Source organism: Ammospiza caudacuta, chromosome 14, assembly GCF_027887145.1.
Source record: "Ammospiza caudacuta isolate bAmmCau1 chromosome 14, bAmmCau1.pri, whole genome shotgun sequence".
In the NCBI taxonomy this organism is placed as follows: Eukaryota; Metazoa; Chordata; class Aves; order Passeriformes; family Passerellidae; genus Ammospiza; species Ammospiza caudacuta.
The window spans coordinates 14,186,509-14,255,939 of NC_080606.1; the positions used below are offsets into that span (position 1 = coordinate 14,186,509).

At 55.3% G+C, this 69,431-nt stretch overlaps 1 protein-coding gene across 3 annotated transcripts; it reads left to right on the top strand.

Moving 5' to 3' along the window:
• Positions 1–799: 799 nt before the first annotated feature.
• STARD8 (StAR related lipid transfer domain containing 8) lies at positions 800–30,331 on the top strand. 3 transcript variants are annotated; one of them, XM_058813835.1, is made up of 14 exons: positions 800–939; positions 20,473–20,544; positions 21,756–21,837; positions 22,856–22,919; positions 23,193–24,550; positions 25,168–25,341; positions 25,811–25,970; positions 26,214–26,412; positions 26,530–26,740; positions 26,887–27,001; positions 27,282–27,497; positions 27,710–27,927; positions 28,505–28,681; positions 28,800–30,331. In XM_058813835.1, exons 4-14 carry the CDS (start codon positions 22,863–22,865, stop codon positions 28,915–28,917), a joined length of 3,003 nt encoding a protein of 1,000 aa, XP_058669818.1. In that variant the 5' UTR covers positions 800–939; positions 20,473–20,544; positions 21,756–21,837; positions 22,856–22,862; the 3' UTR covers positions 28,918–30,331. The 3 variants fall into 3 exon arrangements, with proteins under 3 accessions (XP_058669818.1, XP_058669817.1, XP_058669815.1); XM_058813834.1 differs by lacking the exon at positions 800–939 and adding an exon at positions 12,332–12,397; XM_058813832.1 differs by lacking the exon at positions 800–939 and adding an exon at positions 18,828–18,997.
• The last annotated feature ends 39,100 nt before the right edge of the window (positions 30,332–69,431 follow it).

The following is a 69,431-nucleotide window of genomic DNA, read 5'->3' on the forward strand; positions in this document are numbered from 1 at the left end:
AGCCTGAGGGATCCCTGTGTGTGCTGAGTCCTGCAGGGAGGTGGCAGCTGTTGGTGTCCCCATCCTGCAGCCCCACGGGCCAGGCCAGGCCCTGCAGTTGCTGCTGCCAGTCTGGGAGTGGAGGGACAGGGATGGATGAGCTGGGGGGGCACGGGGGCCTGGGGCACTGTGGGACATGCACGGGGCTTGGGGTTCCAGTGGGGTCCACGTGTGGCACAGAATCACAGAATGGTTTGGGTAGGAAGGGACCTTAAAGTTCATTTAATTCCCTCCTCCATCATGGAGGGACACTTTCCATTATCCCATTGCTCCAAGCCCTGTCCAGCCTGGCCTTGGACACTTCCAGGGATGGAGCAGCCGCAGCTTCTTCTGAGGGCCTCCCCACCCTCACAGGAAAGAATTTCACCCCACCTAACCCTTCTCTTTTTCAGTGAGAAGCCATTCCCCCTTGTTCTGTCCCTCGATCCCTTGTCCCAAGCTCTCCTGGAGCCCCTTAAGCAGTGGAATGGTCTCTAAGGTCTCCCTGGAGCCTCCTCCAGATGAACACTGCCAGCTCTCCCTGCCTGGCTCCCTGGCAGAGGGGTTCCAGGTTCCATCTCCATTTCCGCCTTCCCCGATGCGGCACCGAGGAGCCCCCGCCGCTCCAGCCCGGGGCCGGGGCTGCGGGCACGGGGCGGTCCCGGGGCGGGCGGTGCAGGGGATGGGGGCCGGATCCCGGGGATGGGGAGGCGGATCCCGGGGATGTGGAGGCGGATCCCGGGCTGTCCCGTGGCACAGCCCCGCACCTGCCGCTCACACCGACAACAGCCGGAGCGCCGGCTGGCACTGCCGGGCCCGGTCACCGGGTCCCCCCTGCGCCCCCCATCTCCCCCAGAGCCCTCCGTCCTCCCCATCCCTCGACAGGTCCCCCGAGAGCGCCGGACGGGGCACAGCCACAAGGTAAATGGGGAACGTGGGGATGGGGGTCAGTGCAGAGGAGGAGGAGGAGGAGGTGGATTCTGGGGGAAAGCACCCAGCAATCTGCTGTCTTTGGGCTGTGCTCCGATTGTTGCACAAGCGTGGCAGAATCCCTTCCTGAAATCACTTCCAGCTCTGTGTGTCGTGGAGTGAGTCGACAGGCGGTGATGTTGAGATACAGTGGCCTCAAGTTGTGCCACGGAAAGTTTGGTTGGATATTAGGAACAATTTTTTCTCTGAAAGGACTGTCCAGCCGTGGCACAGGCTGCCCGAGGCAGTGGTGGAGTCACTGTCCCTGGAGGGGTTTAACAACTGTGTGGCTGTGGCACTTGGGGACGTGGGTTAGTGGTGGCTTGGCAGTGCTGGGCTCGGTAGTCACAGTGGGTTTTCTAACCCAGATGAGATTCTGTGGTTCACCTGTGGCTCCAGCAGCACCGGGATGCCCCCGGCGGGATGGGCACGCTCTGGTACCGGTGTCCGTGCTGGGCCGGACTCGGTTCCTGGAGGAGGTGGCTGTGCTGCAGGCGGGGAGGATGAGGAGCTTGGAGCTGGCATGCAGCTCCTGACGGCCTCGTGCTGAAACTGGATCCCCCTCTGTCCTCTGGGCTGAGTCACGGCCATGTGTGGGGCAAGAATCTGGGTGAGAATCTGCCTCTGGATCGGCCGGTTTGGGTTCGGCACATTCAATTCGGCTCAGCCGTGCTGACCCGCACATGGCTGGCAGGGCTCAGCAGGGATGGGGGTTTGGCCACCTGCCTTTCCCCAGGGCTCCTCCTCACCTCCCCTAGCTGGGATTAGTGCAGGTAGCCTGGTGGCTGGGAAAGCACGGATTTGCCATCTGTCAGGGGACTCCAGATCAGCCCCTCTCCCTGCAGTGGGGGAGGCTGGGCTCTATGTCCTGGCCTTCAGTGCCCTGGGCACGTTTGCAGCAGGTTCCCTACCCTTTGTCATTGGTAGGGAGGGGTGGATTTGCTGTGCCTGTGTCATTTGTCACACTGTGACCCAGCAGTGCTCTGGGGAAGAGTGCTGCCAAGGTGAGAGGCTGCTTCCTCAGGGGCTCTTTGATGTGCCGAGCTCAAACACCGGCTCTTTGTGTGTTTGGATTTGTGGTTTGTGTTCTGAAGTGCTCTGTGTGCCGAGGGCAGCAGAGCCTCTTATACTTAAAGACCTTTGTACAGTCCCTGGGTGTTGGAGTGCATATCGTGAATTTTTGGCAGAAATCCACACTCTTTTCCAGTTGCATACGTGAACTGTTATCAATGGCTGTGCCTTTTTCTGTTTGCACTCTCACCAAAGCCCAGCTGAGGAGGTGCTGTGCAGCCACCCCTTGCTGCTCAACAGGAGCAGGGGCCACAGATCAGCTCACATCCCATCAGTCTACCTCCATTCTTGCAGGGGGAAAATCAGCTCCCACCCTTATCCTGACAGCTTGTCAGTATTTTCTGTGTGTGGCAAAACACAAAGTTCCAGCACAGAGCAGGTATCCAAGCTCCTTCTGAGGAGCAGCTCACGTTCCTGCCATGTGCTCGCACTTCCTCCAAGAAATATTTTTCTGATAAAAGACTGAGAGCATAAATCCAGCCGTGCTTCCGTTGAGAATTCCTCGTCTGAATCGCCTGCAGTGCCCAAACCCCAGTGTGTGCTCAGGACAGGCTGCCAGCGCTTCAGTTTCGTAAGAGAACAAAATGTGGTTGTGCCCAAGGGCACGTCAGTACTTCCCTTTGGTTTTGTACTAATTTCAAAAAGATTTGAAGGTTCTCAAAGTCAATTGAAGTGAGTGGGAGAATGAAAGGTCACCCTTTCCCCGAGGGCATGCTGAGGCTGCTGCGTGACTTTGGGCAGGAGGACCAAGCCTGGAAGTTGGCTGGCACTGAAGGGTGCAGGCAGTGCTGAGGGTAAATCACTGCCAGTAGAGAGAAGAACAAAGTCTCCTTCCTTTAAGTGATCACCCCATGTAAAGACTGAGATAGTTTGCCTATTGCAGGGGTTTGGGATTTTCCCTCAGTGTGGCTTTGGAAAGGCTTCTGCATTTGGTGTCTGTGGGAGTTTAATCCCCAAATTCAGGCAGGGTCTGTGGGGAAGGGAATGCCTCAGGAGTGGTCACTGTGGCCCTGATTCATGGGTAGCTGGGGGTCCTGTGGTGTGGTGGGACCAGGGGTCAGAGCATCCCTTAACACAGGGGTCTCCTTTCCTCCCCCCAGCCCCATAGCAGAGATGTTACTCCATCCCTTCTGCCCTTTGGATTTGGTGACAAGGATTACCAGAGCCCAGGCATGAAAGCTGAGCTGGTTTTGTGCATGTAAAAAGCTTTAGAAGCGGCATGGGGGCTGTAAAAACTGAGATGCTGTTGCTCTGCCACTCTTCCCATCCCATGCTGTGCCCATGCTGGTCCTGCTGCAGCAGCAATGGTACTCCAAGGCAAGAGGAGCCACAGGGAGTTACAGTTCCCAAAACCATGTCACAAGTTTGCTTAGCATGGGAACATCTCCCCAGAACTTGGGATTTCTTATTTCTCAACTTCCCTTCTTGCACGTGGTGTTCTAGCCCTGCTGGGACGTGTGACAGAGGTGTCTGGGGGGTTAGCCCTGGAGGAAAGCTGTGCTGGAAAGTGGCTGGAGCCTCCAGGGCTGGTGGCCAGGGCAGAGGAGCTGCTGTGAACTTGGAGCAGAGCTCTGGAGGGGACTGGCACATTCCAGCGAGGCCGGGGGTCTCAGCAGGTTAATGATTGAGCTGCTCTGGCCCTTTGGCTCCTGCCATTTGCAGAGGCACCTCGGCAACATGGGAACCTTTCCAGGCTGCTGGGGATTTAAAGAGACAGGGCCTGTCCCTACATTTCCAGTAAGAGGATGCTTTTTTGGTGCTTTTTTGGTGCTCTTCTGGATTTTTGTTATCTGTTTGCCTTCTGTTCATTGGGTGTGTTACCTGCATGTCCTGCAGGAGGAGCATTGTTGGTGTGGAGCTGTGCTGCCCATTCCAGGCTCGTCATCCTCTCCCTGATGATGCAGATGTGACCCTGATCCCACAGGATGTGGCTTTCAGTGGGTCCCCATGCCTCTGGGTGCTGTGACACCCATGGGTGGCCGTGTCCCCAGCCTGCTGCTGCCCCCTGCAGCTGCTGGGTTAATCATTGACAGGTCCCTGTGCCACGTGGGCACTGGCATGGCTGTTTGCAGAACCCTTATCAGCACGGGGCACTTGTCACCCGTGCCAGTTCCCGGCAGAGCAAACGTTAACGGCAGGGCTGGAACAGCTTCAGCAGCTCGGGGACCCTCCCCAGGGCTCAGCCACTTCCTATCCCACTGTACTCGAGGCATGTTCAATCCCAGCAGGGCTGCAGTGTCAAAGCCTGGGGGTCTGCAGGGCAGACAGGCTGGTGGGGTGGTCAGGATGAGCCCTGGAACATCTGGCGTGGTCCTGGGATGAACATCTGGATTTCCATGGGTGCTGCAGCCAAGGCTTGGTCCCATTGCTTAAGTGAGAGCAGGAGCTGGTGGCTTGTGCTGAACCTGAGGGGTCCTGTGTGCCCAGTCTGGGTGAGCTGGGGGATCTCCTGCCCTGCAGATGCAGGGGGAGAGCACAAGAAAGCTGGCATTTAAAGGGAAAAGGAAGAAAAAAGGAAAAGGAGTGGAGAGGACGAGGCTCTGCTGGCAGTGCTGAAGGCTGGGCTGGAGCAGGGCTGGCTCTGAGGCTGCAGGTGGGGTTTGCTCTGTGGGGTTTCAGAGGGTTGGCTGCTGGCCCTGCTGCTCCTGCTGAAACTGGAACTGCCTCTGGCCAGGAGGGTCACAAGGCTGCAGGACAGTGCCCACAGCAGTGACGCAGAGGGCACCTGACCTCGTTTCATCACTGTCATTGGGCAAGAGCAGGATGTCTGAGCCAGGGCTGGTGCTCCAGCTTTGCTTTTCCAGACAGAGGGTTGCCCCATGGCCTCCAGACACCTTCCTGAGCAAATCCCAGGATGGCTTTGCATGGAGAGAGCCACTGGCACGATCCTCCTGGGGACAGACACACTGGGGGCACACAGGGACTGTGGCTGGGTGAGTTCTCCTGCTGTGAAGTCCTGGGAGCCGTGGTGCTGCTGGCTTGGGAGCAGCAAGGATGTCGGATGTTCTCCCACAGATAAAAATAATGGACATACACAAAGTGCTAAATCAGGTACAAGGCAGAGATTGCCTCTCTTTTCCACTCAGGTGATCTCTCTCCTGCTGAACCCTGAGCCCTGGCTGCTCTCTGGACAGAAATTTGTTTCCCAGCCAAGTGGCAGCTGACCCCACGCTTCCCTTTCCCATCCCCATGCCTGGCCTCACACCTCCACAGCTCTTCCAGCTCTGCTGAGAAATTCCCAACCCCAGCAGGCATGGAGGCGTTCTGCAGCAGCAGCTGAGCTGGATCAAACCACTCTGGGGCTGAAAGCACCAAGTGCCTGCTTATTAAGAGGATATTCAGGGGGCTGGGGACACAGAGAGTGCTGTGCCCTTGGCCTTGCTTTGGTGTCCTCTGCTGTACAGAGAGAATGGGATCACCCTCTCTGTGGCTGTGACCTGTGAGTGCACGGGAACACTGCCAGATCCTGGCACTGAGCTTATTTATTGTTTTATTTATTGTGCTGTCCCGTGCTGGAGGGTCCAGGAGAGCGAGCTCTCTGCTCTCTGCTCTTGGCTTTGCTCTGTCCTTGACTGACTGCTGGAGGCAGCTGCTTCTCCACCTCCTGCATTTCCTGCATTTCTTCTCTTTCTGCTTTCTTGTGCCTTATGTCAGGAGGTTGGTGTGAAGGCAGCATTTGTGCTTCCTAAGCCCCCACGTGTGTCCCTGCTGGGCTGCAGCAGCTGCAGGGCTGGCAGGGGGCTGGGGGGGCTGCAGGGGCCCGGGTACCCCATCCCTGCCCTCCACAGCAGGCTCAGGAGCCACGGTTCCATCTGCTGGAGATCCCAGCACAGCCCCTGAGGGACCCTCACACAGCCCACTCAGGGCCCCTGTGGAAAGGGTCTGGCTGGGGAGGGGGGCACAGCTGCAGCCCCTGGTGCAGTGCAGGGCCTCCAGCAATGCCAACAGCTGGATGAGTTCTGCCCAGTGCCTCTGGGAATGGGGCCAGAGCTTTTGTGAACTCAAGAGTGGGTCCCCAGCTATGAGCCCTTTTGGGGATCTCATACTTTCCTTGCCAGGCAGAGTTTATGTTTGGATTTTGGGTTTTGTGCCATTTTTTTCAGGATCTGGCAATGCCACAGATAGGCTCTTCTCACATCACCAATGCAAACTCCAGACACCTTGAGATTCCCTGAGGCACACAGGGAACATTTGCAGCAGGGACTGAAGGGGTTAATAAAGCTGCTTTGCAATGTGATTAAAAAAAAAAAAAAAAAAAGCCATTTCCTTCTTGTCCAGAGACAGTTTATTTTCTGGGCATTCTTCGGGATGCAGGGAGGTGCCTTTTCTTTAAGGCATTTCCTGTAAGCAAATTTATATTTGGCCTGGGGAGGGTGGGGAGAGGAGGTGGGTGCTGGGGAGGGTCTGCAGCCGAGCTGGGTGACCTCAGCTTTGGCTCCTTGTCCCCAATTGTGGAGGTGGCAGCTGCGGGAGGTGCTGGCTGGGCTGGCTGTCACAGCAGGGTCCTGCAGGGTCCCTCCTGTCACTGCAGGGTGAGAGCAGGGTCCTGCAGGGTCCCTCCTGTCACTGCAGGGTGAGAGCAGGGTCCTGCAGGGTTCCTCCTGTCACTGCAGGGTGAGAGCAGGGTCCTGCAGGGTTCCTCCTGTCACTGCAGGGTGAGAGCAGGGTCCTGCAGGGTCCCCTGTGCCCTGGCAGTGCTGCTGCCACTGTGCTGAGCCTGAGCTGGCACCCTTGAGGCTGCTTTCATGCCATCCCTTCCATTATCTTTAAGATGATGAAGATAAGAGCTGCTGAACCCCGTTATCCTGTCATTGGTGTCTTCCCTCCCCCAGGATGGCTTTGATTGCCACTGAAAAGTCCAAGAAGCCAAGGTGGAAATGCAGCAGATCATGAGCATTCCCTGTGCCCCTGGGGTGGGTAGTGCAGATTTAACTCTTTCCCTGAGGATATTTGGTCAGATCCTGGGCCAGGGGCTGCAGCCGGACCCCGATGCCCCAGGCTGGGCTCCCCCAGGCTTGAGCTGCCCCCCAGTGTTCCCCGTGCCAATTTTCTTCTCCCCCATTTTGTTTTCCTTTTATTACCGTGATTTCCTAACATCGGAAGAGGCGAGTTATGAAACTGGAGTTATCCAAACACGTCTTGTTTGAAGATAGCGTTTCATGCAGCAGATGCAGCTTCCTGCCCTGTAAATGGCTCCCATTGTTTTGCCTTGGCTCCCGGCCCCACAGCGCTGGGGTGTCGCTCTGCTCCAGCAGCCACAGGAGTGGTGGTCCCAGGGCTGGGCTGGGAGCACTGGTGCTCTGAAAGCACCTGGGGCTGCCTCAGGTTAAAGGCAGGGAGTTGGCAGGGTGCTGGTTTGGTTGGCTGCAAACATCACCTGCAAGCTGGGGTCCTTGTGTGCTGGGCCAGGCACAGGGGTGGCACGGATGGATGGTGTGTGCATGGCAGGAGGCAGGGAAGAGGGGGTAAATAAAAGAGGTAGTGCTGGTTGGTGTGGTGAGGACAATTCCCAGCACAAAAGAAGCAGCACACATTTTTAATTTAATTTTTTGATTATTTTTTTAGTGTTTAAATGCAAAGAGAGGGTTCAGAGGTGACCCTCAGGTGCTGCTGAGGCACTGGGAAGAAATTCTTTCCTGTGAGAGTACTGAGGCCCTGGCAGCACAGGTTGCCCAGAGAAGATGTGGCTGCCCCGTCCCTGGAAGTGTCCAAGGCCAGGCTGGATGAAGTTTGGAGCAACCTGGTCTGGTGGAAGGTGGCCCTGCCTGTGGCAGGGGTTGGAACTGGATGAGCTGAAAGGTCCCTTCCAAACTAAACCATCCTTTAGTCAATGATTCTGTGATCCCTGTGGTTCTCTGTGACTGAAGCAGTGCTCACAGTCAGATTTGCTGGTGAGCTGCAGTTTTGTGCCCATATTCCCCCTGGGCACTGCCAGCCTGACCTTGGGTGCGTGTCCTGCAGCTCCAGCCAGCTCTGGCTACCGCAGGATCCCGGGCACAGGGAGGTGCAGCAGGAACAGGCTGGGACCTGGTGAGTTTTGGGTGGATGTCCTTCCCCACTGGCAGAGCTGCTTTGAGAGGAGCTGGGTGTGCCCAAAGCTCTTCCTCTGACTGAGGAAGGCCGGCGGGGATCACGCTGTCCCTGGAGCTCGGGCACGGCTGCCGTGCTGCAGCCACGCTTGTGAGGCTGCCTCTCTTCTCCTGCTCTCACAGCCTTCCCACCTGCTCGAGCAGCAGGGATTGTTTTTTAATTAATTTTTTGTTTCTGTGAACACTGTTAGGGGCTGGGGAGCTGCAGCTGTTGGCTCATTAATGAGGTTCTCTGCAGAACCGTGGCAGGAAGCAGTGCTGGACCCTTGGCTGAGCTCGCAGGTTGACGCTTTTCCTTCCTGCCCTTCTCAGCAAAGCAAAGTCACTTTGTGGCCTCCCCCACCTCAGCCCCTGCTCCCTCCCTGCTTTGGGTGTCAGTTTTTGCTCTGAGGGTTGGGCTGGGGTCCCCCAGGCAGGGTCCTGAGTCTTGTGTCTCTGTTCCTTTGGCCATAGCAGTTGGAGACGACAGAGATAGCAAGGTCTGCAGTCTCAATGACTGGCGTTTGATAAGGTTCACTGATATTTTATCAGTGGTCTCTAAGGACAGAAGGAAACTTTGTGAGTTAAGAACATCTGTCTTGGCAGGGCCACATCCCCCTGAGTGCTCAGTGCTGGCTTGAGATGGAACTCAAATCCTCAGAGATCCCATTCTGTCCTTGCTGCCAGCACCCACAGATGTCTTGGCTGCTCCTGGGCTGTTCTCTGGCTGTGCTGGCAGAGCCACTCACCTGCCCAGCTGCTTCACCTGGGATTCACCTGCTCTCATGGTGCTCCTTGAGCAGGGACTGAGCTATGAGGGGCTCCTGGCAGCATGTGAAGGACTGGGTTCCATGGATTATTGAGCATTTGTGTTTCTTGGCCAGGCTCCTCAGCCCATCGTGGCACGGAGTGATGCACTGGTGGCTTTGCCAGTGCTTTCCCTGTTGTTCCAGCACTGCTCCCCTTCAGCTCATCCCCAGCTCTGCCGAGCTCCTGGGTGGGGATGGTGTTCTGCAGTGGAAGGGGGAGGAGATACCATATCCCACCTCTCTGTGGGAATGCTCTGGAGACCCAGGAGAGCCAAGACCAGCTCCTGCAGCCCTGCTGGTGCTCTCAGGCTGCAGGGACCCTGTGCCACCCCACAGTGCGTGGGCAGGTGGGAATGAAGCACTGGGTGAGCAGCCGGCGGGAAGAGCGGCGCGTCCTTGCGAGCGGCGGTCACGGCCCGGTGTCACCTGTCACATGCCAGGCAGGGCACTGAAGCGTGGCTGGCCTTGTGTGCATGGCCGTGGCTCAGAGAGGCACTGCTGGGTGAGCAGCCACACGTCCGGGCTCTGGGACTGGGATTTTGGGCAAATCAAGGCACAAGGTGTCCTGGATGGGGCTGGGGGCAGGTGCTGCTCGTCCTCAGAGATGCTGAGGTGTGCTGGGGATTTGGGCCCCTTCTGAAAACTCGCATTTGAGTCAAAAATTAGTCATAAAATTAGATGGATAAAGTTCTAGAAGGGTTTTGAGCTGATTGATTGACCACAAACACATCAGCCAGCAGCACTGGGGGAGAGCTTCGCTGAGGCAAAGCCTTCCTCAGAAACACCAGTGGGGCAACTGCTGCACACTGCTGGGAGTGGAGAGGAATGCTGGCTTGGGGAAAGATGAGCATTTTAGAGTGTTCTGAAGGACACAGCCCTGCCTGCTGGGGATGGCTCCCCTGCCATGCACAGCTGCTGTGGTGGGGGTTTGGCTGGGGAGGTTCCTCCCTATGTGAAAGCAGTGGCTATTCCAGAATGACTGTCTTGAGGCCAAAGTGCTCTTAGTATCACCCCTGGGAAGCTGTGAACAGGCTGGAGCCTTTGCCAGCCCTGGCGTCAGCCCACCATCAGGAGGGGATCTGTGCCCCACGAGCAGCCCCATCCTCACCATGCCCAGCTGTGAGCACCAGCGAGGCCGTTGTGCAGTCAGGCCCAGACAAAAAACCCCAAGTGGGCCTTGCTGTGACAAATCTTTTCCTTACAGAGGGGCTTTCACATGGAAGGGAAGCTGGAACAAACATGCCCGTTCCTGCCAAAGGCGCTGCTCTGCCAGTAACTGGCCTCTACTTCTTACTGCAAGTGGTTGATGTGTGGAATTGGGGCTTCCTGCTGCCTGCTGACCCCTGGGCTTCTCCTTCTCCTGACCCCAGGAGCTGTTCCTCTGCTCCTGACCCTGCTGCTGGCAGCCACCACTGTGGCTCCGGTGTGCTCGGCGTCATAACTTCCCATGAGCCGGAATGGCTGTGCCAGGGTGTGAGCTCCTGTGCCTGGAAATCCCTCAGAAGGATGGGAACTGCTTGATTAATTAACCAAAATGAAGAGGAGCTGTTTGAACCATGTCTGGGAAGTGTTCCTCCTGACTTACAGCAAAGATCTTGGATTTGGGGTTGTTTTTAGCCACAGAGCAGCCCAGATCCCTTTGTGCATCCTGGGATCCCTCCTGATCCATGGCTCTCCTCTGTGTCCCACAAGGCTTTGCTTGCCTTGGCTCCTCAGAAATGCTGTTTTTTACATAAAGGACCCCATTTTGGTCTATGCTCAGGTGCAGGGTGGGCTTGGGCAGGGTGGGAAGGGGCACAGGCAGACCTGGCTGTGCTGAATTCTCTGGTGGGAGGCAGATGGATGGGACCATGTGAGCTGACTCTGCCATTCCTATGAATTATCCTCAAGACCAGCGTAAGAGTCTCTAATATTGCTTGAGGCCAGGTTTTTCATCCTGTTTTATAATATTCCCTGACATTCCCCACATTCCTGGCAAGGAGAGTTCTGTATTTTTTTGAAATTTTCCTTCATCTCTTTGGAAAACTGTGACATGCTTTAAGACTTCTTCAAAATGCTTTTGTCCTGCTGTTCTGGCACCTCCTGCTAGCTCCATAAAGAACGGGAAGCCTTTACCTTCAACTCCAGCCCCAACATCATCTCCTTCCAGTTGGGAGATGAAGAAAGAGATCAGGTGCTCCTGTTTGACTGAGTGACCCCCCTAAACCTGATGTCCCTGGTGTGTTTCCACCCCTCTCTGCAGGTTTCTCTACCCCCATGTTTTTGGGATGAATTGGGCCTGTCACCTGAGCTTCCATCATTGTCACAGCCTGTGAGGATGGCAAGGTCTGGGTCTGCAGGGTCTGACCTGCCAGGTGTGAGCTGAGGGCGGGTGGGATGCTTCCCACTGCTGTATCCCTGTGTAGGGATGAGAGACCTATGGTGTTTCTCACCAGGAATCAGAAGCAAGGTGAGCTGATGCTCAGCTCATTCTGGGAATGATTTTATGCCAAAGCTCTGGTTTGGGAAGTGCAGGCACAGGGAATGTGGTTTTCACTACAGAGACTAATCCTGTGTCAGCCACAGCTTGTTGTTTGGACCGTGCTGACCCCTCTTCTTTGGGCTGAGAGGTGAGCAGATTCCTGCTGCGTGGACAAGAAACATTCCCAGGGCAGGTGGAGCACACTGGGCTCAGCACAAACTGGAATTTTGTACGGAATTGGGTGATTTAATCTGGCTATCTCACATTGCAAAGAACTCAAGAACTGCTATTCTTGTCCTTGAACCATCTTTTTGAGCTTTTTGTCATCTTTGATACCTTGAGGGACTGGGAAATTTATGATGATGAAATTTATGAAGACCCAGCCTTGGCTGTCAGTTTTCTCATCCCTGGCACACAGAACCTGCTGAGAGGAGCCTCAGCTGTGGCTCACGGCTCTGGTTTGGTGATGATGAGGGTGGCCAGTCTGATGATGAGAGGGAGTTTTGGGGTGTCCAGACAGGACAGAATCTGCACCAGCCCCTCTCCCAGCGCCTGCAGCCGGCACCGTGCGGGACGCTTTGCCCTTAACCCTTTATTTCTCGGCTTGGCACGGGAAGCTGCGGCTCAGCTGGCGGCCCCGGGGTGCCGAGCTGTGCCGGACGGTGCCGTGCCGGGCCGGGCAGGACGGCGGGGCTGGGAGCGGGACCGGATGGAGCCCTCCCGGCGCTCCCGCCCCCGCCGTGGCGCTGAGCCCTGCGGGGCCGGGATGTCCTGTCTGCCGGGGACACGGCTCGGCTCGGCTCGGCTCGGCTCGGCTCGGCTCGGCACAGCAGCTCTGCCATGGAATCAGAGACCTTCCAGCCGCCGCTGGACAGCGCTGGGTGGCCGAGGAGGGCGTGAAGGAGGCTGGGGGAGGGGGGGGGGGGTCATGCTGATATTTTTTTCTGCGTTTTATCCACGGGTTCCAATGAACAAAGCCGGGATTAACAGCTCCTGCCATGGTGAGTCCCGGCTCTGTATTTGGATTGGGAGGCTCCAGGCAGCGAACGCTCTCGGGGGAGGTGGGAAAGGCTCTAAAATGACCTTTTTTTCTTGTTAGAGATTTCTTGGAAGCAGCGTTTCCTGTGCAGCAGGGCGGTTTGCTCCGGCTTTTACACAGCGGGGGCGAGCGCAGGGTTCAGAGGTGTCGCTTGTGTTGTTGTTAAAATGGTTGGGGAGGTTTTTATTTTTTTAATCTTTTCTCGAAAACCAGAATTTCCTTCACCTTTTTTGCCGTGCCCGGAGCGGGGACGTGCAGGAGCCCTGTACCCTGCTGGGATCGGGGATGCGAGCGGCGGTGGCGGTGACAGAGCAGGGCTGGCATCTGTCACACCGCGAGCAGCTTCTCCTCACCGGCTCTGCTCCTCACTGGAGCTGCAGCCCCGGGAATATTTGGGTTTATTTCTGCCAGAGCCAGCCAAGCCGGTGGGAGCGCTGCGTGCCAGCTCCTCCTGATCTCCGGTGGTTTCCTGAGCCAAAATCCTTTGGTGTGAGCCTGAACCCCCCCGGCCCTGGCAGGCATGGCCAGGGGTGCGATGGTGCTGGTGCCAGCCATGCTCTGGGGTGTGGCATCACCTGCTGACACCAATTCACTGATTTAAAAGCAGTTTTCCGAAGAAGGAATGATAAAATAACAGGGTTTGGAGCTGTGGGTGGAGGTGGAAATACCCCAAGCGGTGCCTGTGGGTGTGGGGTGCAGCAGAAGGGGGTCCTGATGGGAGAGAGCTGTAGGCTGGTGACAGTCCTTTCACATGGCACACAGACCTGTGAGCTGGTGGCAGTCCTTCCCCTGGGCACACAGACCTGTGAGCTGGTGGCAGTCCTTCCCCTGGGCACACAGACCTGTGTCCCCCTGAGAAATGTCCCTTGGCTGCATTTTTGGAGTTTGGGTTATGCCTTGGTGTGCCTGGAGGGATCCCTGCATGAACAGGGGTTCTGAGCCTGCACCCCATGAGCTGAGGGGGATCTTGTGCTCAGCTGCACATCCAGGACTCCTTGGGGTTAAACTCCTGAATTTTGCAGATATTTCTGGGATTTCAGGAGTTTAGCAAGGAGCACATGCAGGCACCTGTACTTCCCCTGGGCAGCAGGGACCAGTTGATAAACAAAAGCTGAGTCTGGTGGGGAAGGAGGAAGGATCTTGTGCTGAGCTAGGAAATACTTGATTTGGGGTTATTTTTGTATTGCAAAAGAGGAGAAGAGAGCCCTAAAGTAACCATTTATGCCTCTGCTGGGGATTCAGTGCCTGTTCCTTCGTGCAAGGGCTCGTGGCCATGCCAGGGCTGTGGCAGTGGCCACTGGCTGGGTGTGACAGCTGTGGTTTGGGCTCCCTGTCCCTGGGGACAGGTAGGGCTCCCACCAAAGCTGCTGCAGCCTGAGCATTCTTCAGCCATCAACGGGGTGGGTTTGTGATCCTGTACAACATGGAAAAAGCTGCAGCAGGACCACAAGGGAATTCTGCTCCATGGGTTCCTCTGGTAACACATGTGTTTATGCTAAATAAATGCATAAAAGTAGGAGGGCATTACCTCGTGTATTAAGGAAATAACTGTTCTTCACTGCCTGGATTTAGCAGCAGGAGCTGGAGGTTGTTCCTCGGCGTGGGAAGCAGGAGAGCAGCTGCAGCAGGTCACATCCATGGGAGATACCAATGCTCCAATGGGTGATTGGAGCTCCCTGCAGAGCCAGAGCTGCTGCTGGTTCTGTTTTTTTAGCAGAACTGTTGGTGTTTTCCTTTGGCTTGGCCTTCCTTGGCCTTTGGTGGTGGCTGGGGTTGGGTCTCGTGCAGTACTCGGGACATTGACCTCAGTCCGTGCTGGTTTAACGCTCTTCCAGATGGTGAAAACTGGAAAACTTTTGCTGTTGTCCGTGTAAAGAAAAGTGAGATGTGATGGCTCCTCACTGGGAGGTGCAGCCTGGCTGGTACCTGTGGTGGGTGATGGATGCCAAAGTTCCAGCACTGCTGGCTGCCCTCAGAGCGACGGCGTCCGCTTGTCCAAACAAAGGGCGTGTGAGGTCCCTGGGATGGCCAACAGGAAAACAGAGCAATTTCAGAAAGGGTGGACTACAGGATGGGCAAGACAGATTGATTCCCTTCAGCATCCGAGTAGCTGTTCTCATCTGGCTCCTTGTGGATGTCTCATGACTGTTCTAGGCCAGGTTGGAGGGGGCTTGGAGCAACCTGGGGTTGTAGAAGGTGTCCCTGCCCATGGCAGAGGGCCAGAATGAGATAATCTCCAAGGTTCCTTCCAACCCAAACTATTCTGGGATTATCTTCTGGATTTTTCTTTCTGGCTTCAGCAAACACCAAAGAGAAGGAAGAAACTTCACCCCAAGCCTGGATCCGACAGAGGTGGCTGGTGGCTGTGCTGGCACTGATAGACCTGCACAGGGTGGGCTGGAGACAGAGATTCTCTCTGGTCTGAGCTTGCTTTGCCCTTTCAGAGATGGAACCCCAGGTTCCCTCCATGCTGGGCTTGCTCTCACACATGGGGGCTGCTGCTGTGTGCTCCCAGCACAGTGGGGCAGTCCTGCCCTCTCTGTTGTTCCTCTGGGCTCAGAGCAGCTGCAGAAATGCAGGTGGGGGAGGCAAGGACGGATCAGGGTCCTCACCTTCCTGGCCCTTTGTTTCTGTTCCTCTCTTTTTCCATCCCTTGTAGCCCCCAGACATCTGCTCTGCAGCTGCAGTCTGAGTAGTGGGACGTGCAGCCCTGAGCTGCTGCAGAGCTCCTGCTCCCGAGTGCTCTGGAGCTGCTGGGAGGAGGTGTTCTGCAGGCTCAAGGGGCTGCAAGACTTTGAGAAGCTTCCTGGAGGAGCAGGAGTCTGTAATGTGCTGTAGGACACTCCCGCAGCCATCACAGCAGTGCCAGGGGACACTGACTTGGTCTCTGCCAGCCCACCGTGTCCTGCTGCCAGCGTCCATCAGATGGCACATCCCACAGCACTCAGTCCTTCTGTGCATCCCATGTTCAGCCCTGCCCTGTGGGGTCTGTTTTGGTGTGAAGAAGGGGCTTGGCTTGGCTTAAAGCTTGGCCTTGGCAGTGCTGGACTCAATGATCTGAAAGCTTTCCCATCTTAAACCATTCCATGATTCCATAATCCTACATGTCATTTCTTGTGGCTAACGTCTGCTTCAGTGCTTCCTTCTCATCTCTATTAAGAACAGCACTGGCTGCAAACCTGAATTTAGGTTGTTGTGGGTGTTGTTTGAGGAAGCAGAGGTGTTCTCTGAGCAGGTTGGGCCCCTCTCCCAGGTGCCTCCTTTTGTGTGGACGGGTGCTGCAGCCTCACCTCGGTTTCCTGGTGCCCACGTTCCTGCGTGGTGCAGCACAAAGCTCTGCACTCTGTGGGTGTGGAGGGCTGAATAAACCAGACCTGAGGCTGCTGTTGGGTTCGTTTGAGGGGAGGAAATGAGAGCTACCACATTCAGCTGATAAGGGTGGTCACACACAGCCCTGGAGCCCAGTGGAGGGATGAGTGGGCAGAGATAAGGTGGGGGAGAGCTCTGGGGGGCTCTGATGGTGCTGCTGGGGGTTCTCTGTGCCCAGCCTGCAGGGATTGTGATCCAGATCTGATCCAGACACCCAACAGCCACAGTCTTCCTGCCCTGTGGTGGCTGGAGGGGTTCCTGTGTGGGTTGTACCAGCCAGTACTCACAGACACCATCCAGCAATTCCCATACAGCCTCTAGGATCATTTTTACCCCTGAATGTCCCTCGTGTTCATGTTCCCAGCAGCTGTCTGGGGGTGGCACAGGGCTCTGCTGCCATCCCCCTTGCCAGGTGCCATCCCCAGGCAGCAATGCCCTTGGGGCAGACATTTCAGGGCTGGAGGTGCAGGAGGCATTTGAGCAATTCCCGATTGGTGACATAGCAAGGAGCAGTTCCCAAAGCTTGTGGGACCCATTTACTGTGTGAAGGTTAATTATGGAAACACACCGTGTCTGGGAGGGCATCCAAGAGCATTCCTCATTCCTGCCCATGTGCCCTGTCCATGTCTGTGCTGGCAGCTCCAACATCTCTGCCCTCTGCTGAGTGGAGCTGGAAGCAGGGGGTGCCCGTGGCTGTGTGGAGCTCTGTGAGCCCCCTGCCCCAAGAGCCCAGCTGGGTGGGCACTGAGTTCCAGCTGTGGAACCATGGAGGCTTCCTCCAAACCCCCCTGGGAGGGTCTGGGGTTGGCCCTTGGCATCTGTGGGAGAGATGGCCTGCTCAGGAAGGCAGCTCTGATTTCTCCAGGCAGAGTCAGTCCCTCTCTCCCTGGTGGGATTCACCTTTCCCATGGGACACCTGCTCCAGCTCCTCATGTTCTCAAGCAGTGAAGGCACATCCCCCTGGTTCAGGAGAGGAGTTGGGACTTTCTGTCATTCCTGTAAAAAGCAGGCAAGAAACTTCTGCTTATAGCCAGGAAGGAAAGCCCCTATTGTAGGCAGTTTTACTTTCAGGCGGGATGGAAAGAAATCACACCAACACGAAAGGAAAAAGAGCAATTTTCTCCCCTTGCTGCTGGGGCTGAAGCTTCCCCCGCAGTGCCAGGCAGCTGCTTCCAGCTTTCCATGAGGTCACATGTGAGCAATTTTGTGGTGGGGTTTTCTCCTCACACGCTAATTGGCTGTGTGGGACGTTTCATGGGGATTTGGAACCTTGCTGTGGGAAGCTGAGAGCCTGGCCTGGGACTTCTTGTCAGTTTTGATTGTTAAAGTGAAAGTGCAGAGCTGGGCTTCTGGCAAGTGGCTTTCCTGCCTGTAATTCTGCTGGCCTCCAGTGTTCCAGGTTGCTTGTTTTAGAGCTTTTATAGAATGTCCTGGGCTTTTCCCTTTTTTCCCTGTTCCAGGCCGGAGTGGGGTGGATGGAGCACCAAAAGAACTTGAGATAGAAATATCAGACCCACAGTCGGGAGCCATTCCTGCTGGAGTCACCAGTGGTTACTCCAGGGAAATGCCACAGTGGAATCACTGCAAGAAGGAGATTGGGGAACTTTGTCCTTTTTTCTCCACTTTGCTGTTGGTTTTCATCCTTTTCTTCTGGAACAATGGGAACATCTTCTCTTCCTTCATTTGTGATTTCTACCCCTTCCTGGGAGTGCGGGGGGGGTCAGGCTGGGGGGATTGGACCCACTCAGGGTGTTTCTGATGGACCATGGTAGCACTGGGGTTACAGTCTCTGCCTCTTGCTGTGGAAACCTTTTCCTTGGGAAACACCTTCCAGCCTCAGCAGCTGCTGGACAAGGGCAGGGGCTTTGCTGGGGGAGGATTCTCTGGTGGCCCACAGGATTGTGCACCACTGGGAGCTTTTTCCACTGAAGGTGTTGGTGCTGGTTTCCCCCATGGGATTGTCTATGCATTTCCTGAGGGCTCATCTCTCATGGAGACCTTCCTCTGGAGCATGAACCATAATGGGGCTGCTGGTCTGCCCTCCCTGCCTGCAGCCAGGAAGCTGGTGGGATTTATCCCCTTTGTTTCTCAGGGATGCTTGGACTGTGCCTGTACCCTCTGCCTGCTCTTCCTGCTATACAGCTGGAGTGGGAAGATTTCTGCACCATTTAAACCGCAGATCTCAAAGATATTGTGTTGCTATAAGCTGGAAATTATTTCCTGACCAGTGGAGGCAAGGAGACCCTCTGTGCCCTGCTGAGGGTGGGTGTAGTGCTTGATGAGCCCACATTAGACATCAGGGAATCCTGGCATCTGGGGATGTTTGGGACCCATTTCTGTCACTGCTGCTCGGGGCTCAGGCTGAGCTTGGTGGAGGGTGGAGGGTCTTGAGTCTCTGTGCAGCAATCCCTGGGCTCAGGCTGCATTCCCAGTGGAGGCTGCAGCCAGGGATGCGTGCTGGGCTCAGGTCCCATCATCCTGGCCGACCGTGAGGCTCCTGAGAGGTGGCAGGGAGGGCTGGGAACCGGGCTGGGATGGGTGACCCTGTGCCCAGCATTCCACAGCAGGAGTGTTTGCCTGCCTGGCCTTTCCTGCACTTCCCTGGGAAAGCACGTCCATGGGAAGGGCGGGAAGGGGAGGAAGCTGGCTGCTGGCTCCCTCTGGGACAGGACACTTGGAAACCTTTTCTGTGACAGCACTTCTGTCACAGAAACCCTGTCACAGAAACATCAGGAGGGCTCAGCCTGAGCTGGTCAAACATCCACCTGCTCTAGGGGGATTCTCCATGTTGGAGGGGCTCTGGGGGGAGGCAGGACTTGCCAGAGCAGGCAGAGCCTGGGAGCTGGCTGCTGCACAGGAGAGGAGAGGAGGGGTGGAGGTTTGGGGCCCTGGCCCCCCGCCAGCCCTGCGTGGGGAGGGTGGAGGAGGGAAGGAAATGTCGTGCTCTGACTCTGCATTTCCACCACGGTGACGGGAGGCTGAGCCCAGTCCTGCCCAGAGAGAGCATCCTGCTGCAGCCCTGGGCTCTGGCTGGGGTGGCCGTGGTCACACTGGGTATCCCCAGGCTCTGGTGTGGCCCCAGCCATGCTGTGGTACCAGCTAAGCCCTGCTGTGGGCAGGGGTAAGCTCAGCCAGGGCCCTGCTCCTGCTGCCCTGCGCCAGAGCCATCCCTGGGGCAGCATCCATGGCACAGGTGGGACATTGCTGCTTTTGCTCGTGGCTTGGGGCACACAGAGATGCAGTCGCTGGCTGGGATTGGCCCCATGGAATTCCCATTGGGAGCAGAGCTGGGCAGGAGTGGGACCTGGCAGGTGCCTTGGCAGGGTCTGTGGGAAGTCCTGCCTACTGCAGGAGTGTGGGAGGGATCTGCTTCCAGAGCTGGCATGGCCAGGGAGCGTTCCCAGGGACCACCAGGCTTGGTGTCCTCCTGATGGAGAGATGCAGCCATGGGGCGCCCCCCACCCCGTGGGGTGTTGGGTTCTTTGGGAGGGATGTGGTGCTCCACATGGACCTGCTGACCCAGGATAGCTCCGGGGTTGAATTCTCCACTGGGATTACTGGGTCAGAGCCCTGCTGGGGGCAGGAGGGGTCAGCCCTGGGTTTTGGCAGGACTCATGGCACGGTTAATGACAGCTGTGTGGTTTGGAGCCGGATCCAGATGCTCATTCCAAAACTTCTTCCCAAAACTTGCCAAGTATTTGGGTCCAGGGCTTTGGCTTGGTCCTGTCCTGAACTGAGCTGCTTATTTGGAGCTTTTTTTTTTTTTTTTTTTTTGCTTCTGTAAGTTTGGAATTGGGAATGCAAAGTGTAGCCAGGAGCTCTGGGCTGAGGCAGTGGGTGGATGGGGATGGAATCAGGGTATTCCAGTGCTGGGTGGGTCTGGCTCAGCCCACTGTGTGCCTCCAGCAGGGACAGATCAGCCCCTGAGGCTGCCAAGGCATTTTCTACCCCTGAGGTCAGATGTTGTCACCCTCAGCAGCAGAAATGTCATCGGGCCAATGGGTGCTGACTCTTGGCAATGCCTTGCTGTGGCTGCAGGAGCTCTGGGCTGTTTCTCTAAACTGGAGGAATTTGCCAGGAAATGCTGCTGGCTGCTGAATGGGCTCATCTGGGCGAGGGCTGATCCCTGTGTGAGGGGTGGGAACCAGCTGGGCAAGGGGTGAAGAACCCCACCAGGGATTTGGTGCTGACTGGGACAAACACCAGCTTGAAAGGAGAGGTGGGGAAGGCTGGGTGGTGGGAAGGAGGTGGGGAGGAAGGGTTTCTTTGGCAGCTTTGCTCAGGGATGTTTGCAGAAGTGATCAGCACTGAGCTTTGACGAGCTCTGACCTGATGATTACAAAGAAAGATCTTCCTCCTCTGCCTGGCCAAGAACTGTGTTTGGTTTGGAGAGTTCAGAAAAAAAACGTTTCATCAGAAGGTTAAAACTGCATCTTGTGGCCCTGTTGTTCAGGTGGCATCACTGTCACCTCCTGCTCTTTGCCCAGTGCTGGCAGAGAGCTGCAGCTGAGCTGTGTCTGCCCAGGAGCACTGGCTCTGAAGCCACACATCTCTGCTCTGTGCACATGGAGCATGGGCTCGGGGTCAGGGCTCTGGGGTGTGAGCTGTGTTCTCAGGGTGTTGCTGCTGCTGGCAGGGTGCTCAGGCTGGTTCTTTGCTCTCTTACAGAAGCTGAAGCCAAGGAAGCGTGTGACTGGCTGCGGGCAGCAGGGTTCCCCCAGTATGCCCAGCTGTACGAAGGTGAGAGCTGCCCCCTGCCCTGCCCCTGCTCTGTGCCTGCCCAGGGCCTCCATCCCAGCCAGATTCCAAGGGGGGCTGCAGGGACAGCGCCCACAGCTCCAGGGAGAGGAGGGGACAGAGGGGATTGCTCGCTGATTATATGATTGTTTGTTACACTTTGAGCCCTCGGCCACGGCCCGGAGAACCAGCCAGTTGACTTCCCTGCATTCCTGAACTTTTCCCCTTCAGGCAGGGCTCTGAGGAATCCTGGGGCGGCTGCTTTGGCCAAGGGCAGCCAGGCTTTGGAGAGCCATCAGCTGTGAAGTGGTTCAGGGAGTGTTTGCCGTGGGTGGGAGCACAGGGGCAGCCAGTGTAGGTAACGTGGAGAGCGAGCATGTTCTCCCTCCTTCCATCCCTCCCCACTCCCACAACCCCTGCCCAGCTCCAGCCTGTCCTTCCGAGCACCCAGCCCGGAGCAGACCATGTTCCCACTCCCAGCTCCAGGGCGGTAGCAGGGTGGCTGTGGTGGTGCTCGCACAGCTCAGCTGTGTGCTTGGAAGCCCCGGGGGGATGCTGGTCCCGGCGGTGCGAGCAGCGGCTGCAGCCGGCCCCGTCCGGCCGGACAATAGCGGGAAGCGGGGCTGGGGCGGCCGCAGCCGGGGCCATTGTTCGGCCGGGCGCTGCCCCCGCCCCCTGCAGCCATCCCCGCGGGTGGCTCCATGAGCTGCCAGGGCCTATTTCGGGGGGCAGGCCGCACGTGTTCCTGCCGGGATGCCCAGCCCCAGGTGCTGGCCCCAGACTGCTCACAGCTGGGCAGTGGGGAGCACTGCTGGTGCTGCAGTCTGTGGATCAACCAGCCCTTCTCCAGCCTCTGGCCACAGAACTTCCCACATCCTCCAAGTGTTTCCCTCTGTTTCCCTTCCCGTGGGGATCACACTCCGTGGCTTCGTGGACAGATGGATTGAGACCCTTGGGGCTGAAGGTGCAGGTCCCACATGCACGATCCCAGCAGAGCTGTTTGTGCTCAGGGATGAGCAGGGAACTGAATGGAGGCCCTCCATATCACCCTCACCTAACATACCTGGGAAGAGCCATGCCCACGGACACTGGGCATACCCCACCTCTAGGTCATCTCCAGCCACTTCTCCTCCTCTTCCCGTGCCCACTGCTGCCCTTTGTCCTGATGGAGCAGCTGGCTTGGGATCTGCCACTGATGTCACTTCCTTCCCCAGAGTCATTATTCCCTCTTGACATCAGTGCTGTGAAGAAGGACCACAGCTTCCTGGACCAGGATTCCCTCAAATCCCTGTGCAGGTAACACTCCCTTGTCCCCCATCACATGGAATCAGCAGGGGAATGTGGCACAGACAAGGACAGCGACCCAGGCTGATGGGGTGGTGGGCTCAGGGGTGCCTAATGTGGTGGTGGGCTTAGTAGGGTGCCTGCCTTGACCTTGGCTGGGCTCAGAGTCTGCTCCAGTACTGTCACTCCCTCTGCAGTAAGAACTCAGTTGTTAGATCAGGGAACATTGCTGGTGCTGGGTGGTTCCAGGGAAACAGGAGGTTTTTATGCTCCATGTGATGCTGGTGTCCCAGTTCCAGGCAATGCAGCCCAGCCCGGTTTCCCCCTGAGCACGGCGCTGCTGCAGCTGCAGGTTTGGGAGCTGTGCAGGGCTGGAGTGCAGGGAGCAGCATGAGGGCACTCAGAGCAAGCCAGACCTGGCACCCACAACAGGGCACTGACCCATGGTCAGCCTGGATGGCCGTGTGTCACTCGGTGCTGTGACTCAGCCCTGCCTTGGCTCTCGGGACACATCATCACAGCCATGTCCCTGTGCTGGCTCCACGCTGTCCCTCCCACCCAGAGCAGAGAAAAGGCAGGAACAGGGTCTGTTTCCTATTTGTTTCCCAGCAGAGAGGCTGCTGTGCTGGGCAGGAGGGGATCCCTGTGCCATTGCCTGGGTGCAGTGAGGCAGGAGGTGATGGGAGGTCTCTGCCTGCCCCTCCCTCTCTGAGCTTTCAGGTTCTTTAGTCATTCCCTGTCTGGGGCACAGGAGCTTCTGAGGTGATTTTGCTTTAGTGTCTGGAGCTGACCACCCCTGTCCACTTGCCACAGCAGCTGGCATGGGCATTGTCTGGCTTGGGCTACCATCTGCTGGCATTGTCCCCTTGTTAGTCAGGTGTCCCTCTGACTGTGGACTCAAAGCAGCAGGTGACAGACACAGCCAAGGCTCTAAGGCAGGAAAATCAAGAGAAGCCAAAGCCATCCCTGTGATTGCAGCAGGGCTGGGGCAGGGGCTGGGATCAGGGTAAAGGCACTCTGTTTCTTGCAGGAGGCTGATGACCCTGAACACCTGTGCCTCCATGAAGCTGGATGTTCACTTTCAGCGTAAACAGGTAAGTCCTGCATGCTCGAGGCAGGTGAGGGGCTGAGGGGTGCAGGGGATCATGTGCTCAATGTGGGGCAGTGTCCTCGTGAGCTCTGGGACTGCCCTAGGCACAGAGTGGCTTCTGAAGGCCAAAGGGGTCCCAAGCTGGCTTAGGGGGAGATCACGCTGCTCTCCTTCCCACCTGGGGCCATGCTGGTGGCCGTGCCCCTCTGAGGTGGGGGGATGTGCTGACCCTCAGTGGCTCCAACCGATTGATCATCCCCTGTTCTCAACCACCCAGAATGAAGACTCTGAGGAGGAAGTTGACTTTGCCATCAGCACGCGGTGGTCCTACCAGAGGGACAGCAAAAGGTGGTCACGGGTGGGGTCTGCCGATGCTGTGTCCCAGGGCTCGGGGGCCCTGAGCTGCACTATGCACCCGGTGTCCAGCCGCGAGAGCGTCCTCACAGACCTCAGCACCAACCCCGAGGCCACGTCCCTGCACAGCACGGGCAGTGTGGGCAGTGTGGGTGGCACGCTGGGCACTGCAGCCGTGCCATCCCAGCCCCTGTCCCCCCTCCGTGCCGCTGCCACGGCCTCCAGCTGCAGCCAGAGCGAGGGCTCTGCCCCGGAGCAGCCCTCGGGCCAGGGAGAGGCCTCCAAGGAGAAGCTGAAGAAGCGACGGTCTCGGAGCTTCCTGAAGCGGATCGAGTCCCTGCGGAGGAAGGACAAGGAGAAAGCCAGCCCAGACGGGAGGGTGGCTCCGCACAGCAGCGCCACTCTCCCGGCAGGATGGGGGTCTCTGACGGGTGATGGGGACCTTGCAGCCACCAGGACCAACTCCTCTAAAAGAGGGACACCTGCCCCTTTCCACAGCAAAAAACACTTCTTCTCGGTATCATACAGGACTAACCGCCTGCTCGGCCCCGGGGGCACCAAGGGCAGCTCTGACCCCAAACGCGGTGGAGTTTATCTGGAGGATTACGACACAGACACAGCCCCTGCCGCCGGCGGTGCCTGGGCTGCTGCCGAGTGCCAGCGCCGGGCTCGCCATGGCGATTGCCTGGTCTACATCCCCTGTGACCACAAGCCCGGCACCTTCCCCAAATCCCTGTCCATCGAGAGCCTGTGTCCCCTGGCCGGCGGCTCCCTGACGCACTGGGGCGCCGGGAGCGCGGCCGTGGGGCTGGGCGGGGGCGGCAGCAGCAGCAGCGTGGAGGGCTCGTCCTCCCCGAGGGGCTTCGCCCGCCGGCGCCGCGGCTCCTGCAGCTCCCTGGGCAGCCGCGTCAGCGTCTACGACAACGTGCCGGACTTCGGCAGCAGCGAGGATTTCTGCAAGGACGGGGAGGTCAGCTTCAAGAACCTCGACGACATCCTGCAGCAGATGGGGATGCTGCAGAAGAAGGTGGAGCTCTGGTGTAAAGCCGTCTCCCCTGGCCTGGATGGAGAGGAAGGGGGCGACGAAGAGGAGGATGAGGAGGAGTCGGACTCGGGAGGGGAACCCTCCAACCTGCATTTCGAAGAACAGTCCATGTCGGATGTTGGCACCTCTGCCAGTGACTTTGATAGCACTGGGAACTCCCTCAACGAGGCTGAAGAGATCGAGACACGGGAGCGCCGGGATTCGGGGGTAGGAGCATCCCTCACCAGACCCTGCAGGTACCACAGAGTCCCGAGGTGGTTTGGGTGGGAAGGGACCATCGAGACCATCTCGTTCCGCCCCTCCACTACGGGCAGGGACACTTTCCACCAGACCGTATTGCTCCAAACCCCGTCCAGCCTGGCCGTGAACACTCCCGGGGTCGGGGCTGCTGCAGCAGGGAGGGTGCACAGCCCGTGGGTCTGGGGAGGGAGCAGCGGCCGATCCCGTCCTCGGGGCTGGATGATCGCCTGTTCCCGGACTGCAGGAGCGGGAGGGAGGGGAGCGCTGCCGGAGCCGCACGGAGCGGGCAGGGCAGCGCTGTGCGGGGCGCGGGTGCGCTCTGGTGGCCGCAGGACACCGCTGCCATCACTGCCACCGCTGCCAGCACTGCCAGCACTTCAGCCTGCACAGACCCGCGATTAAAAGGTTTTTCATTAATTAATAACGAGTGTAAACGCAGCCTCCGCTGTGCCAGTATTCCCCCGGGCTCTCCCCAGCAGAGCTACGGCTGGTGCCGAGCTCTCTGGCTTTCCTCACCCAGTTTGGCTGTGCTGGAGGGTGATGTGGCAGTAACCATGAAGGAGTGGAGAGCGGTGGGCGTTTCCTCAGCTGGGAATGTCCCGTGTGTCCCCAGAAAGCTGCGTTGGCACAGCTTCCAGAACTCGCACCGGCCCAGCCTGAACTCGGCCTCGCTGGAGATCAACCGGCAGTCCTCAGCCCAGCTCAACCTGCTCCAGAAGTGCTCCCTGCTCCGGCTCACGGCCATCATGGAGAAGTACTCCGTGCCCCACAAGCAGGCCTGGACGTGGTGAGCTGAGGAGAGGGGGACCAGGATGGGGCCCACGGGCTGCAGCTCGTGCTGTGTCCCCAGCCTGGGGCAGCTTCAGGGTGTGGAGGGGGAAAAGTTGAACCAAAGGCTGTCTGCTCTGACAAGTGTGAGCCAGAGCTGAGCCCCAGGCTCCTGGAATCGCCCTGGCTTCCAGGGGGGCTCCTGGCATCATCTGCCACTGTGGGGGCTGCAGGTGTTCGTGGAGCATTAAAAATGCTGCAGCAACATACGAGAGTGGGACAGTGGTTTCTTTTCATAGCCAAGTATCAAAATTATTTTAGCTTAATAAAAGGTGCAGCCATTCCTGCTGGGAAGCTGCCTTGCTTGTATTGTAAATACTGCAGAAATGTGTTTATGTGTGTGTATTCCTAGGATCCTGCTCTCTCTGTGAGGGGAGGTGCTGAGAGCACCGATCATTGCACTGATGTCTCTTTGTCCCACTCTGCAGGACTGTCCCCAAGTTCATGAAGCGCAGTAAAGTCCCTGACTACAGGGACAAGATGGTTTTTGGGGTGCCACCCATCGTCAACGTGCAGCGGACGGGGCAGCCCCTGCCCCAGAGCATCCAGCAGGCCATGCGCTACCTGCGCAGCCAGTGCCTGGACCAGGTGAGGCTGTGGCTGCTAGGATTTGGGGGAAAAAACAACTTTGGGATCCTTTGTTCACCTCTTGTGGTGTGTGCTGAGGCAGGAGGGTGGGATTGTCCGTGGGAACCCAGCAGCATCCCCATGGCCATCCTTCACTCAGTGTCTGCTTGGGTTCAGGGATGATCCCTTTGGGAGGGAGTCTTTGCCTGTCCCAGTGGTGCCCACCCAGGCCGGTGCCCGCTGATCCCCGCTCTGCTCTGCCAGGTTGGCATTTTCCGCAAGTCCGGGGTGAAGTCCCGGATCCAGGCGCTCCGGCACATGAACGAGACCAGCCCTGAGCACGTGGACTACTCGGGGCAGTCGGCGTACGACGTGGCCGACCTGCTGAAGCAATACTTCCGCGACCTGCCCGAGCCCATCTTCACCAGCAAGCTCACCGACACCTTCCTGCAGATCTACCAGTGTAAGGGCCGGCCTGGGGGCGCCTCGGGGGCTTTGGGGAGGAGGGATCCCTCTGTTTGGATGCAGGGGGTGGTGGTGGCCGTGGGGACGCCCTGCTGACGCCGTCTCATGCCCACAGTTGTGTCCAAGGAGCAGCGGCTGCAGGCGGTGCAGGCCGCCATCATCCTCATGCCAGATGAGAACAGGGAGGTGCTGCAGACCCTGCTCTACTTCCTGAGCGACATCGCCTCGGCCGAGGAGAACCAGATGACAGCTGGGAACCTGGCTGTGTGCCTGGCCCCCTCCATCTTCCACCTCAATGTGTCCAAGAAGGAAAGCACATCGCCCAGGTAAGGGCTGGCTGAGCTGCCCAGTGCTCCTTCCCTGCCTGCTGTGGGAGGGGGAGTGGTGACACATGGGGGGGGGCTGTTGGCTTTGCTCTGTGACACAAATGAGGGGGTGCCCACTGGTGCCAGCATTACCTGATCCCCCACAGGGCCATACACAAGAGGGGCACCATGGGGAAGCCAGACCAGAAGGACCTCAATGAGAACATGGCTGCCACGCAGGGGCTCTCCCACATGATCATCGACTGCAAAAAGCTCTTCCAGGTGGGTGGCAATGGTGTCCCAGCCCTGCGCTGCCCATGGGACTTGTGACCTTGCTGGCAGGTACTTGTCCTGAAGCACCTCAGTGGGACAGCAGCCACCAGCCATTCACCCTGGAGCCAAGCCCAGCTATGTCCTGGGGCAGGAGGCGGGGCAGGCTGTGTGTCCATCCTTCCCACTCCCTGGGGAATGAGTTTTGGTTCTCTCTCTGTCCAGGACCACTCACAAAGTCCCCACAAGATCTCTCTGCCTCACTGAACATCCATGTGCTTTTGGCTTGCAGGTCTCCCATGACATCTTGCTGCAGCTGAGCAGCTCCTATATGGCTGCAGATGCTTATCCCCATCCCCTGGCTGACTTGGTGTGCCAGGGAGAGAGCAAGGATTTACACTCCTACTTTGAGCAGAGTGTCCAGAACCTGCTCAAAGAGTCGTCAGAGAAATTCAAGGGATGGCTGAGCACTCCAGGGCCTCTGAACACAGAGCTGTCCTGCAAAAAGGTAAATTTTTGTGGAGGGGCTTGAGAACATGCAGGGAAATGTGTATGGCATGACCTCTGCAGCAGCCAGAGCAGGTCCCACCCCATCCGTCATTAGCCAGCAGATGGGACTGTGCTGCTCTATGGCAGTGGGAGCCATCAGTGCAGCTGCTCAGGGGTTAGCACTGGGGGTCCTGTGGGACAGTCTGTGTAACACTCTCCTCATCCCCTCAGGTTGGGGACGGGAACCCTCTGCGCCTGTGGAAAGTCTGCACGGATGTCGAGGCCCCTCCTGCCACAGTGCTGCACCGGGTGCTGCGGGAGCGTCACCTGTGGGATGAGGACCTGCTGCAGAGCAGGGTGGTGGAAGCTCTGGACAAGGACATGGAGGTGTACCACTATGTGACAGACAGCATGGCCCCGCACCCGCGCAGGGACTGCATGGTGCTCCGGTGAGAGGGGCTCGGTGGGGCACATTCCCTCTGTTGTATTGCACTGAATAGTTAATTTAGTTGTTTTGCACTGAGTGGTCCTTATATTGCACTGAATAGTTGATGTTATATCACATGGTTTGTTCTTCCCCCATCACATGGTCTTTCTCTCACCCACCCCAGTACCCCCCAGTGGTCTCTTCCTGGGTTACCCCTTGCCACTCCTGACTGGTATCCCACTGGTTGTGCTCCTCTTCCTCCTCTGCCCCCCATTTCCCCCCGGGTATAAAAGTCTCCTGCCATCAGGCCATGCCCTCTTTCTTACCTGGGGAGTCACCAGAGCCTGAGGTGTCTCCTAGCAAGTCAACAAACAGAGGACATCTGTCCCCACGTGGAAAAAAGCACTTTCGATCTTTTCCTTTTGTCTCTGTAAGACGGTGTGGGGTAGGGTCAATAGCTCGCCAGAGTGGACACAAAGAACCCATTGAGACACAGTCCTACACTCCTCTGCTCCAGCCCCATCTCCTCCTCCTCCTTTCCTGGGCTCTGTGGGGTGTGATCCCATGGAGGGCAGGCAGTGACGGCCGCTGTGTCGCAGGCGCTGGCGCACGGACCTGCCGCGGGGAGCCTGCCTGCTCAGCTCCCTCTCGGTGGAGCACGACAAGGTGCCGGTGGAGGGAGGTGTCAAGGCCATCGTGCTGACGTCCCAGTACCTCATCGAGCCCGGTGCCATGGGCCGCTCCCGGGTCACCCACATCTGCAGGGCTGACCTCAGGTAACGGGACCCTCTGGGAGGGCGTGGAGCAGCAGCAGCAGGATGTGCTGCTCCATGGTACTGCCAGGGCCTCTCCTGCCCACTCACCCCCTCCTGCCTCTTCTCTTCTCTTCTCCAGGGGTCGGTCTCCCGAGTGGTATAACAAGGTCTTTGGCCACCTCTGTGCCATGGAGCTGGTGAGGATCCGAGACTCCTTCCCAGCCCTGAGTCCCGTTGGCCCCGAGACAAAGATCTGAGGCAGCAGGAAGATGCTCTGTCCTTTCAGACGTGGACTTGCCATTGGATCCGGACTGGGGCTCTCAGCAGGAAGCACGGTGTGGTGCAGTGCCCGTGGAGGGAGACAGAGGCACATATTTATAAACATCCTTTCACCCCAGGCTGGGCAGTCCCGTGCCACAGCCCAGGTGCTGCGGGGCAGGGTGGCCACAGAGGGGCAGCCGTGGTGTCCCACAGGAGAAGTGGGGGAGCAGAGGGAAAGAGTGGCCATGGGGTGACCCCTGAATGCAGCCTGTGGCAGGAGCTGGGGCCCCCACACAAGCCAGGAGCAGCAGCAGGGCTGAAGGAGCGTGGAGTGAGGCAGGAGGAGCGAGCAGGGAAAGCGGGGCCGTGTCCGCAGGTCGCAGTGCAGGGGTGGGAAGTGAGGGTGGGCGGTGAGGGGGGACTGTGTGTGCAGTGTCACCCGGTGGGGACAGCCAGGGAGTCACTGTGTGGTACTGGAAGAGGCTGCTGTTCTGGGAGGAGGGGGCTGCCTATAGATACATAGGTGCCAGCCCCTGTGGAGGGGCAGATGGAACCTGTTGAAGGGTTGGTGCTGAATGCATGGAAGAAGCAGCCCTGTACTCCTGTGCCTTGCTCTTCCTTGGCTAAAAGCCCTCTCTCTGCACTGGGTGTCACTGAGAGGAAGGGTGCATGGACCATGTTCCAAGCCAAGGCCATCCTCAACCAGCCAACCCATTATTTGCATGGGGCAGGACACTCTGGAGCCCTGGAGCAGCTGTGCCTAGGTGGGAAGGGGCAATGCCTTGGTGGGGAGACACTCCCCAGAGCACTCCACAAAGACACTCCTTTGTGCTGCCCTCAGTGTTGAGGGCTGTACCCAGAGAGGGAGGAGGGAAGGCAGGAAGGACAGTTGTTTGGGATTCACCCCTCTTTGGGCAGCTACACATGGCCCATGCCCGCCTACTCCCTGCACAGACATCCATTCCCCTTTCCACCCCTTCCTTCCCTTCATGAAGGAACTGTTCACTGGAGCTGTCAGCACCCAGGACATGACCTGGTTTCTCCATTCAGGCAGGGACCCAAATTCCCAGACGTCGTTCCAACTGGAAGGCAACACGACCCATGAGCTGGGGACCCCCAGTGTCAGTTTGGCCATAGCTGTCTGTCTTTTGGTAAAAAGAAAAGCACAAGTCAGCCTCTAGTCTGTGTTTTTATATATATGTATTTTATATATATATAAAAATATAACTAACATGTGGGGGAGTGAATTTTCTCCTGATATTTTTTTAAAGTGTTTCTTTTTTTTAATCTATAAATACTTGTACAGGTGGAATATTAATATATAACTCTGGTGTCAGAGCTCAGCATCAGGTGATGCTCACTTACAGCTGGTATTTTGTATTTAAGGGACTTCTGTTTTGTATCATATGAAAGCGCAGCAGTTGTTTGACTTGGATTGGGGCTGCTCTTCCCATCCATGCAGTTAATAAAGTACTAACAAGTTCTGCTGGCTGATGAGGAAACCTCCATGTTCAGGGCTTCTCCAGCACTGGAGCAGCCCAGTGCTGAGCAATGTGTGCCCTTGGGGCAGCCCCTGAGTGGGTGAAGAGACTCAAACCCAGCGTTTTCCACATCCAGCTGTGCTCCAGGGCCCTGCCAGGGTTTGGGGCTCTCCTGGCATTGTCACCTGCAGCAGGGAGAGCACCTTGAGGAGGAAGATGAGCATCCAGCAGCAGTGCTGCTGATGAAGAAGAGCCACATTGTGCTGTTGAATTCCCTGGAGCAGACACCTCTGGCTGCTGTTTTGGAAGTAGTGATGGGAATGGGGTGGAACATGCTGGAGTAGATGAAGATGATGGTGATGAAGGCTGCAAGATTAAAGCCTGGAGAGGAAGGAATCCTCTCTGAGCTTGGGATTGGCAGCAGCAGGACTGCTCTGACTTTTAGCACTAATGGGCAGAGATACTGGGGCAGCCCTGGCTTATCCCAGATCCACCATGGCCAGGGCTCCAGCACTGGGATGGAGAGGGCACCCTCCCCACCCTGGGATGGAAGCCGAGCTGGAATCTCTTCCTCCAGGGTCCCAGCAGGATGGCAGCACCACAGAGCCACCCAGGCACCCACTGCTGGAGGGGAGTGAGCTCTCAGGGACACCCACTCCCACAGGGACCCTGTCCTGCCTCACATCGTCCCCATCCCCAAGTCCCCAGCAGATTGAATGAAGAGTTCCCTACCCCCTGCACCATGCTGCGCTGGGTGCAAACACAAATAATACCCCAAAGCCTCTGCAAAGCTGGCTGGAGCCATCCCAGGGCTTTTGGGCTCACCCCAGCCACGCTCCCAAATCCAACTCCCCTCACCACCATCACCTGATCAGTCCAAAACTGTTTTCTTCCAACCCTTGCTTTGCAGACACTAACATGTAAAATCAATTTCTTACTGAAATCCTCCAAGTTTCATTAACAGAGATTTATGTTTTCTCCCTGCACATTATTTCAGATTAATCTTTTCAACCTTATAAAAGCCAATCCCTACAACCTAACAAACCCCTCCATTGGGAAATGATTGCAGAGCAGCAATGCCAGGCTCAGTTTGGCTTAATTAGAGATAAAAGGAGAGGAAATCATTCCTTATTAGACAGTCAGGTAGAAGCTGTACTGTATTTAGAGTGCAAACAGCCCAATTACAGGGAGGAACATGCACGGTTGTCTTTCATTACAGGTACTTGAAAATGTGCATCTGGGGAAAATGACTAATGATTCTGAGAAGCTGCAGCCATCCCAGCTGGCTGTGTGGGCCATCCCCAGCACAGGAGTGATGCTTGTCCAGCCTGACCATTTGCCCATCCTGGCATCCTTGGGCTGTTACCTCAGCCCTGGCAGAAGGATCTTTAAAGGCTCAACCACAGCTCTCAGTGCACAGGTAGCACCTGGTCGTAGAGTCTACCTGCCTCACCCTCCTACCTCACCTACACAGCACTTACCTTCCCCCATTTACCTCCCTCTACCCTTCTCAAATTTACCTGTTTGCCAGGACAGGGCCCCCGTGGCACTGCAGCTTCTCTGTCTCCATGGGCAGAATATTCCCCTTGCCCTAAATCAGCCCCAGCCAGGAGAAACCCTCTTGTCCCAAGGGATTTAAGCAATATCTTCATGCTGGGGGGCTTCCAGTGGGCTGGAATAACTTTCTCAGGGGATAGGAGTGAACTGGTTTCTCTTCCTGCACTCAGATTTGGCTTTTTAACCCCAGGCAGCAGCTCAGCACCACAGCCACTCACTCCCACCGCCCTCCCCATGTGGGGATGGAAATAGGAAAGAAAAGGGAAACTTTGTGAGTTAAGAACAGCTTAGCAATTAATAAAAAAATTATAATGCTAATGAAGAGAGAGAAATAAACCCAGGAGAAACAAGTGATGCCCAGTCCAGTCACCCACTCCCTGCTGTCACAGCATCTTTACACTCTGGCTGTATTTCTCAACATGAACTTTGTTAGTGGTCCAAGAATTTCCCACCCTTTGGCAGCAGTCCTGGTCCAGCTCCTGGGACTGCATCTCCTCCCAAGCCTGGATGATGGAGGGCTGTTGGACACCTCCCACCACGGGTTCAGCCTCTGGGTCGTGCAGCCCAGCAAATATTACAATGCAGACCCTGAGGGGCTTGGGGAAGGCTTGTGCAACCTCATAGATTTATATCCTGGGATTGCAAAGGTGTGACCTCCATGGCAGAGCTCTGCAGTCATGTCCAGGCAGTGCAGCATGGCTGGGCAGGCCCCTTCCCACCAGGATAACTTTGTGTTTGAGCAAACCAAACCAGCTTTTCCTTTTGCTTTGTTTGCCACTGGGATGAGCCCTCAGTTCTCACTCAGGCCTGGCTTCCCTGGAGCTTTTTCCCCATCTCTGGATGAAGACCACACCACCTGCCTGGCCTGGCAGTCACACAAACAGGCACTCTGATTTCAGCGCTCCTGCAGAACGGACATTGGCTGGTCATGGACAAGATGGGAATTCAGGCATCCTCCCTGCCTGACTCCACTGACAGAGATTTGGGACAAAACCATTCATCTTTACATAAAAGAAAGGGCTACGAACACATGCAGAGTTTGCCTGCCCCTGCCAGGCCCCACTCCTGGCCCACACCCAATTTGGAGATGGGCCTGCCCTGTGTCCTGTGGGATGGTGAGTGGTCCCAGCAGGAATCCCAAAGAATCAGCCCGCTCCAGAATACAGATTATCCATCTGCAGCTCCCAGCCCAAGGCACCTCACTGGGCTCTGCATTCCTTTTCTGTCCTCAGGTGCAGAAGATCCTTCAGGCAGAAAAGAGATAGAAGGGGGCAAATGGGAGATAACATTGCTTTAACTGGGACTGTGAAAGCTTAAAAAGGAACACAGGCAGAGTCATGCTGGAAACAGATTGCACAAATCTGACCAGATCCTGAAGGTAAGTGAAGTCAGACAGACCTGGTGGCAAGGGGAACACCCAGGTGCTGAAGGAAGCAGGAGACCAAGTTGTTCTTAGAAGCAGGGATGGTTTAGAGGCACAGCTACAAAAGAGGATGGAAGGATATTTGGGCAAGGTGCTCAGAGGATGCTCCAGCTCTCCTTTCAGTGACAGTCCCTGTGCCAGTCCCATGGTTTTTTAGCTGGAATGATGACACCCTGCACATCCCTCACTGTGGTTGCAGAGGTCAGGAGGGGATCCTATCCTCCCCAGCTGCTCCATCCTCAGTGCTGCTGCAGCTGAAACTGGGGCAGCATCAAGGCACTCCATGGTAACAACAGACTGATCCTGCTCCCAAGTGCTGATCATTCTCATGACATCCTGTTTCTGCTGGGGGCTATGAGAGGCTTTCTAGGGCAGGAGCACATCACATCACCTGCTGCAGTTGTGTGCTGTGGGACAGCTGGCAGGCAAGCAGCTCCTGCTGCCCTGCCCTGCTCTCACTGCTCCCTCAGTGCCTCTAGAAAAGGCAGTTCCACCCTGGGTGTTTTCCCTGCCTCTGCAGCCCTGCCAGGAGCTGGTGGCATTTCATGTTTCTTCCCAAACCATCCAGGATTTGTACTGTCTCTCATCAAACTCCTGTTTGTCACCTGGTGTGAGTTTATCACATTTGTTATTTTATCAAGATAACAAAAACCTCCCCAACCAAACAAACCCCACCCCAACAGCGTCACAACCTGTGGCTCCAACTGAGATATCTCCATAAAGCACAGCCCCTTCCTGGAAAACCTGCTTTTCCCAGAAACTTCCCCAGCATCCCAGCCCCAACTCCAGATGTAGAAGCGACATTTGCAATAATAATCAAATCTTTAGCAAACATCATTAGTGACAGCTTGCCAATGAGCAGAAATAATTACAGGTAATTGCTCTACGGACAGCGAAGCAGGGAGCACCATTTTCTCTATGTTAAACAGGAAAACACAAGTAGGGAAAGGGAAGCACCAAAGGGCAGAAGTTGTTGAGAAGAGACACCTGCTCTGACCCTCCAGGGCCTGAACCACAGCTCCAGGAGCATTCCCGAGGCTGGGATCTGGAGGCACAGCTGGATATTTGCCTTGTCAGCGTGGCCCTGGTGTCGTGCCCCCAACAGGACACCCTGGTGTCCCCCTGTCCCCTGTTGGGACTCTGCCATCCCCACCCGGCTGCTGTGGAACACCTCGGGAATGTCACAACAAACTGGTGGCAGTTCAGGGCACCGCGGGGAGCGGATTATGCAAATGAGGACATCCGCTTTAATGGCATTCCAAGATTTTTAGCCAAATTTAATTACCTTCCTTCTTCCCCCTCCTCTCTGTGCCTGTCCCTGATCAAATTAAAACAAACAACCCCCAGCAGAGTGTTTGTGACAGGAGTCGTGTTGGAGACTAATTAAAACCTGACGATTGTCACCGCGACGAGGCTGGCAGGCCGCACGGAGACAGGGACAGGGCACGGGGACAGGGACAGGGCAGGTGGCACTGGATGCTCCCCATGGCAGCTCATTATCCGCTCCTGTGTCACGGCTCCTGCCCGTGCCACGGCTGGCAGGGAGGGACCTGCAGCAGGAACACGGGGTCTCAATTACTTCTGCGATAATTTAATGGACTAATTAATAAACCCGTGTGGCACCTTCTCCAAGGTCTGTAACGGATCTGCCGTCTGCCATGGAGCTGGGGGGGGACAGCTGGGCTCAGTGCCCTGTCACACACTGTCCCCTTTAGAGGGATGGTCCTGGGCACATGGGGGCTCAGGCTGGTGCTGGCAGCTCCCTCCACGCCAGCCCAGCGTGGGTTCTGTGTTCCTGCCCTGCTCCCCCTTCCTAGCAAAGCTCCAGGTTTCACCTTGGTGTGGAGAAACCCCCACTGTGCTCTCCTCAGGATTTTGCCTTTTCTTCCCCCTGTGTTTTCCAGCGCACGTGTGTGCTCAATCCCACTGAGACTGAGCCAGCTGCTCCAGGTCCCTGTTCCCCTGGGCACACAGGTCCAGCCAGGCTGGGGAAAATGGATGGATGGATGGATGGATGGATGGATGGATGGATGGATGGATGGATAGATGTTTGCAGGCACTACTTGGCTGAGCAATGGGAGGGAACAATCTCCCTGTGATGAACCAGCTGTGACCCAGCCCCTTGCAGCCTCTTGTTATGGCATCGATGAAGTCACTAAATGATCCCTTGTTCATATTCCCGTAAATCAATAGGTCCTGGCGCTGTAACACACTGGCTGGTTCCAGTATTTTACTTGGGATAGTCCTCAGGGGGAGCTGGGCTCGTTAATTAAATCCATCTAATCAATCTGGCCTGGAAGGGCACCCGTTATTTATTCATCAGAGGCTGCACCGTGCAGCCCAGGCGATCTGAAAGGCAGTAAATAAACATGGAAATGAAAAGCTGAGGCAGCAAAGTTTGCCTGGGCCTGGGAGACTTCAGAGCCGGGTCAGATAAAATGGGATCACATGTTTAATTTAACAAAATCCAATAAAAAGTGCACCTGGACTGAACGAAATCCCTGGGCTGGGGGAGCCGCAAGGGCTGACGCAGGAGGAGCTCCTGGGGGTTGAGGTGTGCTCAGGCCCTGCCCTCCCTGGAGAGCCCATCTGTGTCCCCACACCCAGGGACACCTTGGGTGAGGGCAGCACCAACTCAGCAGCTTCCCATGGATTGTCCTGCTCAGCTGCCTCTGCTGCCGAGGAACTCACAGCACAGCGGGGCTCACGTGTTCCTGGAAGTTAATTACAAAGAGAGCCTTCCAGGAACTGGGGATGAGGAAAATCTGAGCTGACGGATGAGAAAGTGAAGGAGGGTGGTATGTCACTTTTGAGCTCCTGCTTTGCAGAATTGTTCCCTGCTCTAGTGTGAAATGCTGAGGGAGCTGAGCTGCCAGGAGAGGGTGACCTCCCCCCTGTCCCTCCCAAGCCTGGTTTTGCCTTTGTTGGAAACCACAGTTGTTTCAATATTGCTGTGATTGCAAAGATCTGCAAATCAGTGCTGATTAAAATATTGCTGCTCTGAGTGGGACACGGCTGAACCCTTGGTCTACTGGGTTTGCTGTCTCTTGCAGCTTGAAGAGCAGAAATATCCCTTCTTCTGGCTTGGTTTTCATGCACAGGAACCTGGATTAACCTCTATGGTGTTGGGATTGCCCAAGAGCATTTCCAGAGCAAAGGCAGAGGGTTCCTGAGGAGTGAGGGCAGGAACCCTCTGTCCTGCAGCCTCTGGGAGTTTTCACCAGCCCTGGAATGATGCTCCTGCTGCAGGCAGTGCCCGAGGGATTCATGGATGGATGGCACAGCTAAATACTGGGGTGGCAGTGGGAATGTGGGTCAGGGACCCACAGGGAGAACAGGAGGAAAATGAGGCCTTATTGTATTTGCAGGGAATGCCCCAATGAAGGGAGAAATGATGAGGAAGACTCCATCTTATCAGAAGGCTAATTAATTACTTTATTATAGTATATCATTCTATGCTATATTACATTATATTACATTTCATCTAAACTGAATCTGCCAAGCACTCCACTGCACAAAATTTTGTGACTGTCAGTCCTGACACACACACACCTGGATCCAATTGGTCAGTGAATCAAAGCACTCACACCAGAATCCAATTATCAATTCCCTTCAGGTAAACAATCATCCACAACGCATTCCACTTGTGAACAACACAGGAGCAGTAAATGAGATAAGAATTGTTCTTTTTCTTTCTCTGAAGTTCAGAGAATGTGAAACCCAGAAATATTCTTGGGAAGAATTGTGCCTTGCTTTTCTCTGTGAAATGTGGTGACAAGGCATCACTGCGCCTGTGCAGAGACCTTCTTGTACCTCTGCAGGGGCTGAGGAAGAACCTGGAAGAAGGAGAGGGGAAGAGTGTGGCAGAGACCCTGCAGAGCAGAAATCAGCTCTGGCTGGACCATGGCTGGGGTTTGAGGCTGAGCCCCCCATGCACAGGAATGTTCAGAGCTGGGGTTTGCTCCCAGCTGCTCTCCACACCCTTGGGTGACTCTCAGAGGGAGGTGGCTCCCCTGAGACACCCAGGGCAGAGGTAGGAGGAGGCCTTGGCAGTCCTGTGGGTGGTCTGAACCAGAGTCTGCAGAGCAAAAAGGTGATTCAGGTATGGGTGGCTGCTGGGGCTGTCACAGCACAGGGAGGGGCTCAGGATTAGCCTGTAAATCATAATTAATGAATATGCAAAGAAGTGTTTGTCCCAGTGCAGCTCCCTTTCAATGTGAGAACCCTGATTTGGATGTCACCTCACCACAGAGTCATTTTCTCAAAGCCCCAGACACCTGTAACCTGGAAAACATCTGCAAAGGGATGCTCTGCTCACATTTTTTGAGTGCACTGGCACTGAGGAACAAGAACTCTTTGGGAACAGCTGCTGTGGAGGGTGACAACTTGAGAGAGCAGGAGGGTGCCCTCAACCTCCTCCTGCTCCCTGGGATGCATTGGGCTGGCAGAGCCTGCAGCCCTCCCTCCCTCCCAGTTCATCCCGCCCAGCAGCACCACCCTCAGCCCCAGCCATGGGCAGGGTGGGGACAGGTCCCTGCAGGGCCAGGGCAGAGCTCAGGGATCCCCAAGGGGGCCTTTGCTGGGGAGACAGAGGCCAGACCTTCCTGACCCCCCAGCCTTCGCTAGCTCCTGCATTCCCCCAGATTGGGTTGGTGCCGGTGGTACCTGTGGCTTTCCCCTTCTGCTTTCCTGGGAGCTTGCAATGACAGGAACACAAACTGTAAAGTGGTTTCAGTGGTGAAGAACAAAGCAGGGTTTGCATCCAGCTTTGGTCCAATCCAGTGTTTTTTTCTGAGCTGGTTTCTCCCCCTGTGTCCCAGCCTCCTGGTGATTCCCCACAACCTCATTACTTCTGAGTTAACACAATGCACTTGGCTGCTGGAAGATGGTTTATTAATTCTGGACTCATTCCCAAGAAGATGTGTCCTATCTAGAGACAAAATGCTTTTATCATGTGTCCCAAGATTCTGGCCAACCCTTTTGGTCTCCAAGCTTGCTTGGGGTGAGGATGAGAGCACAAGGAACAATAAATAGAAACTTTCAGACAGTTTTTCCTCTGAGGATCAGAAAGCCCAAACACACCTGCCCAGAGGGTGTCCAGGGCAGGGGATGGGGAGGAGACAGTTCATCAATGTCCCTGTAACAGCACGGGAGCTGTGTCCTGGGATGAACAGAGCACATTCCCCAACGCAGCATGTTCCTGAAATCCCTGAATGGAAAATCCATAGTTCTGGAAATGAGTGCATTTGTTCTCTCTCTGTCTCCATTGTTAGCTGGAGGAACAGCTAACAGAGTGTGTCTTCTCTGGGGGCTGCAGCGGGAAGACAGATGGTGAGAGTGACTCCAGCTGTCAGTCCCTGGAGATGTGCGGAGGAATCAGTGTTTGACATCTGATTTAGCTCTGCTCCCCCCTCAAGTCACCACCGTCCCTGGCTCTGAAAGACGTGTGTGCTTCTCAGATGGTTAAATTAAACCTCTCCCAACCGAGGGGCACACGCTCAGCTCCTCAGAAATGTCAGCTGGCAGCTTGTCAGCAGGAGCCAAAGGATCTGGGTTCCCTCCCTGGAATCTGGGTGTCTGCCTTCCTCCCCTTGCAGGGCAGAGTCACACTGGCCTGGGGGAGGACTGGCAGCCAACCAAGCAGGCAGAAATGAGCATGAACAGCTTCTGGAAAGGGGGAGCCTTTGGGGAACATCCCCTTGCCAGGACTGGTTCCAGAGTGGGGACAAGCCAAAGGGAGCCTTGCTTAAGGAACAGGCTGTGTTACCTGGGCAGGGACACCTGAGAGGCAGAAACACTGGAGAGGAGGAGGAGGAGGAGGAAGAGGCAGACATTCCACGAGAATCTCCATCTGTATGCAAAGGGAGTATGGTCCAGGGCTGTAACATGTCCCAGATGAGGAGGGAAGGGCTCAGCAGAGCATGAGTCACTGCAGGGGAGGGGAGAGCAGCTCTCTGATAAGAGGTGAAGCAACTCCCTGTGGCTGCTTAATCTTCATTCGCTGACTCTGCCAGTAGAGCCTTGCTCAAGACTTGGTGACCCCAGCATTCAACCCCATCCCTTGGCTGCTGGACAGTCCTTGTGTCCCTCCTGGGCAGTGCCAGTGGGGTTCTGGTGCCCAGAGAGAGTGTGGGGCAGGGAGACATGAGAGCTGCCTGTAGGATCAGTGCAGATGGGGCTGCCTCTGGAGACTCCAGGAAGTTCCATTTCCAGCAGATTGGACCCATCCCATCCCCATTAGCACGGGAAGCTTAAGGGACACCTTCCACTGTCCCAGGGTGCTCCAAGCCCTGTCCAACCTGGCCTTGGGCACTTCCAGGGACCCAGGGGCAGGCACAGCTTCTCCGGGCACCCTGCGCCAGGGCCTCTCCAGCCTCTGAATACTCTCAGTCTTCTCTCTCAAGTAAATCTCCCAGTGTTTGAGCATTTCCCTCCCATCCTTCCCGGTGACCCTCGTCTGTCTCACACTGCTGCGGGTCTGTCCATGTGTCTGGGCACGGTTCCGCAGTGGGTGCGTGTCCCTCTGTCCGTGTGGGTGCGGGTCCGTCCCTGGGTCTGTCCGTGGGTGCAGGTCTGTCCGTGGTCTATCCGTGTGTCTGTCCAATCTGTCCATGAGTGTGGGTCCGTCCCTGGACCCGTCCGTGTGTCTGTCCGTGGGTGCGGCTCTGTCCGTGAGTCTGTCCGTGTGTTTGTCCGTGGGTGCGGGCCCGTGCCCGGAGCCGCCGCGCGGGGGCAGGCGGAGACCGCGGGAGGAGCGCGGGACCGGCCGGGCTGTCGCTGCTACGGGAACATCTCCGGGATGGAGGCGAAGCCTGGAGCAGGGGGAACCCCGCGGGCTGCGCTGGCCCCAGTGGGGTCCGCAGGCTCTCCTGGGAGCGGTGGGACAAGGAGCTGTGAATCCGAACCGATGCAGGGCTAAAGGGAACCAATCCACCGGGAATGGGCTCCACACTGCAGGGGCAAAGGGGTGAACGTGCAGGTGACAGGGCAGGGACAGGCAGAGGATGGCCCCGAGAGGTGTGAGGGCACGAGTGAGTGCAGAGAGGGACCTGCACTGGGAGCAAGTCCCCAGAGTGCTCCCGGACTCTGTCTGAGCTGGGGGTTCTGTTTGTGTCAGTCCTGGAGGCTGTGAGGATGGATGTCCACACCCGCAGATCCCACAGGCAGACACTTCCAGAGTCACTCCCGTGGGTGCTGCCTGGGGCCAGCACCAGCTCCTGCCAGGAGCATCCTCTCCTGGGGCTGTTTTACCTCATCTTGGGTTTGTTGCCAAGGGCATCCTCTTTTGGGGCTGTTTTATCTTGGGTTTGTTGCCAAGAGCATCCTCTTCTGAGGGCTGTTTTCTCCCATCTTGGGTTTGTTTCCAGCCCCCTCCCTCCCCGAGGTGTGTCCCACTCAGACACCCGTGTGCCAGCGGGATCCTCGTGCTGGGTGTGGGGCTGGCACAAGCCCCAGCTGCCACCACCATGCCTGCCTGGGCTGCCGTGGTTGCCGGGGCAATGGATGTGATGTGATAAACAGAGGGAAATGGGGATGACGCCAGCAGGGAAAGGGCAGAATGGATTTTATTTCACGTTTATTGAAGCACAAATTGCCATAAGAACCAACGTCCTCGGGAGCAAACAAGGGAAACTGAGACTCTATGGGCTGCATGGTCTCTCTCTGGGCTCTGAAACAGCCAACATCCCTTTCAGCCAGTATCCCTACCTGCTGCTTGAGCTGAGCTGTGGGTTTTCCATGGAATTGCCCCTTTACATTTGGATCTCAGAGTGTTTGGGAAGGATCTGCTGCAATCATGAGGCTGAGATGGCCACAGCAGGAGGCTCTGCAGGGAGCTGCTCCCTTCTGCAGGATGGGGAAGGAGATGGTGACCCGAGGGCACAGGAGAGCTCTGCTGCCTCTGACCATGCTGGGAGAGGGCTCCAGCAGAGGTTATGACTGGTTTAACACCAAAAAAGGAATAAAAAACTCCAGATTTTGCATCTACATTTGTTCAAGCTCTGGTGGTTGATGTATTTCCATCTCTTTCTCCCACCTTCCTGGGCTGCAAGAAGTAGATTGGAGAGACAAGGAAGATGCTGAAGGGCTAGAGTGTGCCCAGGGAAGGGAATAAAGCTGGGGAAGGGTTGGGAGCACCAGGAGTGGCTGAGGGAGCTGGGAAAGACTCAGAGAAAAGGAGGCTCAGGAGGGACCTTCTTGCTCTGCACAATTCCTGACAGGAGGGTGCAGCCAGGTCAGGATCAGGCTCTGCTCCCAGGGAACAGGGACAGGATGAGAGGAAACGGCCTCAAGCTGTGCCAGGGGAGGCTCAGTTGGATATTGGGGATAATTTCTTCCCCAGAAAGGTGGTGAGGCACTGAGAAAGGCTCCCCAGGGCAGTGGTGGAGTCTCCATCCCTGGAGAGATTTAACAGATGTCCTCTGGAAGAGTGACAGCAAAGGAGTTTAGGGGAGATCAAGTACCTTGGAGCTGAATTTCCATCTGTAGGTAACAGTAACCCCCTGGGCTGGTGCTCTCTGTGCATCCGTGTGTGTCCCCAGCACAGCCCCCAGCACACAGATGGCTCCTGGCCGGAGCAGGGATGAGCCAGCACTGGTAACCTTATCCTTGCTGCAGATGGAATTGCATTTACTGATACTCACACCCAGGAGGGCCCGTGTACAACTCTCTGGATTGATCTGCACGGAGGGGAGGACTGCTCTGAGTGGGAAGGGCAGTGGGAAAATGAGCCAAGGAATGCTGATCCATACAAAGCCTTCCCAGGTACCCCACTCCACGCAGCTCCTGCTGTCCTGCTTCCAGCCCATCCCACTGTGGGTGAAATGGAGAAGCCCTGGAGGAATTTTAAAGTGTCTACAGGAAATACCTGAAACTCTGTGCAGCAGGAAATGGAAGTGGAGGAGGTTGAGTGGCCATGAGGGCTGGGACACTGGCCCAGAGCATCCTCAGTCTGCTGTGGCTGAGGATGTGGAGGGAAAGGGATTATCTACAGCTGGTGAAACAAAGGAAAAAGGTTTCCTTTAAGAGAAGGGGAAAGATTCTCTGCAGTCACTCACAGAATCCCTGGTTGGATAATCCCCCTGAGGAGAGGGGAAATGTGCTGCTGGCGCTGATGGGGATCATTTATGGGTGAAGTTATTGGTGATTTATGTTTCCAGTGAGCTGGATGAGAGCAGAAATCCATGGAGAAATGGAGGCAGAGGCCAGGAGACTTGGCTGGGCATCTCTTCCCCATGCCCCACTCCGCAAGGCTCTGTTCCCAGCTCTGCTGCTCTCCTCCTGATCCCTGTTCCTGCCATCCCAATGGATGGATGAGCTTGGAAGTGGCTCCAGCCTGCCCAGAACATGTCCCACAGGCATCACCAGAATCCTGTCTCCAGACATGTCCAGCTCTTCTGGCCACAAGACGCTCTTGAGACCCTCTGGGGACAACAGACAGGAGTGCCTTGGGAGGAGCAGGAGGAGGAGAAGGAAGAGGAAGGGGAGGAGGAGGAGGGCAGCAGGGTGAGAACACACATCTGCTGCTGGGAGCCTGTTGGGAACTGAGCACCCCCTCACCCTCTGGTCTCCTCATCAGTGACGAACACGTGCACCCAGGGCCACCGCAATGAAATATATATTTATAACAATCATCATTATTATTCTTTCATCAATTTTCTCTCCCGTGGATGGAGCCTGGCAGAGACTTCAGAGCAGGCAGAACTGCTAAAGCAGAAAGTAATGGTGCCCCCAGGACGAATAAACGGAGCACTTCAAACCAGCAGATGCTGCGGAAAGCCCCAGCGCAGGAAATATCTGCGGAATGAATCGGGAGCTTTATGGAGCTGGGGCTGAAGGAAAGGGCTGCAGGAGAGTTCACCAGCCCAGGAGGGGAAGGAAATAGGGAGGACCAGGAGCTGACACCTCAGGGTGTGGGGCGGGCACCCTGGGGAATGGGGCTGGCACCTCAAGGTGTGGGATGGAGTCCTTTGATTGTTTAGAGTCTGATGTCAGCCCTGATAGGAAAAGCAAGCAGTTCCCTGCTCATAGGTGATCCAAATGTGCAGGAACCAGCAGTTCAGTGAAACCCCAGGAAAAGCTGAGGGGTCCCAAATGGGCACAGGCTCAACCCTGAGGAAGGAGGGAAAGGGCTCTGATGGATACAGGAGCTGAGGAGCAATAACTGCAGCAGCATCCTTGGGACAATGGGAGGCCTCTGCTCCTGCCCCTCCTGACACTTTGCAGCTCCACTGATCCCCACACTCCCAGCTCTGGTTTAGGGAGCCCTGGGCAGGGCCTCAGGAGATGGGACCCAAAGGACAGATGGCATCACTGACTGTGCACAGCCACCGCTGCTGCCCAGTGCCAGGAAAAGATCAATAAATTAAGAAAAACAAGGTTCCTGTCCTGAAAAGCCTTCAGACTCAGGCAATCCAGCAACAGCTGGGACAAAGGCATTCCTGCATGTGCTGCTGAGGTTTGGCACGTGTCTCCTAGTTCCAGGTTGTTTTTTGTTTTTTTTTTTATAGTACATCATAAAATAATGTTCTATATTCTATATATTTTTATGGGCGGCGGGAGAGCAGTAGAATGCAGGGATGGCAGGAGGCTGGCCAGAAGGAGGGAAGCTGGGGGAAAGAGTCTCCAGAGGAGCACCAAGGTGGGCAAGTGCCCTGGAAGCAGGGTCTGGGCTGGGGCAGAGGTAGCAGCACCTGGAGGAGGGATGGGTCTGGTTCAGCATGGCCAGGGCAGAGCAGGGGCAGGGAGGGATGACTGGAGAGGGGGCATGGCCCTGGTCAGCTTTGCCTTGTGGGATGTGAGAAGAAATCTTGGGCTGGGATGAGGCTGTCCCCTCCTGCAGCAAGAGCTGAGACATCCAAGGGCTTTCTCATCCACATACTGGGTGCTGGGTTATTCACAGCCAGAAAAGCACAGAGGGATGGAAACAAAAACTCTGAGAAATTGCCCTCAGCCCAGCCCTCAGGTCCCTCTGAGAGGGCCACAGATGGGACTGCTCTGCACAGCTCTGGGAGGGAGGATTCATAGCATCGAGGAGATGGCACCATGGCACGGAGGAGATGGCACCATGGCATGGCAGGATGATGGCACCACAGACAAACCCTTGGCTTTAGCCTGACCGCACAGGAGTCTGACCTTTCCCAGACAGCCACACCTTGGTGGCCGAGGGAAGATGAACCAGTGGCACCAAGACCTGAAAATGGGTTTTCAGGAAGTGAAATGTTTCTGGGAGTCGGAGAGCAAAGGGCTTTGGTGAGAGAATTCAGTGTCCCCAGGCCATTTAAGCAGTGGCCATGTCCTGGGCCTGCTCTGCCCCCACAGCCCCACACTGTGGGACAGGCAGGGCCTGGTGTGGAGCCAGGGCCCAGCTGGCACCCAGCCCTTGGCTGCACCATGGGCTTCATTAGATGCTTAATTTTTAAGCTGTTCACGAACTTTACGGGCTCTTTCCTGGCCCAGAGTGGAAACCTGCCTGTGGATCCCTGTGGCGTTGCAGGCCGTGCTGCTGGAGTGCGGCGTGTCATGGCCTGTGCCACCACTGTGGGTGGCAGGGCCGTGGCCTGGAGCCCACCTGAATCCATGCCAGGCGTGTTCCTGCAGCCTCTCCTGGGCCATCCCCCCTGATCCATGCCAGGCGTGTTCCTGCAGCCCTTCCCAGGCCATCCCCCCTGATCTGTGCCAGGCGTGTTCCTGCAGCCTCTCCTGGGCCATCCTCCCTGATCCATGCCAGGTGTGTTCCTGCTGCCCTTCCAGGGCCATGCCCACCTGTCCATGCCAGTCGTGTTCCTGCAGCCCTTCCTGGGCCATTCCCATGGCAGCCCAGGTGATTCTTTCTCTTTGTTCCCTGCCCCTGAGGCAGCTCCCAGCCTTTGATTCCAGAGGCTTGTCAGGACACCTCAGCTGCTCCAGAAGGTGCATGTAAACACAGTGATTAAAAAACGCAGTTCCAGGGGCTGTGCTGAGGCTAAAAATGGCACTGAGGTAGCCCAGAGAGAGAGAGGGGTGCCACAATAACTGTTCTATTTTTTGAGCCCCCAGGAGGTCACAGACACTTGTGGGAGGGGGTGAAGGCCTGGGGATGACACTCCCAGAAGACAGCAGGGAGGAGAATGTGTTGCTGTAGGGTTCAGGGAAGATTCTCTGACTGTTCAGGGAGGAAGGAAGGAGCAATTTTTAGATAAAGTGACTGAACTGCCCTGACAACCACATTGTCTATTAGTGGAAAGTTGGAGGATTTCAGAGAAAAAATGTTATGAAGGTCATTTATTCTGTTCAGCTCTGCAGAGCAGCCAGGGTCCCACCATTCCTTGCCAGAGATGGAGCAGCTCATGGATGTTCTCCCAATAAAATACAGCTGGGCAAGGAAGGTCACTTCTTTCCTCCTTTCTTTACCATTTCACACTTTTCTCTCACCCCACCAGAGCTGCCTTTTGCTGTGTCACATATTGACATGTGCTAAAGTTGAGGCCCAACAGAGGGAGATTGGTAGGGAGGGGAAAGTGGTTTTGGTTGTGAAGCTGAGCAGAATTCAGGGTGGAACCTGCACCTGCCCCTTCTCTGCACAGCATCAGCTGCAGGGACTGCCACAGGGATGCTCTGGTGGGTGGTCCCTGGTGCTCTTGCAGCAGAGGGTCCCAATGACAGTGCTCAGCAAAGCTCTCATGAATGCACTCCTTGCTCTGGATTGGGGGTGAGCAGATCTTCAGAGCCTGCTCTGGCTCCTCCTCACCCTCAGTCCTCCCCTCCAGCCCCATCTCCCTTCCTTGGGCTGTATTTATTCTTGCAGCTTTGAGGAGGAGTAGGAATGGGAATAGGAGTGGTGGCTGGAGCAGGATCTGTGGCTGTAGCAGGATCTGTGGCTGGAGCAGGATCTGTGGCTGGAGCAGGATCTGTGGCTGGAGCAGGACCTGTGGCTGGAGCAGAGTGGTGGCTCTCGCTGTGCCAGGCACACGAGCTCTCTCCAAGCCAGCTGGAGGGGAAAGAGCTCTTCCTCAGAGCACTCAGGGTATCCCTCTCCATTCCCCAAACAGACAGGCTGTGGCCAGCAGTTAATATTCCTCTGGCACAGTGCCCTGCCCAGGCAGGGCGGCAGGCTCTTCTTTTAATAACTTATTTATCTTTCCTTATTGCAGGAATGATGACAGTTTTCATTATTAAGCTGCTAGGTAATAGTGTAGTCTTTAGTGGGAGCTGACTCATCATCCCCTCTTTGCTGACATTTGGATTCAGCTCCCCAGGAGAGCTGTGACAGGAGCAGGGGCTGCAGGGGCTGGGCAGCTCCGGGGCTGGCAGGGTGGGCACAGGCACTGGGCACACACCCCAGGCACATGTCCTGTGAAGCTTGGGCTCCCCAGTGATGCTCCTGTCCCCCAGTGCTGTCCCCCTCTCTGCTGGCCTGTTGTCCCTGTGTTCTGGAGAGGCTCCTACCCTGAGGAGCTGGTGTGTGCCACACCATGGTGGTGCCACAGCAGGGACATTGGGGACATTGAGCACAAGGTGATGGGAAGCACAAGCAATGCCACAACCCCACCCCAGCCCCAGGGGTGGCACAGACATGGAGAGAGCTCTCCAGCTCCTGTCCTGCCCTGAAAGCAGCATCCTCCTCCCCAGCCTGAGGATTTGGAAACCACCAGCCCACAGAGGTTGTGTGTGGGCACCATGGAGTTGGAGGGAAGCCATGGAACATCTGGAGAGGCTCTCCCTGCCCTGCTCAGCCTGGCCTTGGGGAGCTCCCTGGGGATGGTGGCACTTGGCATTGTGGCCATGCCAATGGAACGAGGGCAGAGCAGAGGGGACACCTGGGACCCAGCCATGTGCCTGTTCCAGGGATGCAGCACTGCCACCATCACTGGGCTGTGCTGGCGGCAGCAGCAGTGATATATGAAATTAATTAAACATGACCCATTTTAAATTAGATGTACAAACACGCCTAAAGTTAAATGAGGGCTCTTTATAAAGAAAGAATGCAGTGTGGTACCACGTTAAATGAGAAACTCATGTCCTTCTCAAGTGGGAGCTTCCCAGATTTACACGTGGAGCTGCCTTTGCAAAGCAGCCCTTCTCCTGCTGCTGGGCAGAGGCAGGTCCCCACAGCAGGGGTGTCTGGCTGTGGGGACAGCGAGCCACTGGTGGGGCTGGCAGCTGGGAGGGGGCCTCATCCTGCACTCCAGAAGCCTTGAAGCCACTGGATGGTCCCCAGTGTGTGCCCAGTTCCTGTGCTGGGAGCTCCTGCTGCCCCCTCATCACCCCCCCAGCTGGACCCTGCTGCTGAGCTCGTCCATCCCTTTCAGATGCACACCTTGAATGCACACCTTGCTGCCCTTCCAGAGGGAAAGAAACCAGAAAAAAAGTGAACCAGTTTCTAATTATGCCTTTTTTGCTTTCATTTAGAGCTAATTCAGCCCACACAAAAGTTACTCACCCTATTAAAAGAAATACATATTTATAAAAACCCCCACAAGATGCCTGATTCATTTTAGACTGTAGAAATTAAGTTGTGGCTATTTCCACCTTTCCCCCTCTGATTACAAACTATTTGCATCTCAAAACAAACCATCTTTAATTGGGACCAGAAGTTGCAGGGCTCCTCTCTCTGGCCTGGGTAGTGAAGCAAGTGGCACAGCCTTGAACACTTCCAGGGAACTTCCACAGCTTCTCTGGACCCCTGTGCCGGGGCATCACCACACAGGGAAGAATTCCCACCTGACATTTCTCCTTGTGTCTTGGGGTGGAAGGAAGCCATTCTGTCCTGTCCCTCCATCCCTTGTCCCAAGTCCCTCTCCAGCTCTCTTGAAGCCCCTGTAGGCACTGGAAGGGGTTCTGAGGTCTCCCTGGAGCCTTCTCTTCTCCAGGTGAACACCTCCAGCTCTCCCAGCCTGAACTCTTTGTTGGGACTCTGTGCTGGGGACACTGTGGATGTCCCCTTGGCCATGCTGCCAGAGCCTGTGTGGGACATGGACAGGTGTGACTGCTCCCTCCTCTCCCCTGTGTTTTGACATCCTGTGGGCATTTTGACAGAATGGCTGTGAATGAAAATGATTTTCCAAGGCTTTTCAGCCATCCCAGCTCCGTGCTGTGCCTGTGGCTGGTGCAAGCCCTGGGCACCCAGGGCCCTGAGGTGCCGGGCACTGCCCTGCTCCCACCCCAGCAGCTCCAGCGTCTGGTTCCTGGGGAATATCAGCCAATGTTCCCCTGGAACAACATTCCAGAGATGTTTACAAGATACATCCAGAAAATAAATACACAAAAAGAGAATTTACTAAAAATAATAAATCTGAGAAGCTGTGGAACTCCTCGCCTGCCCTGCTGGCATTGCACAGTGCCTGGGTGCATGCCCATGGACTGGGATGGGGCAGCCCTGCAGAGATTTGGGAGAAGATGGGGCTGTTTGCTTTTCCCATCTTCATGTGAGATGTTTGGAGCAGGACATGGAGCTGGGAACAGCCATTCTCCCCGGGGTCAGGCTGCTGCAGGTCCCACCCTGCCCGGATCCCCCTCCCCAGCTCCCTGTGCCCCCCAGGATGCTGTGCTCAGAGCAGGGCGTGAGGCAGCTCGGAAGTGCTGTGCCAGAGGAGGAAAAAGCAGCCTATTAATTAGCAGCAAATGTACAGTTAATGGGTATTTTTCCCTTCCTAAACAATTCATCAAAATTATTTCATCGAAATTTAGCTGATGGGGCGCGAAACGCAGCTGCTCTGTCCTGCTCTGCACTTTTTCTGTCCTGGCAGGAGCAGAACGCTGAGAGTGCAGCCGCGGGTTTGGGATTCACAGTGCTACAGGATGGGGGCTCTGGGACTGAGTCAGTGCCTCTGCCACTGCCAGAACTCAGAAGATAAAGGGGCTGTGAGTGAAGGAGTTCCACTGCATCAAGCTGACAGAGTGCTCACCTCCCTCTTTACACTTTACTGCTTCAAGTTCATTTCAATGTGGAGCAGAAATTCCTGTTGGGCTGGTCTGGGGACTGCAGTAGAGCCAGGCAAGGGAGGAAGGCCAGGCTGGCTCTTGGGGATGCTGTCCTGGGTATGTCCTGCTGTTATCCAGTTCACCTGGACAACAGACTGAGCCCAGGAATGGCCTAGCTTCACAGAGTACTTCAAAAAACAATAAGGTTGTTAAATTTTTAGTGTTTTTTTAAAGATTGCTCTTATATAGGAAGAGGGAAACCAGCTGTTTACAGCTTTAAAGGCTTGGGTTTTCTCTTAGAAGTCATAGGGCTTTTGGAATTTAAAGGTGTAGAGAAAACCTAGAAAACTGCAATATTTTGAAGCGCTGCCTCCACCTGGACTGAGGGCAGGCACTGTGCTCTGAGCAGCACAGCACCTGGGGTGGGATGAGATGGAATGGAATGGAACTGAATAGAATAGAATAAGAATTAGAATAGGATAAAAATAAGGAAAAAATAAAAATTATAATAGAATAAGAATAAGGATAAGGATAAAGATAAGAATAAAGATAAAAATAAAAATTAAAAAAATAAAAATAAAAATAAAAATAAAAATAAAAATAAAAATAAAAATAAAAATAAAAATAAAAATAAAAATAAAAATAAAAATAAAAATAAGAGACTAAGACTATGACTAAAACTAAGAATAAGAATAAGAATAAGATAGAATATTATATTTTCAGCTGGAAGGGACTGACAAAATCAATCCGTTTCAACCACCTGATACTTTCAGAAATCACCAGAAGCTGAAGCACATTAGGGGCACTGTCCAAATGCCTCTGACACCCTGACAGGCTTGGGACACTGACCCCCTCGTGGGAAGCCTGTTCCAGACATGTGGGGTGGGAGCTGCAGCGATGGACAAACAGGATCCAGCTGCCAGAGGAGCAAATCCTGGAGCCTCACAACTTTCCCATCCAGCCATGAAACAATCTGCTGATTTTATTGAAACCAGATCAGCAGCTCCATCTTGCAGCCGCTGCTGCCGCGGGTTCGGCACGTCCAGCAGCCCCCGGGAGCTGCGAGGGGAGCGGCGAGGGGGACACAGGAGAGGCCCTGGCCACCTTCCCAGCAGCCTTGCCCACACTCACAAGGTGGACACATGTTTTTAGGAAGGTGGATCAGGCACTGCCTGCATCTGGAGGGGCTCCTTGGAGCCCTCATGGTTCTCATGCAGTCCCAGCCCAGGTTCATCCTAAAGGTTGCAACTGAAACTGTTCCACAGTGAGTTCATGAGTAAAATCCTCCAAACCTAGGATCTTTGTGTGGTGGTACAGGGAAATCTGGCACTGGAGCATCCCTGGACTGAGAGAGCACAAGGACAACACTGGATTTCTCCTGGAAGTGCTGCAAAGCCTAGAGATTCCATGCTGGTGGAAATCAGCCCTGGTGAGCCAAGCAGAGACAAGAGAGGTTCACACAGGGGCTCAATGATGTCAGCAGCTGGCAAGTGCTGCCACACGCTTGGTGCTAGGGCTGGAAAGTCTGAACAAAGATTTGTTGTTGGTTCACAAACCTGGATTTGGGACTGAGCCTCGAGAAGAGTTCTGGATGTCCAGGGGGCTCTGATGGGGTCCCCAAGGGAGCTCATCTGCCCTCAGGGATGGAGGGAGGTGAGCAACAGGATAAAACCCTCCAGCCATGGCAGACTGCCCTTTAATGTAGCAGGAGGAGCTACAGATTGAGGGGATTGCAGTGGGCCCCTCTGAGTCACTGCTGAGGCGTGGCAGGGGTCCCACACCATTCCTGAGGGTCCTGGTGTGGATGCCATGGAGGGGCTGATGGAAGGGCTTCGTTTGCATCTGCAATTCCTGGGCAGAGAAAGCGTCAGCATTCATCTTGCTAAGGAACTCCAGCAAGTTCCAACCTACCCAAAACCAGCAGCACCTGGAAATCAGAGGCACCATCCCAGCTAGCACTGTCCCTCTGCCCTTGATGGGACAGTGACAGGACCGGGGGGTCACGGAGGGTGGCAGGTGCAGGACCCCATCCTGCTCCCTGCCCTCCCTCCCGGGGAAAGCATCCCTGCTCTCCAGGCAGGGAGACAATTGGGTGCAGCCACCCAGATGTGCTTAGAGACCCCCCAGATGTGCTTAGAGACACCCTTGATGTGCTTAGAGACATCTCAGGTCTGCTTAGAGACACCCTAGGTGTGCTCACAGAGCCCAGAGCTGCTCATGGACCCCCACACTTACCCACAAACTCCAGATCTGCTCACAGGGCCCAGATTTGCTCATGAGCCCCCAGGTTTTCTCTCCTGGGTTAATTTATTTCTGACCAGCAGTATCAGGGCAGAGTGAGGGCCCCCCTCCCATGGGACACAGGGATCACCTTTGTCTGTGCAAGGAATTCACCCAGGCGTGATGCAATAACACTCTGCCTGCGATGACTTAATCCTGGCAGCCTCTTTCCATGCAGGAAAATATCCTGAATGTTTTAACAAGGCAGAGAGTTATCCAGCTCCTCACCTCCCCTCTCAGAGAAACCATTCCCAAATTTCCACAGGGATGTGAGCAGGCAATAACTGGGGATGATGGGCTCCTCTCTGGGACCACTTGGCTGCAGTCTGCTGAAGAGATATTTTGGGTACTTTTTTTTCTCTGAAGCCTGAGGTTTTTTTGAAACAGAGCAAATTAACAAACCCCGGAGCTGGCTGATTTCAGCTGAGTGTTTTGATGAATAATGTGCCATAATGGGCCCAAACAAGCTGGGGAGTTTATCTCATCCCACTGCACATCCCATTCTGTGTCGCATCCGCTCGCTCCCAGCCCTCCTGCCCCAGCACTGATTGGAGAGTCTGTTCTCCTCCATCATCTGCTCTGGCTGCTCCAAAATGGAATATTTCGAGGATTCTAGAGAGAAGGGGGAGGTTTGTCTGCCAGAAAGCCCTTCTGCCGAGAGGTGTCTGCAGGAAGCTGAGCACAGTCAACTTGCAAAGTTGGGAAATTTGCTCAAAATGCAAATCCTGTCCCTCCGGCTTGGATCCCAGCACAGCACAGGTCATGGAGGTGAGGAGCAAACATGGCCCCAGGTATTCACAGCTTCCCAAACCAAACACCTGAGCTGGTTTGGGAATGGATCCATCATTTCCATTTCCGTACATATTTATTACACTCAGCTCTCCTGGGTAAAAAACAAGTGCAAATTGAGCCATTGATTGATTGATCATTGTGTGTATTTACCAATTGGTTTCTATTTATCTGTTTGAAAAATACCCACAAGCTTTAAAAGCCAGATTCTCGCTGATGTCTAGAAAAGAGAATTACAAAAAAATATGAGGGAAACCTGCAGGTCAGTTTGTGGTTCCCACTCCTGAGCCAGGATGCTGAGAGCTCCTGAGGCATCATCCTGAAGTGCTCTGGGTAGGATCACAGGACCCCAGAATCATTTTGGTTGGAAAAGGCTTCCAAGATCATTGAGTTGGTGGTGCCTATTTATAAATTAATTAGATCTCAAATGCACTGTGGCTGTTGTGGGCTCCCTGAGTGGTGGGATCTGCTGGTTGGAGATGATGTTTGGACCCTCAGCAGCACAGGGAGACGCTGGACATGGGAACAGGCTCCTCAGGGAAGTGGTCATGTCCCCGAGAGTTCACAGAGCATTTGGGCAACACTCTCAGGCACATGGAAGGATTTTGGGGCTGTCGTGTGCAGGGCCAGGAGTTGGACTTGGTGATCCTTGTGGATCCTGAGTGATTTGCCCACAGGTGGGTCCAAGGGGTCACTCAAGCTCAAGCAGTGGCTGAGGGGTGAGGAGCTCTTCATCTCCATCCAGTTCTGAGCCACAGCTGCTCCTTTCTCTAATCCATGGACAAGACATCAGCAGCAGAATTCCTGAGGGAGCATGAGGGGTTTATGCTGGGCAAACACAAAGGCTGTTCTGCAGCACTGGGATGTTTAACCTTGGCCAGGAGGAATGGTTGTGCTATTGTACTGCACAAAATTAATTCTTCTAACCCCAAGAGACCTGACCAATGGTGGGCAGCTCCCAGCAAATTCCCAGATTTACACTGTCCCTCTCTTGTCCCAAATAATTGTATCCATTAGGGACCTGCATCAATCAGGGACCGGCATCTTTCCCCCTGCAGCTTCCCCCAGGGCAGAGACCTGCACCCTTGCCCTGGTGGTGCCCAGGTGGGCAGCTGTGCCAGATGAGCAGGCAGCTGGTCCTGGTGTGCAGGAGCTGGCAGGGATATGGTGCTTGCTGTGCTGGAGCCTTGCTCCCCTCTCCTGCCTCATTCACTACATTTCCTGTTGTGGGACAAATCTGCTTTTTGTGTAAATCTGTCAGCAGCAAGAAGTCAGTGAGTTTCCCTAAGTGAGTTTTTCGTGTATTTTTAATAAAGGTCACTCTGTGTTTACTGGCAGAGACGATCAATATCGGCTCATAATTCATGAAGGATCCCACTGGTCTGTAACGACCTGTGGTCAGAGCACACCGAGAGCCTTGTCCACATCTCTCCCAGCCCCCAGAGGGTCCAGCTGCCTTCTGCCCCTGTCCTGCTGCTTTCTGTCCCTGCCCAGCCTGAGGGTCACTCCCTTGGAGCCGTTCCCTCCTCGTGTCCTGAGTGGGGCTGGCAGTAGCCCCCAGCCCAAACTGTCCTGGCTGGGTGCTGCTCCTCCTGCTCCTCACCCTTTACCTGCTGCAGCCTGAGGAGAAGCACCCATTTCCATCCATCCCCTGGATCCCAGGCTGCTCCCAGAGCTGAGGGGTGAACTCTGATGGGACACAGCCAGGAATGAGACTCCTGAGGTGCCCATGGGTGGACATGCTGAGCCCCTGGCAGTGGCTGTCCCTCTCTCTGAGCCCATGACATCCCCCCTGTGGCAATGGCTGCAGGGAAGCTTGGGCTGGCTGTGATGAGGGAGAGCAGGAGGGGAGAGGGAACAGGAGACTAATGCCTTAACAAATTTGATTTCAGAGCAAACGAGCTGGCTGCTGTTGTGCAGCGCTGGTAACCTGGTTTTGTGTTGCTGGCTGCAATGGGAAGCGTGGCTATTTTTAGGCTATTTTTAGGCTCTTAATGCCAGTGGAAGAAAAGAAAAAGAAAGGAAAAAAAAAGAAGAAAGTATAAGCCCTGAGGTAAATAACTGGGCCTGGGTGGAATTGGGGTGAGCTCTGAAGGTACATCTGGAGCTGCTCTTCCCAGTGAGCCCCATCTGAGGTCCAAGCAAGGGTGTCCAGGCACACCAGGCCTCAGGGTGGTGTCTCTTCCAGGAGGGCACTGGGACATGCCTTGGGCTGGATGGGGACATTGGAGTGATAGGAGGGCTCCAGTCCAGGAGGCTCAGCAGAGACTCAGGCTCAGGGATGGCCCTGGGGCTAGTCCTGCTGCAGGGTCACCACATCCTGCCCATCCTCTGCTGCTCTCCAACAGGAATAATAACTGAGCTCCCCTAATCTGCAGTGAATGACTGAGGGACCTAGGGTGAGTTAATGAAATCTGTGACTCAGTGAGTCCTGTCCCACAGCCGGGGTCATCCATCACCTCATGCACTGGGATTGCCCCTTTCGACAGCTGCAGCTTATTTTTAATTATTGATGCTATCTCATAATGTCCCAGTAAATGTGTGGAGGTGAGTTTTGTGGGAACACTGAGGTCCCTGTAGAAAAATCTGGGGCTCAAGGGAGTGAAGGGAAGGGAAAGCAGTTCCTGATCCCACAAACCCCCAGCACTGGGGACGCCTGTGACAGAGCTGGGCTGAGGCAGCTGCCCTTATTTCCCTCTGCAGAATTGAGCAGGTCTTCATGCCCAAACCGCTCTCCCACCAGGCACAAATTGCCTTTGTCCCAGCTCCAGCCTGCTCTCCACACCCTCCTCCTGTCCACGCCGTGCCCAGGGTGCCCCCGACCTGCCCCATCCCTCTCTCCCTCCCTGCCTCCCCAGCCAGAGGTATTTTGCAAACACAAATGCATTAACAAGCTGGCGAGAGCCCCCATGCATATTTCATGTTTAACATGCCCTCGTTTCCTCCCGGTTAATGGATCTCTCCCATTATGCCTCTGCCTGTCTGAGCAGGATACCTTTTCAGTGGAACATAAAAGCTGCTCCCTGGTGAGGTGGAGAGGAAACCACTCAGCTCTGGGATTCAACCGCCCGAGAAGCAGAAGGTCCAGTGCCCGCCCTCGTGTGCTTGGAATATTGGGCTTCCCTTACCAGCTCCTGTTTCCCTCCCTCAGCCCATTTCCCCTCCTTTTCCCCCCCTTTCTCACTGAATTTTGCTGGCCTGGGTGTCCCTATCACATTTTGCTCCTGGAGCCTCCTGTGCTAGGGTGATTCAGGCAGAGCAGAGGGACTCGGTCAGAGCTGCTGGTGGGAAAAACTCGGGCTTAGGGAATGAAAAAAAGAAAAAGGAATTGATCCAGATTTAATAAAATGTTACATTTTACTTGCAGGGAAACCTTTGGTTTGTTCTGAAGTGCTGTTTTTTAAAAAGTAGGATTGAAGGGTGTTTTAAAAAAGTGAGGGGTTTTGGAGAGCAAAATCAACACATTCCATTGTCGAAATGTCAAAGGGAGGTTCTTAATCTGGGAAAAGGAAAATTTAATTTCAAGATCTCAGTGTGACTGAAATGAAGGTGGAAAGAGCAGAATTGGAGTAGCTGCCCAAGGAAACTTGAACACAACAGGATGATTTCCCATTGTGGGGGCTCCAGTGGCAGCTCTGGGGGTGTGGGACCCCTGATCCCAGGGGAGTCCTTGGCTCTGTCCCTCAGCCCAGGGTGGGAGCAGCCCTCCTGTATCATGGGGTGGGCACAGCAATCAACTCTTCAGTTTGATACAATTAGAAATTCCACGGAGCAGGAATGAAAACAAAGTCTGGGCCAAGGGCTGCTCCTGCTAAGGCACCCTCGCAGGGCTCTGGCTCCCATCAGGTGCTGGGGTGGTGGGTGTTGATAGACCCCAATAAAGTGTGCACACAGCAGGAGAGACATGGACACCCTGTGCCCCTGCCATCACTGGGGATCACACCAGGGCTCCCTGGCTCATCCACAACATCCCAGCACCAGGATCTGGTAGTGCTGTGGATCCCGAGGGCACGGCTCAGCTCCAGCTCTGGGAGCAGCTGTGCTGGGATGAGATCATGTTCTCCCATTTCACTGGCACTGAGGGATTCTCATCCTTGGATGCCAATGATGCCCCCCATTCCCAGCCCCATTCCTGGCATCACCCATTCCCAGCCCAAAATAAGCTACTTTTCTGCATGAGGTGATCTGGAGCATCTCCCAGCTGGGAGTACAGGGGAACAATGGGAGGATTGTGCCCCAGATTTTGGGTACTGGGGAGGGAAGGGCATCCAGTCACCTCCTGACTCCTCAGCCAGAGTTGAGGTCCCCTCTATGCCCCCTCTCCTCCTCCCTGCTTCCCTCCATGGCTGCTCTCTGCCTCCAGACCCTTTTTCCTTTTCCATGCAGGATTTTAATCTAATTTTCTCAATGCAAATCTTAACAGGGAAAAGCCTTGAAATCGAATCTCCAGAAGTCTCCTTTCACAGTTCAGAGATCTGATTAAATTGCAAGCTTGGTTAATATTTGGTGCGACGGGGGGAGGAACAAGGGGTGGGAGAAGAGGGGAGCAGAGTGAGTGGATCTGTCGGAGGGGCTGGGGCCTTTTCAAATAATCTGTTTACCCCTGCAGCTAAGGAGCCCATTAGCAAGTGTTCTCCGTTCTAATTTCCCGTCGTGCCGTGTCCCGCAGACCTCACTGTGTTTATTTGGAGAAGCAGAACAAAATTGTTTGTATAATTAGATCTGCTACAAGGGCTGCCCTTGAAGGGTCCCCAGCAGGAAGCTTTCGATTGCAAAGGGCCCCCGCTGCCGTGGACCCCCAGCCCCAGCCCCCAGCACGGCCAACAACAACATCATCCCACTGGGATGGGCTCTGGGGGGCCCAGATGTGTTCCCTGCCCCTGGACACGTAGCCCTGCGTGGGGCTTTTCCCAAGGGATGAAGCAAAGGGCTGCTCTGGCTGCTGGCTCCAATCCCTGCCAGGACAGGGACAGCCCCATGAAAGCTGCCCATCCTCAGCAGCCCAGGGTCTGGCTGCTCCAGCTTCCCACCAGCGTGGCCTCAGTCCAAATCTGGGATGTTTTCCAGCTGTGTCAGTGTGGGGAACTTTCCTCCTTCCCCAGTCGCTGCCCCATGGCTGGAATTCCGACAGAGCTCCCTCCAAACATCTCAGAGCCGGGGATACTCTCACTGCCAGCTCTGATTGGAATCACCAGGAGGTGTTCTGGTGGCTGACAGATCCCTCCTGCTCCTCCTGTGATCCCACCACAAGCTTGGAGATGGTTATTTTGGTAGGAGAAGCAGCAAGCAGTGATAGGTAAATCAGATCTGGCAAAGGCAGCCCCTTGGACCTACTGACATTCCTTTATTTAAAGAGCATTTTACTGAAAAATAATTTTTTTTCAGCTGTTGACAAAAAATTAAGTAGGTTTTTTGGTAAATGAAAGTGCTTGAAAAATTGTATTTTCAAAACAGGTCTAGTATTAAAAAAATGATTAGGACAAAAGGTGGTCCTTAAAGATCCCATCACTTTGGACTGTAGGACCCCTGATTCCAGGAGAGTCCTTGGCTAGAAAATAGAAAATATAACATTTTCATAAAGGAACAAAGATTTAAATTATAAAAACAAAACATCTTTTTTCTCTGTGCAGTAGAAACCTCCAATCTCTTTAACTCCAACAGGGACACACAGCAGAACGGCTCGGAGGCAAATGCAGCCATGGGCATGCTCTGCCTGTGTTTGGTGTTTAACCACCTCATCCCAACTCTCCTGACTCCAAATACTTCCTAAATAAGCCCAATGAACAGCCCTAGGCTCAGTGTGGATGATTAATTGTGGTGCCATCACCCCTCAGATGTTCAGACCATGTAATTTCCATGGTGAACATCCCCATCTCGGGGTGCTTACCACATCCCACCATACTCTCAGCACACACAGCTCTGCTTCTCAGAGCTAATCCCACCAAAGAGCACATGGGATCCACCCTCCCTGCTCCCAGGGATGCCCCTGGGGCAGCTGGAAGGGCTGGAGCTGCTGGGATCCCCAGAGCACTGAGCACCTCCAGGGCTCCTCTCCTGTTGTGGCTCTTCCTCCCTTGAGGTGGGTGGGAGGCAGAGACCACATGAGCAGCTTAATGGAGCAGAACTTGGCTTTAATCTGTTCCCATAAACGTTTATGATCCCCTAATTATTAAGCATTTAATGCTGTATTAATTCATTGATGGGCTTTCATTTTTTATTTTAATGGCTCAGCAATTCCTGCTCTCCCTCCTTTGCTCTTTTGTTCTTGATGGGAGGAAGAGGAGGCAGCAGAACACAGTGGAGTGTGATGGGCATGATGGCTTTGCCTCCTCCACTCCTTCTCCTCCAGGAATGTGGATCCCCCCGGGGATCCACAGCCACTCTTCTCCACATCAGGGAGGAGGGCTGGGAGCAAGGAGAGACCTCTCAGACATGCCAAGGGTCCCCCTGCCTTGCTGATGGGGAAAAGTAGCACTAGAAATGCTGTCAGGCTTTGGGCCAAGCTGAAGATACAGTGGGAATTGCAGAGAGATAATCTCGGAGGTAAGCCCCTGGAGGGAGAGCACACAGGGTTTAAAATGCTGTTTATTTGAAGTGTCCTGCTGAAGTGCTCCCTGCGCTGCCCAGCTCGCACACGGCCCCCGCTCCCCCACCCTGCTCTGCAGGCTGAGATGTTTATTTAAATGTCCTGAAAACTTTATCTGGAAATCAGTTCCCTTCTCTTCCCCTTGTCCGCCTTTCCACTTTCTTTTCCTCCCATTCATCACTTTGAAAAATGACCCCTTTTCTCTGCCTGCCTGGTGCCTCCTCCTGCCCGGCCTGCCCGCTAATTAATGGGCTTCTCCGGGCAGTCACAACTACATCGCAGGGAGCCGGGGCTGACAGATGGTCCTGCTCACACCAGGACATGCCACAAGCCTGGGACATGGCTGCGGTGGCAGGGGCACTGCCCTGTGCTGCCCACCCTGTGGGAGCTCAGCAAGAGGAGGGATGGGCTCGCACAAGAGCCTGGTGTGGGTTTCTCTCACCTTGGGCTGCACTGCTGCTCTCACTGAGGGTTCTTTCATCTGGCCACTGGTCCAGCTTCCCACATTGTGAGAATTCGCTGAGGGGAAAAAAAAAAAATCAATTAACTAAACCAAACCCTGAAACAATTATTTGTCCACTTCCCAACCTCATTTGGGAAGCATAAACCCCCACACACTTACTGCGGGCTGACGTGCGAAGGCACATGCTGACTGTGTTTTCATGACTAATTTCATCTGCACCGAGAAGCCCCCTCCCCTTCACCCTTTCCCACCTCCATCTGTTCCCCACACTCCGAGCTGCGACAGCAAAAACATGGAAAAACAGCGGAAAAGAGGAAGGAAAGATGGGAAAAGGCAGCAGACTGCCACTGCAGCCAGCACCGCCTTCCAGGCAGGACCTGAGCACAACATTCCATGTGGGTCTGTGCTCATGCCCTGGTGCTGGGGGTGGATGGAGGTCAGGGAGCCCCATCAGCCCTCAGTGTCCGGTTACCTCACCCTCTTCTCTCTGTGGCTGCCCCCAAAGCAAGGAGGTGAGCTGATCCCATCCCTGTTCCCCCATGAAGAACCCAGGAATTAAATTCTGGAGTGTAGAATGAGCACCCTCTGGCCCAGTGCTCCCTGCACTCCCTGTGCTGATCCTGAGAGCCATTCCCACTTCTCCACTGGACTCCTCCTCCAGGCACTCACGCCGTGGCATCAGCTGCAGCTGTATCCTGTGGCCTGGATCTGGGGGTGATGGGTACATGGACCTTTCATTCCCACAGTCAGGCTCCTAAATTGTATAAAGTCATAGAGACCAAAGGAATGATTTTCCAAAGCTGTGGGGATCATCCTGTGAGTTGCTTTGGCACTTGGGAGGGTGCAGAGCTGGAATATTGGGGGTTTGGCTGCTGAGCACCTGCTGGGGAAGGGGACAGAAAAGTACCCAAGACTGGAGCTGGAGCAGGGTCAGGGACTGGGAACAGGGGTAAGGAACTGGAGTGAGGTAGGGAACAGCAGCACATGAGTGTGAGCCCTGGCATGCTTGTGTCCCCAGGGCAACGTGAGTTTCCCTCTCCCTCCTGCCTCCTCTGCAGCCCCTATCCATCAGCATTCCCTCCTGGAACATGGACTCCTGCTGCTGCTGCTGCTGCTGGGACCTGCAGCAAGCAGAGGCTGAAGTGCAGGGGCAGCACCAGATCTGCCAGAGATACTCTGTGTTTGCACAGGGTTTCCTTTCCCTTGATCACTCTCGGGCTTTTAACTCTGTTCTTCCTGCAGTTTTTCTTCATGTCAGCAAATGATCTATTGTCCCTCATGAGGGAACATAAATTTCCCTGGGAAGAAAGTAAATGGGTTGTGTCACACGTGAAGGGGGCAGGAGCACATATGGGGTGTGAGGCGCTGGTGGCAGGGAGGGTCCCTACAGATCCCCACAAGCACAGACACTGCCTGTGGGATGGATGTGTGTAGAGGTTATGATTGGGGACAATGATGCTGCAGGTTTTTAGGGATGCAGGGCCCTGCATGGTCACACTCCTTACAGTGCCATTGGTTTTAGAGCTATTTGTTAAATGGCCCCTACAGACAGAAGAGTTTTAGGGTTGGCTGTCAGCTGCCCTCACTCCCACCCCTGTATTCCTTGGGATACCCTGGTTCTCCAGCTCTGACTCCCCTCCCTGCCACAGAGGCAGGGAGTGGAGCAAGGGAGGCAGGGCTGGCCAGGCTGGTGCTGGCTGCTCCCTGCCAGCCCCAGAGCCTCCAGGGCTGAGTGAGCAGATGCAGCTCCTTCAGCCCTCACTGCAAAACGCTGATCCCAACTTTGATACAAGGCAGCATTAATGGGGAGTTTATTTGTGAGTCTTCTCCTGGCAGCAGCAGCAGCAACAGCAACCATGTCTCTGCAAGGAGCTGAAAAGCTGCCAGGCAGATTCTCCAGTAAAAAGATGGCAATGAAAGGGCCCTGGCCATAGCACAGCCCCCACCTCCCCACGCAGCTGCAGCCAGTCCTGGTGTGCTGGGCTTGTCTCTGCAGAGCTCTGGGCCCATTTCTTGCATCCTGAGCCCACCAGCTCTCAGTGGTGTTTCCAAGCAGCAGAGGTGGGAGGGATGGCACCTTCCTGCAGTGCTGCTGCTGCACGTGGCTGGGAGCAGGATCCGACATGAACGAGGGCCAGGGGCAATGGAGCAGCCTGGAGAGAGCCCCTCCACGGGGTTTAGGCTGTGCCTGGGTGAGTGCAAAGCTCTGCCTTGGCTGTATTGCCAGAGCATGCCCTCAGCTGCCAGCGCACTGCTTCCATCCAACGGTGGGAATCACCAAACTCCAGAAAAATCTGGGCTGGAAGGGACCTTAAAGCTCCTCACCCCTGCCATGGTGACACTTGCTCAAGCCCTGTCCAAGCTGGCTTTGAATAATTCCAGAGGTGGGGCAGCCACAGCTTTTCTAAGCAGCCTGTGCTGGGGTCTCATCACCCTCACAGGGAGGGATTTTTTCCCAATATCCCATCTAAACCCACCCCTTCCAGCTGCAGCTTGTTCTCTGGGAGCAGGTACCCACTGCACTGCTTCAGCATCACACCAAGAGGCTCAGAGGTTCCTTCCCATTCATCTGGGCTGTTTCCAGGGAGATCCCCCAGCTAGGATTCCCTGATAAAAATGTGGTGATCCCATAAAGGACAGAGGGATCCCGGCTGGAGTGAAATCCCTCATGGCCATGAACCTGGCAAACAGCATTTGGAGCTCTGCAGCAAAAACAAAACAGACCCAGACGGCACATATTTTCTTTCCTTTGAAAGGGAAAACACAAAGTTAAAGGATTTAAACACCCCCCCAACCTCCCCCCCACTCCATTTTTTTTAAGGGGAATTAAAGCAAAAATTCACATCTGGAATGACAACTCCTAACCCTACCATGTACCCCCAAATTAATCAGGGCTCATAATGGAAATGCTGACAGACTCATAACTCCAACCTTTCAAACACAGATCTGGTGTTAAACTGCCCCTGCAGCCCTCCAAGGAGGGGACTCCAGTGACCCAGGGCAGGGGGAGCATCACGGGGCTGATGTTGGGGGACTGCTCCCTCTGCCTGCCTGGGGCCACTGCTCCTCTGCAGGAGGTGCATGGGCACTCCAGTGCCCCCAGACCCCTCTTCCCAGCCCTTCCCAGGGCTGCAGCATCCCTGCTCCAGGTGCAGGCAGCAGCAAGGCTTGTCCCCTGGTCCCCAGGCTGTGCCTGCCCGCTGTCCCTGGGGCAGCCTGCCTAGGATTCTGCTGTGCCCACTTGGAGCACTATGCCCGGCCTTTTATCCCCCTCGAAGGGCTCAGCTCACACTGGCTGTGCTAAACCCGGCCTGTTCTTCCCTGCAGAGCTGCTGCTCCCTCCGGATTGTCTAAACCTCGGGAGCATTAAGGTACAAGCTGTACAAATAGAGCCCGACGCCAGCAGCCCCTGCACAGCGCTCCGAGGCTGATGTTGCTCTCCAGGGCTCAGGTTTCACCTCTCTCCCCAGAACAGCAGCTCCAGCTCCAGTGATGGTGGCTTTGGGGTTACAGTGGCTCTGGAGTGGTGGGCAGTGGAGTATCCAGATCCTGGCTGGAGGGAAGGGCTGTGGGGACATGTGGGTACCCAGCTGGGGACAGGCACAGGGGCTCCCATCCTGGGCAAGGCAATGGGGGGCAACAGCATCCCCTCATCTCAGCTCTAGGATGGATAAAACATCACCAGCATCCAGCAGATGGACCTGGAGCCTGGGATGGACCTGGAAACAGCAGCTCTCACACAGCCCTCAATAACTCAGGGCTTTGCCAATGTGTCCCTGTCACCACAGCCAGCCCTGTCCCGCCCTTGGCTGTGGCTGTGGGGTCCCCCAGGGTCCTGGGGAAGGGAGCAGCCCCCAGGCTGGGCTGGCTGGGAGTAGAAACCTCTATTGTTTTCCCACCTGTCTGAGTTACAAAGGGCCAAATGGATTTTCATGAAATGTTATTAAAAAATGAAAAGGGTTTGGCTTCCGGGCCAAGGCCCCGAGTGCCAAATCCGCCCCAGGCAGAGTTTTATGACTAAGTCTGTAATAAAAGCCTTTGAAAGGGGGGCTTAAAACTGGAGTCTCCACAGACCCTCTGCTCTCAAGGGCAGCACATGGGGGATTGCAATGTGTTCATATCCTGCTCGGCCTCTTCTGAAGGTTTTTTCTGTGACAGGGACAGTGTACCCCTGCTCTGCTGTCAGTGTCCAGCTGGAGATGGCTCCAGGCAGGCAGGGACCCTTCCTCTGGCAGAGTTTGGCTGGGGGCACCATCAAGGGACTAGGGAGAGAGGAGATGTAGCTCCAGACACATCCTAGGACAGAGCAAACGCCTAATAGAGATCTGAGGTTTCATCATGCTGAGATGTTTGATGGTGCTGGGAGGTCGATTAGGGCATCATTGACGATTTTCAGGATTTGGTGGTTTTTATGAAGGTTGAGGGCCATTGGTTATTCCTGTATGTGGATATGAAAAAAACCCCACATGCTTGGTGCATGGCAAGTAGCCCCTGTGTCCTGAGGCTGCCTGGGTGCTACCCCGGGGAATGGGGGCACCCTGCATTGTCCACCCATGCTCCACTTGATGTTTTGGCCTCCAGAGGGTGGAAAAGGCATTTCTGAGGGTTTGCCTGAGGGCTGGAAGGCTGTGAGCACCGCCTGGTTTGGAAAGGTCTTTGGGGAATGAGCTCAAGCAGGTCCAGGTGGGTGACAATTGGATGTCACCTTCTGAGGGTGGCACACGTGCTTCCTGCAAACGTGTTCTGGCTGCTCGGAATTCTGTCTGCAAACCCTGGCTTCAAATAATTTGTAAATAATGTTCTCATTACTTTGCTAGCTCTAATTAGGACAAAGGGGGGAGAAGTGAAGCATTTAGGCTGACTCCCAGGGAAACTGCACAGAGCAGAGCAGCTCCATAGGCTGCAGAGCAGTATCCTAAAGGGAGTGCTGGAAACCTTGAGCTGTTTGAATTCAGGCTGGGGAAGCCCTGGAGGTTAAAGCAGGGCCTGTATTGGCCCGGAGAGAGGAGGTGAGAGATAAAAAGGCTCCTTTCAGTGCTCTCCAGGCCCAGCAGTGAAGGGCAGGCTGCAGATCTCCCTTCCCTCCCTGCCATCCATCGCTCCTCGGGCTGGAATGTCGGGCTGGGCTCTTTTGTGATCGGGGTTTCAATTGGCGTTTAACAGGATCAGCGCAGCAGAGCAATGAGACATCACTTCAGCACTGCAAAGCCCCAGCTGCAGCTAGAGCTGTGTCACTTGATGGCTTTGCTGCCACCGTGGCCGTGTTTGCTGTCACTCACAGGCTGAGCAGGGTGAGGGGGAGTTGTCTGGAGTTAATGACCATGGGGGTGACAGGAGCTGGGGCTGGCTGGAGGTGATGCCCATGGCAGCCAAAGGACAGGTTGGGCTGGGCTCCTGGGTGATGTCTGCTCAAGATCAGGGCTGTGAAGGGATCCCAGGGGGCTCCTTGTGGTCATGGCTGGGCTCAGCTGTGTCACAGTTCACCAGATAAACCTGCTGGATTTTGGCTTCTCCATGATGTCTAACAAATGAACACTCCAGCTTCTTGTGCCTCCTCCTTTGCCTGCAGAATAATCAGATATTGGGTGGCAGGAGCAGCTGTGAAGGTACAAAACCTCTGTGCCCCACAGAAAATGGGCTCTGGGAGGGGAAACAGCTCAGCCAGGGTGGAGAGGCCCTGGCACAGGATGCCCACAGAAGCTGCTCCATGCCTGGAAGTGTCCCAGGCAAGGCTGGATGGGGTTTGGAGCAACCTGGGGTATCTGCCAGGGTTGGGGTGGTGGCTCTGGGATGGTGGAGTGGGGTTGGTGACACTGGATGGGCTCAGGGTGGCAGTGCCAGCTCTGGCACTGTGCAGAGGGACAGTGTGTGATTGCAAAGGAGGGGTGGGCAATTCCCCCTCATACCCCTGAGCAGGGCAGCAGGAGGGGGCACACGGGCCTGGCCATGCTGGGGTGGGCAGTGCTGCTCTGTGAGCCCCAGGAGAAGGGAAGCTGGAGTTTGGGATTGTTTGCTGCAGAAGGGAATGAGCTGAAGACAATGTCAAGCTCTGTAAATATTTATCAGATGAATGGAAGCGGGGTTTGAAACGTTAGACAGCTGAGAAATGGCTGTTTTAATAATTCTCCTGATAAATGAAAACCTCGGGTGGGGGGACAGGGAGCAGGTCATGGGGGAGGGGAGTTGTTTAGAGATTTGGGGCTTGGGAAGCTGTCCCGGGCTGAGATGGGGCCATGGGCCTTCCCCCTTGGGATGAGGAGCTGGGACAGCCCTGCAGGACCTGGTCTCTGCTGCCTCCCACACCACAGCCCCTGCAGGGCTGGTTTAGGGTGACACAGGAGAGGCATAAGGGCAAAACACACAAATCTCATTTGTTCTGACCTAAAATTCCTGCTGCAGTGGAGCACGGGGGGAATGTGCAAGCAGGGCATCCAGCTCTCCCTGTTTTCCCAGTGAAGCATCTACAGCTCTGTGCACAAGGAATGCAGGAGCAGGGTAGCTCCAGCTTGGAATTCTCCCTGTGCATCTCCTGGGGCTGTGCCTGGGCCAGGACCCAGGTCTGGATCAGCGAGGCTCCATCAGATCCTGCCAGGGGACACCTGAAATCCCAGGTGGGGCTGGCAGGTGAGCAGGGAGCTCAGCTCCACGGGCTTTGCTTCCAAATGCGTGTGCAAGCTCAGAGCCTGCACGGAGAGTTGATTAATTGCTGGCCATCATGGAAGGGCTGTATTTTTTTTTTTAAATAGTTTTATTTTAAACAAAACTTTGCTGTTCCCCTTTAAAGGAGACATCTGGGCTCAACGTGGCAGGCAGGGGAAAGGCTGGAGAGTGGGGATGGGCTCAGGGAGAGGTATGTGCAGGACAAACACCATCCCTGCATGGGATCCATGGGGCAGCTCGCCCTGTGCCAGGCTGGGCCAGGGCCAGGACGCGCCCACCCTCCTGGCAGTGCCAGGGGCTCCTTGGGACAGGAGATCTGTGCCCAAAGATCCCTGATTTGCTGCAGGGAGGGGAGATTTGGCTTCCCAGTGACTTCCTGGAGGGAACACCTTGGAGATAAATCCCATGTCACTGCTCAGGAATAGCCACGCTCCAGATCTGCCAGGAAGATTCCTGCTGCTGCCAGGAGACAGATTGGGGCAAATAAACCTTCCTCTCTCCACTCCTAAGGCATTCCCAGACTCCTTGAGGCTGGGTGGGATTATGCCACCTGGGAAGGCTGTCCTATCAATGTCCTTCATGGGATGTGCCTCTCGCTGTGGGCACTGGGAGACATTGGGGCACATTGGGGTGTTTGGGGTGCAGGGAGCTCTGGTTTGGCTTTTCATCCACTGTAAAGTCTTGGGCTCTTCCACTCCCTGGGCTTTGGGGCAAGCTGGAGCACAGCTGAGACAGAGGAATAAAGCAAAGCTTTTGTATTTATTTGTCTTTTAATGCTCTGCCATATTCACCTTTCAGGAAATTTCCGTCTGCCCCGCGAGCTGCTCTCCCGGCTCGGCGCGGAGGCTCCACATGGTTTCGTTTTCCTCGCAGCACCAATAAATCTGTGAGTGAAAGCGGCTGCTGGAGGGCTCTGCTCCACGGCAGAGCCTCCCTCACCCACGCAGGATGTCCGTGTCAGCAGCCTGCAAATCCTGCTGCTGCCAGCGGGGAGCCGGGATGGGGGCCGGGGATGGGGCTGGGATGCTGCAGGGATCCTCAAAGGGCAAAACTCCTCTGGTGGAGCTGTTCTCAGCTGGGTGGCTCTGCCCAGACAGCTGGCACTGCCCCCGAGCCAAGGTGACGTCCCTTTGGGTGTGCAGGACAGGCAGGCATCCACACCGGGCACAGCACCCAAAAGGTTTTTGTGGGAGCTCCAGCTGATTGCCCAATGTTGTTCCATCAGCTGCAAAGCCTCCAGAGCCACTTTCTCCCCCAAACAGGGTCCTGGGAAGCAGAAATCATTGCCAGGTTCTCCTCACTTCAGCCAACTTCTCAGCTCCCACTGTGAGAAACGTGTGTTTTTAGTTAATGAAAGCCGAGATTAACTCATGACCCCGGAGTCTGGGAGATGGCACTTTAATAAAACTGATAAATAGCAGCTTTCTGATAAAAATCACTTCTTAAAATGCAACACGATTGTTTTCCCTCCCTCCCCGTGGCCCCCAGGCTCAGGCGTTGCTTGGGAGGGCCTGAGGGCACAGGGAGGGTGTGAAACAAGAAGGTTGTGGGTTTGTTCCCCAGCAGAAATTGCCTGTGGTTTGCTCCAGGGCTGGCAGGTGCTCCCAGCCGAGGCTCTGGCTCTCAAATGGGCTCCCTGCATTAGAAGCAAACACTGTTATCCTTTATTCCTGTAGATCCTGTTGATATCTCATGAAAATGATTTTGGCTGCACTCATGGTTCAGGCTGGGAGCTCTGACATCTCAGGGCAAAGCCTGCTCTTTGCCAAGCAGAGACTGGAAATGTTGGGGTTGCCAAACCCCCTCCTCAGTCTCCCTCCTCCCCAGCCTCAGGCAAAGGTGGTGCAGGGCTTGCTGGGCTGGAAAATTGCATTTTCCCACTCGTATCCCAGCCAGGGCTTGGCCTGGAAGATGGGGGCTGGACTCTCCTGTCCCCCCTCCTGTGACAGGGGTGTAATTTGCAGGGTCCCACCAGCTCTGTGGTGTGTGGTGCTGGGAATGGCCTCAAGCTGAGCCAGGGGAGGTTTAGCTGGATAATGGGAGCACATCGTTCATGGAAAGGGTGGCCCAGCCCTGGCTCAGCTGCCCAGGGCAGTGGTGGAGTCCCCATCCCTGGAGGGATTTAACAGACACGTGGATGTGGCACCTGGGGACATGGGACAGTGGTGGCTTTGGCAGTCTGGGGAACAGCTGGACTCCATGGGCTTTTCCAACCTTTTGTAAACAATTCTGGGATTTCACAATGCCATGGCTCTCCCATCTGAGCAGGGCACAGATCAAGCCCAGTGCTCAGTGATACCCTGCTCCAACTGCCTTCATCCCCTCCTCCTCCTCCTCCCAGCTGCCTGGTGCTCTCTTCCCAAGCAATGCTCCTCTCCCTGGCTCCCCTGACTGTCCCCATTTCCAAATCCACCCTGAGTTACAGCTGAACTGGGATGCTCAGGGAGGGCTGACTCTGCAATCCAGCCCCTGGTGTTACCTTTCCCTTTGCTCCAGGGTTTGATCCATCTTGGATAACCAGAGAGCTCTTCTGGGGAAAGCAGCTATTTTTATTTCAGTTCTTACACCAGCCTGAGCACATTTCTGCAGGCACAAAACAAATTCCACGTGGAAGAGAATTAATGTGGCCCCAGAGCTGTGCTGGGAATGATACACACATGGCAGAGGAATGAGGCCAGAGCCCTGAAGATGCCTGGGAGTAAGAAAATGTTCACTGACAAGAAAAGCTGTCATTAGTGGTTTATGGAGGTGTTTGTCCTGCCTTGTGGCAGGAGAGAGAAGGGAGAAGTGGGATTTGGGGGGGCTGTTTTAGCCATCCCCCACCACAGCCACCTCCACCCAGAGGAGCCCAGATGTCCTCTTTGCCCTGAACTGCATCCCCTGGTGCTGCTGGCAGGGAGGGGGCACAAACAGGGTGTTTGTTCCTGGGGATGATGATCCCACTGTGATCCCACTGTCCCCATCCCATCGTTGCGCCTGCAGGAAGATCAGCATCTGATTGGGGAAGTCATTTTCCAACAGCACAAATCAATATTTATTATAATGAAAAGAGAGATTGATATCAGGAAGGGTGATAATAATAAAAAAAACCCCATGTCTAAAGTTATTACTTGTATGTACAGGCGAGGATGAAAAGACCATCCCCAAACAGAGGCTTTGTTGGTTTCTTTTCCTTTGTAGAAATAGATTCCTCTGATATTCTCCCTCAGATGCTCCCAGGCACCCTGCTGAGGTTTTGATGTTCGGCTTGCATCCAGAATATTGAGCATGAAATCCAAACATTCCTTCTGGTGGCAGCTGAGGGAGACACGATGAGGGATAACAGTGGAGCCTCTACCATTCCCTGGGGGAGAGGAGGACCAAGGGAGCCA

Excerpts from the sequence above, each read along its gene's own strand:
- STARD8 (XM_058813832.1), top strand. The coding sequence starts at position 18,889 with ATGCTGTGGTACCAGCTAAGCCCTGCTGTGGGCAGGGGTAAGCTCAGC. Across the intron at positions 18,998-20,472 it reads GGGCAGCATCCATGGCACAG|AAGCTGAAGCCAAGGAAGCG; the intron begins GTGGGACATTGC and ends GCTCTCTTACAG. Across the intron at positions 24,551-25,167 it reads TCCCTCACCAGACCCTGCAG|AAAGCTGCGTTGGCACAGCT; the intron begins GTACCACAGAGT and ends GTGTGTCCCCAG.